The sequence below is a fragment of the Erythrolamprus reginae genome, chromosome 1, assembly GCF_031021105.1.
Source record: "Erythrolamprus reginae isolate rEryReg1 chromosome 1, rEryReg1.hap1, whole genome shotgun sequence".
In the NCBI taxonomy this organism is placed as follows: domain Eukaryota; kingdom Metazoa; phylum Chordata; class Lepidosauria; order Squamata; family Dipsadidae; genus Erythrolamprus; species Erythrolamprus reginae.
In genome coordinates, this window is record NC_091950.1 from 177,130,198 (window position 1) to 177,201,965 (window position 71,768).

Sequence of the window (71,768 nt, forward strand, 5' to 3'; positions counted from 1 at the left end):
CAACATCACTGCTGTGCAAAGCATTCTGTACATGCACAGAGGCCAATAGAACTAAATGTTGTTGTCTGGGCAGGTGGGTGGAACCTCATGTTCCCTTCGCAACTGGCTCTCTGATGACCCACCATCACGAGCAAACCAGGACCATTTCACCCCTGAAATAAGGGGGGGGGGAATCTGTCTCTGCCTACCAGCATCCACTGGTATTCATCTGGCTAACATCCTGTTAGTGTGTGAGAGAGCTGAGGGGTGTTCAGAAACTCAAACAGTATTTGCTATGTGAGCAAGAAGGAGACAGGAAGGAATCTGTGCAGGGTTTAGCTCAACTGTTCTGTAGTAAAGCTGCTTGCTGCTGTGAAAGCAAAAGTGAAACTGAAACCCCTCTGCTTGTGTCTTGTATTTGGATCAGATTTCTTTTCAGGTGGGGAGGGGGAGCAGAATACTCATGCTCCGATGGTCATTTTGAAAAATCCTTTCTTAGCGAGCACCTAGAAGGCAAGAGGAATATATGTGGCAAATTTCAAGTTTGTAAACTTTACAGTTCTGGAGATTTCATGATTAATGTGTGAGTGATTTTCACTTTTATATATGCGCCACTGTCTTTGGCCTTAGCCGGAAGACTGAGAATCAGCAACTGCTATATGCAATTGAAAAGACAGGATTGGGCCCATGGAAACATATGCTTAAGAATTCCATCCCTTTCCTCTACTCTTCCCTAAAATAATCACATTTCAGGTTTCCTGCCAAGTTTCCTGCTTGGAATCAGGACTAATGAATAGGCAGTTTCTGATCCATACCCAAAAATTCAGAGGGGGGGGAGAGAACTGGACTGAAGGCTATCCAAGTATAAAAAATCAATAGAAAAATTTACAAGCATGTGCTTATGGTTTAAATATAAAATTAATTCATTTGAAAATGTTTCTATGCATTTAAGGGACTTCTAAATTAATGTTTAAAGGGAGGAAACATAAGATCATTTTGCTGGCATCGTAAGAAATTTGAAGGCTCCAACTCAACTGGAAATAAAATTACTCTTGGGGTTTTAAGGGAAGGATATCCAAGATATAAATTTGTTGGGTATTTTTGAAAACTTTCTGTTCTAAAATGAAAACCTGATGTAATATGTTGCTATATGGTTTAAATATACTGATCACATTAAGAATTGCATTAATTTTATGGTATGGGTATGTGTGTTCCCATTGGTTTCCCTAGTTTTGCCCTTTTAGTTTAGTGCATTTTAGCACACTAAAATATATCTGTTTTCTTTCTTCAGAGTATAATCAATACCTTTTTTGTTGATATTAATAGGCTATATATTAATTCTCTATATTTCAACACTAAAAATAAATAAATAAGTTGCACTCTGGACAGCAATTATTACACATTGCTTATATTGTACTAAACAGTGGTGATATAATCTTTTTTGAATAATTATGAAAGCTGTAAAGAAAAATGTATGGTATGTATGACAAAACACCAGACTATTCAATTAATTAAAATGAGTCTCACATACTTCCTATAGGCTACAAGGTATACTGTACATGACATTTTGTAAAAGCTGGGCTTTTACTTAGTGTTTCAATTTTTTTAAGTATCTGGCAGTAATTATTTCAAGGAAAATTATACCATCTGAAGACAGGCTCCCACTAGATTTCTAATAAACTTCAACTAGAATTAGCTCTTCTGAAAAAAATCAGATATTTATTTATTCCTGTACCCACTGGAGCTAACCATGTTTCTTTTTCTACTTGCTCACAATTTTAAAAACTTTCCTTTAAACTTCAATGATTTACCAGAAAATAGGTGAACTTACAGAAACTTTAGATGACTGAATATTTTACCCCCAAAAAAACGTAAACAGTTGCATTTAATACAGCATATTGCTATGCACTTAATAGAGCCACTAATTTAAAATGATACTTTTAATGAAAATATTCATACTAGTATTTAACATGCTATGAACTTATTTGTTGTTTGTTGTATACAGTATACTACACCCACACTAACTCAATACACTAACTATAGTATGTCACACTCTGATACTCATCCTCAAATGATGATGAGTTCAGAAAGTCATATTGATCAATCTTTACCTTGTGTAAAAAGGGGACGCTACTTTTTTGTCATCCAGCTGTTACCCATTTAATTACAATAATATTCCAAACAACTGGGATGTGGTTGTTCAGGACCAAATCAGTGTCATAAAGTGACCCACAACATTGTGTTAATAAGAGGTAAGCTAATTTCCACAGAGCATCTGCTGTACTTTTTAAAAACAAAAGTACTGCTTCTTTAATAAATAAAATTAGAAAGTACTAAGGTCAGCCTGCAGGATTTCCGTTTCTATATATATTTCAAATGTGGAAGTTATAACTGTCCTAGTTATAATCAGTCAGCATGAATAAATCTACTCTAAAACTTAAGTCAGAATGATCTTTCAATGTAAATATGTATTTTGCTTTTACTATCGAATATAGTCTCAACTTTAAACCTTCTAAAATTGTCAAAAGGATAATTAATATTTTATTTAGCACATATAAAATACACTCCTTCTCATTTCTGCCTCCCACCCATCCTCCCCAAAGAAAGGATGAAGATAGCCAGAAAACAGAAAGTTATATTTCCTTTTATTTAAACTAATGGTTTCAGTTACCTTGAAGCAATATTCAATTTTTATTTTTAGGTGAAAGGACCTCCCTTTGATTGCCCCGCTGCTGCGGCGTCCTTTTTCGTAATTTTTTTTTTAAAAATTACATGAAAAGACCTCCCTTTGAAGGAGCTGGGGAATCCCTCCCACAAAGAGATTCCGGGGGCGGAGCTTTAACGTCACGTATACCGGCAGGTTGCTAAGGACGCCAAGGTGATCACTTCCTGGATTCCATGGAATCCAGGAAGTGATCACCTTGGCATCCTTATCAACCTGCTGGTATATGTGATGTCAAAGCTCCGCCCCTGGAATCTCTTCGTGGGATTCCCTAGTTCCTTTTGTGCCTCCCTCCCAGCCTCCTGACCGGCAAACAGCTCCCAGGTGTTCACCTTCCTCTGCTGCCACCAGTGCCCAGCTCCTCCTCCTCTTCTCAGCAGATGACAGCCAGGCAGTAACTTTCACGGTGTTCGGCATGAACGCCGAACCGAAGCACAATTTTTTAAAAAAATTCGGGTTCGGGTCCAGCATGCCAAACACCACAAAATTCGGTACGGACCCGAATTGTGCGGGTTCGGTTTGCCCAATACTAAAAATGGTTCTTAAGAAGAGGCAAAAGAATCTTGAGCACCCAATTCTTATCTAGAAAAGTTCTTAAGTAGAGGTACCACTGTATTTGGGAACAAAAAATTATGTTGTGTTGTGTCGTGTTGTGTTGTGTTGCATTACATTATGCTATGTTATATCCACTAAACAGGCTTCAAGGTTTGTTTGTTTTTTTACTGCTGTGCATATTCTTTCTCACTTTAAATAGAAAATCAACAGCTGAATGCTCTGTGAAAAATCTATTAAGTTTCTGTGAGACAACTAGCAGGGAGTCCCAATTTAATTCTCTAAATCACAACACTAGTTGGAACTAGTTGAGTTGGGAGAATGTAGAAGTAGTGTGCTCTGATTAGAAATGTTCTACCTGATCAAACGTGCACAGGTAAACTGCTAAATCATGCCTAAGTTAATTAACTAATGAATATGCACATGTAACCTTATCTTTCTTGGTCAAGGGGTGCCTATTCCATTAGGGAAATGACCCACAGATTGCCAAACATTAAAGTTTTGTTATAACTTCATCAGCCTGTTAGTCTTTTTGTGCAAGAAGCCTTTTTTCCTTAATAGCAGCATTTTAAGAGAAACCCCAAGCCCAATCTAGCAACAAGGGGGAAAAAACAGTAAGTCTTGGCCCAGAGGCTCATCATGTACATAATTATAAATTTTGCCAAAGTTCTTGATTTTGCAGGAATTAGGAATCGATGAAAGGTTAATTAAACCGATAGAAGATAATATTTGTAGTTCGAGGTTGAACTATGGGGTCTTTGGTGCTCTTTAAGTCTGGTGCTTTTCTGGCAGTCAGGTGGTGAGTTGCTCCCAGTTTGGCCCAGTTCTAAGAACTGGTAGCGCAGGCAGTGGTTGCAGATGGATGTGAGTGCACAAGTGAACCAATAATAAAGGGTTTTAGAACCCATTATTTGTTATGCTGGGCTTCACGTTACGAGCCCCCAATTAAGTCCAAAGCAGAAATTCAAACACACACTGTTGTAAAGTGAACAAAGTTGGTTTATCAAAAGGAAAATATTGTCCAAACACACTTTTAATCAGCCAAAGTGCTCTCCCACAACCCACAAGCCTTGAATGATGTGAAAAACATAAAACAAAAGCAAAGCAGATAAAAGGCAGATGTGAAGACGTCATAGTCCTCACACTGTACTTAACTGTGAATTGTTCCACAAAGTCCTTGAAAAATCCTGAAGCAGTTCACAAACGTCTTTGTAAATCCTGAAACAAACCACAAGTCTCTCTCTCACAAAATGGATAATCTCCCACGCTGAGAGGCAACAACGCTGGCAATTTATCAACAACCCCATTAGCCTAATTGCCCCAGCCACAGGTGTTCTCCCTTATTTTCTATAATACTTGCACAGTTGTTCCTTCCTTATCATATACCTGCATCTACAAGCATCTATGAATACCTCCTCTTCCGAATCTAATGATGATGATGATGGTTCACTAATGGGGTAATTAGCTAATGGACTACCTGTAATTACCTCCTCATCCGATCCTGCTTCACTCCCAGAATCTTTCCCTGACACAGAAGCTTCACTGTCTGAAGCTGCTGGCAGTAAAACCAGCCTCTGATAATGTGAGGATTTTCCCACACCAACTCCCACACCAACTCCCACACTAACCCCCCCCCCCCTTGGAGCAGGAGCTCGCCCAGAGCCAACCACAACATTATTGTTGCAGATATTTCATTACCAAACTAGGTAGCATCCTCAGGACAAGAGTTACAAAGATCCCTCAATATGACAATTCATTCACTGCCTGCCCATAAGCCAAAAGGTTGCCTTTGGCATACACACCTATTGTAGTTTGCATAACAAAAAGAGGCTGTTGGATCTTTAGGTAGATAGAGAGAAACTTTCAATCATTGACCAATACAAGTACAATTGATAAATAGTAATAGCATTTAGAATTATGTAGTGCTTTCCTGCCCTCTCTAAGCAGTTTACAGAGTCAGCATACGGACCCAAACAATTTGGCTTCTCATTTTACCCACCTCAGAAAGATGGAAGGCTGAGTCAACCTTGAGCTGTTGAGAATTGAACTGCCAAATTTCAGGCAACCGGCAGGCAGCAGAAGTAGCCTGCAGTACTGCATCTAACCCCTGCACCACCGTGGCTCATGATAAAAGGAACAACACAAAACTATCCTCCATCAACAAGAATTATAAAGAACCATTTGTGGATGAAGCCTGCACATAATGTAGCAACATTTTAAATAAATAATTTTATCTTGATTAGTAACAATGCAAAGAAAAGGTCTTTAAGTAAGCAGGCAATGGAGGCAGTGTCAGCAGTAGTAACCATCCTTGCAAGCAGCCAGCATAAGGTCACTTGTGATGAGCAAGGGATATTAGGAAAAACAGCAAGAGTTTGAAATCCTGGATGGTCAATACAGTGATACCTCGTCTTACAAATACCTCTTCTAACGAACTTTCCGAGATACGAACCCGGTGTTTAAGATTTTTTTGCCTCTTCTTCCGAACTATTTTCACCTTACAAACACAAGCCGCCACTGCTGGGATGAAGGAGTTTCTTTTTTTTTCTTTTTTGAAGAAAGAAAAGGGAGGGGCAGCTTGGAGAGAGCGAAAGAGTTTGCATTAAGAAAGCAAGGAGAATGGAGTGCTTGCAGAGGTAATGAAAGGGTGTGTTTTGAAGAAAGAAAAGGGAGGGGCGGCTTGGAGAGAGTGAAAGAGTTTGCATTAAGAAAGCAAGGAGAACTGGAGTGCTTGCAGAGGTAATGAAAGGGTGTGTTTTGAAGAAAGAAAAGGGAGGGGTGGCTTGGAGAGAGCGAAAGAATTTGCATTAAGAAAGCAAGGAGAACTGGAGTGCTTGCAGAGGTAATGAAAGGGTGTGTTTTGAAGAAAGAAAAGGGAGGGGCGGCTTGGAGAGAGTGAAAGAGTTTGCATTAAGAAAGCAAGGAGAACGGAATGGTTGCAGAGGTAATGAAAGGGTGTGTTTGAAGAAAGAAAAGGGAGGGGCGCCCCCCTTGCCTTTCTTCCTTCCCACTCACCCTTTCCCCTAGCCTGCTTCCACCTGCCTGCTTCTTCCACCCACCCCCTTTCGCTGGTCCTCCCTGCCCTCCGTTCGCCTCCCTTCTAAAGTTTGGGATTTTCCTGAAGGATTTGCACGCATTATTCGCTTTTACATTGATTCCTATGGGAAACATTGTTTCATCTTACGAACTTTTAACCTTAGGAACCTCGTCCTGGAACCAATTAAGTTCGTAAGACAAGATATCACTTTATCTGCCTTTCTCTAATATAAAATAAGTCCTGCTGATAGATCTGAAATGGGGAAAAAATATGTTCTTGTTAACCCCATCTTTCCATTAAATACATATAGGAAATGAAGGAGAGATGATGCTTCCCAACATCTAAAGCACAAAAGTGAAGAAAAGATATATGGAGAGGGCCAGAAAATACCATGGTTGGAAGGAAGAACCAGCTCTTTTTCCACCAGAAATGAAGACAGCAGGATAATAATTTTTCTGCTGCCTTCCTGAAGGGATGGAAGAATATATTAAGTACATGTGGCCATGACATACTTCAAATTAATACAAGCAGCTCTAAAAGGGGCTCTAATTTTTTTTCTGTGCCTTGTTTTTTTTAAAAAAAAATTAAAACATTTCTAAAACATTTAACGGGGGAAAGGAGACAATGCAATGTTTGGTACAAAACTAATTTTATTGTCTCTAGTCCCAAAAGTAGATATTTGTTTACATCAAGCAGTCTAAAAATGAGAATAGGCAGAGACAACTGGAATTCATAAAAAATAAATATTGCTGAGACACCTGGATATAGTTAAACGTTCTTTTTGATTTATATTGATTGAGCATGGTTTATGTTATGGAAAAAAAATTCTGCCATTCTATTTTTTTTAAGCAGTAGGCTAAAACATAGTATTTATGCTTTTGTACTCCATAATCAGTATATACTACTAATACTTTTGTGCCTATTTGTAACCTTCAAGTGAATGAACCCATCCATCATAGGGCATCAATTATTGAACCAAGGTACCTCAAATGGGCTAACTTACATAATGCTGTGACCATTAATCCTGTGGGAAATTTGGGTAGGTTGTGGCTGCTTTAATACCAGTGTGGAAGGAAGGAAGGCGGGAGGGAGGGAGGGAGGGAGAGGGAGAGGGAGAGAAAGGAAGGAAGGAACGAAGGAAGGAGGAACGAAGGAAGGAAGGAAGAAAAAAAAGAAAGAAAGAAAGAAAGAAAGAAAGAAAGACAATATCTGAGATATTGATGACCCAATGGGTCATGAGTTGTTTAATTACTGTGGAAAATTCAGAAACCTAAAGCTGCAGTTTTTACTTCTGACCCAAGAAAAGAAAGTAAGTGAAGCCATGGGTTTGTGAGCTGCTTTAGAATGGGAAGTAACAGGTTGTTGGTTTTGTAACACTTAAAATGGACAGTGAAGGGCTACCAAAATTTTTACTACCACACTGGCATGGCTTATGCAGGACACCCTGCATTTCCTTTCAACATCTTTCAGTGCAAGTTGGGTGCTCTGGGGTGGAGCTCCATTTTCACTACCCCACTGTGTGTCACCCCCACCCCACCCCACCCACCCCATCCGGGCAGTAGCCTATCCCTGATTACAGATCATCTTCAATTAACAATCATTCATTAAGCAACCATTCAAAATTACAAACAACATTGAAAAAAGTGACTTACAAGGATCCTAACACTTATAACTATCACAGCATCTCCACGTTCATGTGATCAAAATTTAGGCACTAGGCAACTGGCATGTATTTACATCCCAGCTCATGTGATCTCCATCTGCAACCTTCACAACCATCTTCTGACAAGCAAAGTCAATGGGGGAAGCCAAATTCATTTAATGATCATGTTAACGCTTATTCAATTAAAAACTACAATTAGACATTGAACAATTGGATGCAATTCACTTAACTACCTCATGTCCTACTTGTGATCATAAGGTGAGGATTATCAAAATGTAGTAAAATGTTCAAGATACTATTGAATCGTTTACAGTGATGGCTTTTCAGGGGTGAACCATACAATTGCATATTTAGCTTACTTAGCCATGAAGAGTGAGCTCAGGGACATTTGAAACTATCTGAATTATAGCATTTTTTGAGACAGGCCTTTAAAAAGATGATTGTGGCATAGGAGAGAAGTTAAAGATAATTAGATTTGACATGACTTGTGTATGAAAGTGTGAGGCCCTGATCTCAGAATGAAAGAAGACAGACAAGCTGAATACACATGTGTGTGAGCATGCAAACAATGTTTTTTAAAAAGAACAAAAAATGCAGAATGTTTTTCCATGGGTACCTGTGTCTGCAATTTGAAAAAAAACCCCACATTTATGATTTCTGCAGATGATACTTGCATTGCATATGAACTTTGAAGTGGAAAACGCTACCATAGATACTGTTCTGCTGGCGTGTTTCAACCGCCTGTAATTACAGGGTAATTAGTCCAGGAAGACACACACCACACGATAAAAGGAAAACCCAAAAGTTTTTATAAACAGAAAAACAGAAACAGCTCCCTTTTTAAATGTCAAAGGGATTTTCTGGTACACACAAGGCACAGGTTAAATGCAGTCCAATTGCTCACCCAATAACGGGGAAATTGAGTCTAATTCTAAAGTCCAGAGAGTTCACACACAATCTTGAACAGCACACAAACCACGATCTTGACAAAACAATGAATCAGATAAACTGCCACAAGGCTAAACCAGCACACTGTTCTTTTTATCTGTAGCACTAATTACAGAAGCCCCACCCAACCACAGGTGGCCTCATTTTCTCTTGTAATAATCCTTCAGTTGTTGTCTCCTATGCATCACTCTACGCATGCAGGTGATGTGTCATTAATTCTTGTTCAGAATCCAAGGATGATACAGATGATTGATCTCCTCCTGGGCTGTCTGCCAAACTCCCCTCTTCCCTGTCACTCACGCTTCCTTGGTCAGAGGAGGCTTCGTCGGCAGATTCCATCGGGAGCAAAACATGTGTGTGTTTCCCCCACATCCACCTGCACATTCCTTGGGGCAGGAGCTGGGCCAGAGCTAACCACAACAGATACAATGTGAGAATGTGAAATAAACATTGTCAAGACTACAGGCTGTCTTTGTTTACTGATCAGAATTGAAACCAGTATCTTGGTTATTAAGGAAAAGCCGCAACTGTCCTTATGAACTTACTTCAGCCTTCCCTTGCCTTACAGACCTGTGAAGCTAGTAAGTGAGAGAATTGATCTCCTTTTCATTACTTTTGTCACTGCAAATGGTGCATGAAACAGGCAGTCACTAAACAAGGACTACTTATATGTAAGTACAGCACATCTCCCACACATTGGCTTCCTTCCCTTTGAATTCTGTACATGCATATAAATTATGTGTCAACTCTTATTAATTTAAAAGTTGGGGTTGGACTAACATCATGGGTAGGTTCCTACTGGTGCAGTCAGGTGCAGGCAATCCAGTAGTGACCTGCTGTTGATGCAATTTTGGTATGATGGTTCCAATGTTGTCTGTGCTGCTCCGTTCACACTGCCATATTTTTTTTTTAAAAAATGGCAATTTTTTTGGCTCTTCCTTCCTTTGAGGACCTGTATATTTCATGGGTGAAAAGGAAGGCTGAGAAAATATCTACAGGTCTATCACATCCTGGACATAAACTGTTTCAACTCCTCCCCTCAGGATGCCACTATAAAGCATTTCATACTAAAATAACTAGACACTAGTTGATCATTTTTTTCCTTGTGCCCTCACTCTGCTGAACATACCACAGCACTGTATTGTCTTATGTCTAAAGATATTAACCAATGTTGTAAGGCTCTATTGCTATTATACTTCTAATCTTTTCTACTAACTTCTATTGATATCTTATGACTATATTACCTGGTTGTTTATATATACACTGACAACTTATGCTCCGGAGACAAATTCCATGTGTGTCCAATCACACTTGAACAATAAAGTATTCTGTTATTCCATTGTCGATTGATTTAGAAATATGGACATAATTTTTGAGCATGGTATTTTACTATATCTGAGCAAAGAAAAATGGAAGGAAATTGCTGTACGTTTTGGTCACAAATGAACAAGACAATTCTATAATTTCAAGATGTTTGTGCCACCTTCAATTAGTAGTAATTCCATCTGTTATGGACACCCCTGGAAAACTGCCCAGAGGCCTCTATTTACTTGAGTTGTGTGGGCAAGTTTTTACTTAGCATACTCAGTTTAGATTCAGGATTTTTCACAATCAAAAATGTTACTGCAGTTCAGTTGTGAAAGTGAAGTCCTTATTTATGAGAAGAAAATCCCTTTTAAAAAGCCACCTTTTTCTGAAGGTGAGGAAGATAGTGAGTTATGAAGGTTGGTGAAACACTGAACAAACGTAAATTAATCTCATTCTGAGTTAAAGTCTGTTAAAGTAATATTCCATCTCTAGGAAACAATATGATTGAAGTGCTCAAATTACCTCCAGTAATGTTAAGTGAATGGAGGCATTTAAAGACTGATTGCACCAAAAATGTAGTGCAAGATGCTTATTAAGCTTTTATATCTGACATACAGCCTGTTACCTGACAAAACCTTTTTGAACTATCTGAAGATCATTCAGCTAATGCATTTGGAAAAAAAATAAAATCAGACATAATATAGTCACTTAAGTAAAAAAATATATATATCTGGATTTCCTAGATCTTCAAAGTAATTTACAAAAAGAAAAAAAGAATCAAATAGCTTTTCAAATGCTAGCAAGCTCTCCCTCCACCTTATATCCACTAGTCCAGTAATGGCAAACCTTTTTTGGTTCATGTACCAAAAGGGTGTGTGTGTCCACTAGAGCACAGGCATGTGCCCACATCCATTTCCTCCCCACATGTATGTGCACCCCCCACACTGCCCCCTGTGCATGCACACAGCCCCCTGCCTCGTGCATGCCCACAGGCCTCTCTGAATCCTGGTAAAAAAACAAGCAAACCAAAAGTTTGGAAAAAGGACTTCCAGTTTGCCCATTGTGCTGTTTTTTGCACTCTGGAGGTTTCGTGGTAGTTTACTGAAGCCCTGCAATGTGAAAAACAGCACAATGGGCAAACCAGAAGTCCGTTTTTTCAAACTTCTGATTTGAAGGGGAAACATAGAAACATAGAAGACTGACAGCAGAAAAAGACCTCATGATCCATCTAGTCTGCCCTCACACTATTTTCTGTATTTTATGTTAGGATGGATATATATATGTTTATCCCAGGCATGTTCAAATTCAGTTACTGTGGATTTACCAACCACGTCTGTTGGAAGTTTGTTTCAAGGATCTACTACTCTTTCAGTAAAATAATATTTTCTCATGTTGCTTTTGATCTTTCCCCCAACTAACTTCAGATTGTGTCCCCTTGTTCTTGTATTCACTTTCCACCTCCTGGACCTTATTTAACCCTTTAACATATTTAAATGTTTCTATCATGTCCCCCCTTTTCCTTCTGTCCTCCAGACTATACAGATAGAGTTCATTAAGTCTTTCCTGATACATTTTATGCTTAAAACCTTCCACCATTCTTGTAGCCCATCTTTGGACCCATTCAATTTTGTCAAGATTTGTCTGTTGGGCCATTTTTCACACTCCAGGACTTTAGGAAGCTTCCCTGAAGCCTTGGGAGGGTGAAGCTGCTTTCCCCAAGCCCAAGAATCAGCTGGCCAGCACATGCATGCACACTAGAGTTGACATAGGACAATGCCTCACGTGCCCTCTGATATGTCTCCACATGCCATAGGTTTTCCATCACTGCACTAATCTATATTTTTTCTTTCTCCTTTACTCCAATCTCTGTTCTATTATGATTGGTTTGTAAAACAATGTAGCAACTTGCTCACTTCACATGTAATGGCTGCTACGAGGAAAACAGCTGCTTTGAATTTGTCCGTGTATAGACGGTCCCCTATATAATGCAGTGGTTTCTTATCTACAGAAAGTTTCAAAACCATTCCAAATCATGCAAAGGTTTTCCTGCTTTGCAAACATCCCAAAAGAAAAAACGAAACCTCAACTTGTTTTTAGCATATGGCATACATAACCTGGACCTGATATTATAACACTAAACTTGAGCAACTATTGCTGATTATAATAAACTCCATCATGCTATTCCTGTTAGATATTTGCCTGGGTGACCTACCCAGACAGGGTAAAGTCAAAAGTTCAGATTTGTTTATTGCATGTTGATTGTTTGCCTTCTTTTGGCACTTAAAATGTATCTTTGTAAAACTGCCTGTTGCTGGGCTAGATTGTATAAATAGGAGAACTGTTATTGTATAGAGCTCTCAATACTCCATTGCTTCTTGACTGAATTGACTTCCTTGTCCTGTTAGCGAAATAAACCTTGCTTGATTCAACCTTGCTTTGAGAGTTATTACAATTCCCTCCCTCCATTTCCTCACTGATGTTTTGTGTACATGTATATCTGTGATTTTGAGCCATTGCTGACTTCTGGTGGTCACCTGGCCAGGTCCCTGCAGTTTTGGGAATGGTTCGTCATTGGGTGAGAGAGAGGGAATGGCCCAGAGTCATCCAACAGGCTTTGTGCCTTAGGCAGGACTAGAACTCACTGTCTCCTGGATTCCAGCCTGTTGCCTTAACATCTGATCAAATTGAAATTTATCCTTGGTTACCCTGATGAGCATTTGAATTCTTTCAAATTACAATAGGCAAATCATAACCTGTTCCTCCTGGATTTGCCTTATCCTTATCACCAAGTGAATAATGGAATGAATTCAAGGTGGGGGGAAAAAGAGGAAAGCACTTAAAACTCCCTTCAAAAACTCCACTGGCTGGATTGTCTCTTTTACATCCACATAATTTAAGAATGAATTGGTGCTGAGCTAAATGTGAAGAGAATCTGAAGTGAGTGACTGACCAGCGTGAAAGTTTGGTTGTCTCAGAAGAATGAATTCAGATTTAAAGCACTCATGTGAAGGAGAAGAGTCAATGTGCTGTGAAAAATAGGTTTCCTTCCTTGCCTTATCACATAACAGTGGCTTCTTTCACTTCCTTACTCCTTTTCCGTGGTCTGCATGTTAAAAGCGAAGAGCAAATACTTTTGAGGTACCACACTAGAAACCAAGAGACTGTGAGAACCTGACCCACCTGAGGTATGAAAGCCATGTCCTTAGGCCAAACACTGTCATTCAGTTCAGTCCACCTCACAGGGCTGTTGTTGGTGTAGAGAAAAAGAGGAAGAAGGAGTAGTAAGTATGTCATTTCCTTGAGTTTTAAAGTAATAAAGGCATGATAACAATCAAATACATGAATAAAATACAGTAATACCTCGTCTTACGAACCTAATTGGTTCCAGGGGTAGGTTCGTAAGACAAAAAGTTTGTAAGACAAAACATTGTTTCCCATAGGAAACAATGTAAAATCAATTAATCCATGCAATGAAAAAAAACCGCAAAAAAACGCCACCACCCGGCTGTCACCTTTTGAAACAGCCGGGGGTGCTTCCCAGTGTCCTTCTGAACCCGAACGCCAAACCCGAACCTTCAGGTTCGGCATTCAGGAGGCCGCCGAGAAGCCCCCCGGCTGTTTTAAAAGGTGACAGCCGGGCGGCGGGGCTTCCCAGCGGCCTCCCGAACCTGAACTTTTGCCGAATTTCTGGGTTTGGCATTCGGGAAGCCGCTGGGAAGCCCTGCCACCCGGCTGTCACATTTTGAAACAGTCGGGGGCTTCTCGGCGGTCTCCAGAATGCCAAACCTGGAAGTTTGGGTTTGGCGTTCGGGTTCAGGAGGACGCTGGGAAGCCCCCCGGCTGTTTCAAAAAGCAACATCCGGGTGGCAGGGCTTCTCGGCGGCGACGAGTTCGTAAGGAAAAAAAAGTTCGTAAGAAGAGGCAAAAAATTTCTGAACCCCGGGTTCGTATCTCGGGTTGTTCGTAAGACGAGGGGTTCATATCATGAGGTACCACTGTAATGGGGATGTAGTGTAAACAATACAGCTTGCTTCAAAAAATCCAGATAACCCTAGATCACAGCAAAATTTTAGAAATTTCTGTATCTCTTCCTGACATCCGAAACTCTGCAGCCTTGATCTCATTATTCCGGGATATTAATATATCATTAATCACTTTTTAAGAATGTGCAACTTAAAAAGTAGGCAGGTAAATGAATAATATAATTCTCTGTTAATATAACATAACTAAGTTCCATAATTTGCTGTTTTGACATTCCAAATGACATTTTAAAAGAATCTGTAATTATGAGTTATCTTCTATTTGCATTCAAATTATCAAATACACTTGCAGATAAGCCGAGTATGTTAGACTTCAAAATACACTCCGAAAACTGACTGCTTCCTATCTGTGGATAAGCTTATTTGCAAGTACTGTATATTTTTCTAAAGTACCTGTATATATCTGCTAATAAGCAAAACCAAAATATGAAAAATATGCCACCTGCGGATAAGCCAATGTGAAAGTTTAAAATGGAATCTATTCTGGAAAACTTTTATTGGTACAAAATGTGAAAATAAATGAAGTCTTTTAGGATATACTGAAAGCATATACAGAAATATCAAGGACTGGCTTATCTGCAAGAGGTAAATTTTCATGCTATTTTGAGTACAAATTTCAAGGATTGGTGTATCTGCCAATGGGTTTATTTGCAAGTATATACCGTAATATACAAAAAAAAAAAAAAAATCTCCCAAAGCATTTTCTATTTAGCTGAACAAGATCTGAGGGCATTGGGTCAAAATGGATGATTCCTAAGGAAGGAACCAAATGTATTATGATAGCCCCAATTTGAGTGCAGGAGACTCTGTAGTGCTCTGTTACTGAACTACACTTCCCAGAATTCCTCGCAATGCCATCACTGACCTGGCTCTATTTGGAAGCAACAGCTGGTAGTCTTCAGGTCCCAAACTTGCTTGTACCTTATTCATACAGCAACATCCACACCTCCTTCCTCTCAACCCAGAAGATCCCATTTCTTGCATGCCATTTTATTTCTAAGCCCTTGGTGTACCATCTTTTTGAACAAGAATTATATCCTACTGCATATTGCCCATCAAACATCCTTTTTTTTTTTTTTGCAGGAAAAGAAATCAAGCATTGTGAACGTTTGAGAAATATTTTGAGGAATTAAAGATTGAGGCTACTCTGGTTCAATGCTACATTGAATTCTTTTCGCTTGATTCAAGAAGTAAAACAAAATGCCAGGCTCTGTAAAACACCGATCGAATGATTAGGTATTTTCTTCCAACCTACCCTGATGTTGTGGCAAAATCTAATACAAATCTAATACAAATCAAGGTCCAGAGAATATCTTTTTGCTTTCCATAATGAGTGACGTATTTTGGCAGCCCAAGTAAACGCCCTGCTGCTTTTTAAAAAAAATAAAGCCACAAATCCAAGTGTGTGAAGAGAATGACAAAATAATAGTTGTAAAATGTGAAATTATGTACACATACTCTGAACATAGCGTTGCCATGGTTTCCTACGCTACGAAAGAAAGAAAAAGTTAGTGCAAGCTAGATATCCCTTTAAAGCAATAATTATGGGAAAGCAATGCAGGCCACATAGGAAAGAAAAGGAATTTAGGGGTTTCAATCATATGTCTCCTGGAGAATGTTAATAGCAGGTACCGACAGATGGCATATGCTTGACTTATATACCTGCCTGGAAGCCTTGAGAAGAATATATTTTATCTCACAGCTTTCCAAACCGCTGACTATTGTTTGGTTTTGGAAGGAAAGAGGTCTTAATTGCAAGACAAAATTTCAGGATTTCCTATAAGTGATTTTCTCAAATAGACCTGATTAATGGAAAGGATAGAACCCTATCATGGAAAGGGTTACCTGCCCTGCAGCAGATTTTGATAAACCAAAGGAAAGGTGAAATTTTCTTTAGAGCCCAAACAGGAAAGATGGGGAGGGAAACTAGTTATGGGAAAATTAAAGATAGCAGAATGGAAATACTCAGAATGTAACATCTCACAGGAACCCTGAAATCGATAGTACAATTTTTGTAAGGCAGTGTTGCCGAGGCTGGTACTTGCATAAAAGAAAGAAAAAAGGATACAGTGATAGGAAAACCTAGGTTACTTAAGTTCAGTGATGGGCTACCAAAATTTTTACTACCACACTGTGGGCATAGCTTATGCATTTTGTTTCAACATCTTTCAGTGCAAATTGGGTGCTCGGGGGTGGAGCTCCAAATTTTGCTACCGGAACTGTGTTCTTGACCATTCCCGTAGGAGCCCATCACTGCTTAAGTTACAACTAAGAACCTTTCTTCCATGGAAAGGGGGAGGGAGGGGGAGAGAGAGAGAGAGAGAGAGAGAGAGAGAGAACTCAGTTTAGCATGAGGATTAGAAATAGAAAAGAACTGTGACAGAGTAAGGAAGTGATAAAAATCCTAAGAATGTTGGTTCAACCAATAGAAGCCATGTAAGTGAATCAATGCAGTTGTTACACGAATCACATAGTTGTTAAATGAATCCAGCTTTCCACATTGACTCTGAATGTCAGAAATCAATCAGAGTGTCCCAAATGGCAATCACGTGACCTCAGGACATTGCAAATCAATGTTGGTTGCCAAGAGTCCTAATTTTGATCAAGTGACTATGGAAATGCTACAGCAATTGTAAGTACAAGGGCTGGTCATAAGTCATCTTTTTTCAGTGTTGCTGTAACTTTGAACACTAAATGAATGGCTGTAAGTAGAGGAATACCTGCAATAGATAGTTTTTAGTTCTAGACTTTTGTGAGCCATTGTCCTAACTATATTTGTTATCTTGGTTGCAAAACTTCAGTAGCTACTACCAGCAGATGGCAGCAAAATAGTCTTCTCTCTTTGGTTGCTCTCCAGTGCTCATCTAAATTTTCAAAGCTTCGAAATGATGATCATAAATGTACTTAAGACAATGGCTCACAAAAGTCCAGAACTAAAAAAATCTATTGCTATTTGAACTTAGACTAAGTTCTACATGATTCTCAGCATGCTCTACTGCAGTGATGGCGAACTTTTTTTCCTCGGGTACCAAAAGAGTGTGTACGTGTGCTATTACACATGCGCGTGCCCACACCCATAATTCAATGGCTGGGGAGGGCAAAAACAGCTTCTCTCACCCTCAGAGGCCCTCTGGAGGCTGGAAATGGGCTGATTCCCAACTTCTGGTGGGTCCAGGAGACTCGTCTTTCACTCTCCCCAGGCTCCAAATGCTTCCCTGGAGCAAAGGGAAGGTAAAAACGCCCTCTCCCATCCCCCCTCCCCCCGAGGCTCTCTGGAAGCAAAAAAAAATGTCCTCCCAGAGCCTCTGTGCAAGGCAAAATCAGCTGGCTGGCAAACCACATGCCCGTTGGAGTTGAGTTAGAGCAACAGCTCACGTGCCAGAAGATATGGCTCCGTGTGCCACCTGTGACACCCATGCCATAGGTTCGCCACCACTGCTCTACTGTATTGGTTCTCAAACTCTATGGTCCCGAGACCCCTTTACATTCTTTAAAATGATAGAGAATACCACAGAGTATTTGGTTTATGGGGTTTCTATCTATCACCATTTACTGTGCAAGAAATTAACACTGAGAAATTTTAAAACACATATTTGACTTCACTTGATCTCTTTAAAATGTTTTCAGAGCTCCCTTGACCACACACTAAGAACCATTGTTCCACTGGTATTTGAATCAAACCAAGGTGCCCCGAGTCCTGGGACAGGGGCGGCATACAAATCTAATTATTATTATTATTATTATTATTATTGTTGTTGTTGTTGTTGTTGTTGTTGTTGTTGTTGTAGTAGTAGTAGTGGTTGTGGTGGTTGTGGTTGTGGTTGTTTGGTTGTTGTTTGTTGTTGTTGTTGTTATTATTATTATTATTATTATTATTATTATTATTATTATTACTACTACTACTACTACTACTACTACTACTACTACTACTTGTGGGCAGGCAGGGGTTCCTACTTACCACCGCCACCGGTGTGATGTGCACGCAGCTCCGGGTGATTGGCAAGTAGGCAGGCATGTCCAAGCAAGATTTGGCTTCTGCACATGCTCAGGAAGCAAAATCTCACGAGAAGACACATGGCCGTGTGAGATTTCGGAGATTTTTTTTTTTTGCTTCTGCACATGTGTGGAAGCAAAAAAATCAGAAAAAATTGGCAAAATCTCTCTCACGCGTGAGTCCTCTCGCAAGATTTTGCCTCCTGAGCATATACACAGAAGTCAAATCTTCTTCAGATGCATGCACACATGCACCAATCACCTAGAGTTGTGCACGCAGCTCCATTTGTGCACGCAGCTCCATTTTTACCACAGCGTGGTGTGAACCAGGTAACCCATTACTGCACGTAGGTTAATCCTAACCTTATGGTGATGCATCCTAGTTGGAATGGACTTGGGAGACAGGCCAAAGGGATACAGCCAAGGAAACCGTCAGATAAAAGGCACCCGAGCCTGCTGCTGGATAGTGGAAGACTGATCAGAAGAGGCCCTCCCTAGTTTGGTGATTGTAGAGATTAAAATATCTCCAAGTCAGTGGTAAGTTCTGCCGGTTCAGACTGGTTCTTTAGAACCGGTAGCGTTGACTCCAAACTGAGAGAGAACTGGTTCTCTGTATCCGTGAAAGTGGGCCCACCCGCCTGCTCTGGGTTATACTGACCTTTATCTCTGCTTTCGAAGCCCAGCTGATCAGGAGCTGTAGATTGAATTGCCATTCTGCAGCTGCTTTTCTGTGCTCCTTGCCTAGTTTGCAACATGGAAGTTCTATTCTCTCTGAACTGTGCATGCACCTATAGCAAACTGCACAGTGAAGCGTGCACTCAGCGAACCAGCAGTGACGAAAAGCAGACCCCGCCCCTCCTCCAAGTGGCTCTGTCACTCCACATCACAGCCCTATCAAATTCATTTCCCTGGCGTTCAGGAATCACCATTGCAGAATTGTAAAATTCTGCAATTGTAAATATTATTATTTATTAGATTTATATGCCGCCACAAGTCCTTAGAGAGGGCCGGTATATACATCTAATAAGTAATAATAATAAAACAGTAGGAAATTTGATATAATCCATTTTATTTTTCTACTTCCCCAGCCTATCTGATCACTCCTGACCCCCGACACCATTCTGCGAAGGCCAAATGGTGATTGTAAGAATGGACAAATTCTCCGCAAAAAACCCTCCGGCAAGGCTAATTGCATTTGCCATTCAATAGGGCTTGACGCTCGGTGGGGAACTTCACAACACACATCATTCGAAGTCTCTTATGTGAATGAACTTCATTAGCAAGTATGCATGTTTTGTGGTTCATTAAATACGAACACTCTAGGTCCAGCCTAATGAACTTTTTGTAAGTAAGGAAAATTATAATTGTTGCCAAGAATATAATTTACATTTAGCACTTGCTAAATCTAGCTTGAACTCAGCTGCCAAAGGAGACATCTGAAATCTCCATTACGTTTACTGCTAGCAAAAGTAGAGGAGGGGGAGAATTGCCAGGTTACATTCAATTTCTAATACCAGAAAAATAAACTAACCACAGTAAATTTTATCCTTATGCAGCTTATAGTGTAATATATCACCCATAGGCCAAATGATTGCAATAATCACTTGCCTGTACTTCCCTCATGCCTACTGCAGACTGATCTCAATTTTATGTGCCGGAACTCTGAAAAAAGGAATTAGATGCACAAAGAATGCACACAAAGTCTCAAAGAAGCCTATTCTTTCTCAAAATTCAAAAGATGATTGCTTAATAGAGTCAATAGTGAGGAAAAGTAATTTGATTCCAGCCATTTTCAGGTTATAGAACCGCAAATACAAAGACCTTAGGCAGGTGTGTCCAAAAACGGTGGAAAGACAGAAAAAGCAACAAGTAAAGTTTTGTGATCCTTAGATGGATGCCTAATTTGGAGCATGGGTAGTTTAAGAAGGAGAGGCACAGTTTGTAGTGCAGGCAATCCTCGACTTACGACCACAATTGAGTCCAAAATTTGTGTTGCTAACTGAAATATTTGTTAAATGAATTTCCCCCATTTTCTTGCTAGTTATTAAGTGAATCATTGCATTTGTTAAGTCAGTACCAAGGTTATTAAGTGAATCTGGATTCCTCATTCACTTTGCTTGTCAGAAGGTCAGAAATGGGGATTATGTGACCAGGGGCGGATTCCCATTACTGCTGCTACCAGTGCACTGTGCTTAAAGCTTTAGGTCTCTTGTGTGCGTGTGCACCTGTCCCAGAGTGTTTTTGCTTCTGCGCATGCTCAGGAAGCAAAACCTCATGAGCGGATGCGCGCAAGAGAAATATTTTGGTGAATGTTTTGCTTCCACGCATGCGCAGAAGCAAAGAAATTGCTGAAATCTCACCTGTCTGCGCATTCCCTTATGAGATTTTGCTTCCTACACATGCGCAGAACCAAAAACAGGCACGCAAGAGATCTGAAGCTGTTCATGCAGTACAACAATTGCTAACAACGTGCTGTCCTTTACCGTACCAGTACTGTATGTGACCCTGGTCATTGAAGCAGGTTTTGGTGCTTTTATTTTATTTTATTTTATTTATTTATTTATTTATTTATTTATTCATTCATTCATTCATTCATTCATTCATTCATTCATTCATTTGTCCAATACACAAATACATAGGAAGAAAAATAGACATGTGGTAATGTATATAAGGGTAAAAGTGAACTTAGAGGAGAGGATATATGAAAGGAAGAGAATATATATGATAGGTGAAAGAAAGGAAAGACAATTGGACAGGGGACGAAAGGCACACCAGTGCACTTATGTACGCCCCTTACTGGCCTCTTAGGAACCTGGAGAGGTCAATCGTGGAGAGTCTAAGGGAGAAATGTTGGGGGTTAGGGGTTGACACAATTGAGTCCGGTAATGAGTTCCACGCTTTGATAACTCGATTTACAGTCAAGTTTGGAGCGGTTCGTATTAAGTTTGAATCTGTTGCGTGCTCTTGTGTTATTGCGGTTGAAGCTGAATTAGTCATTGACTGGTAGGACATTGCAGCATATGATCTTGTGGGCAATATTCAAATCGTGTTTTAGGTGCCGTAGTTCTAGGCTTTCTTTGGGCAATGTGGGCAGGTGCCAAGTTCCACTGGAAAATTTAAGTCACCATTCCCATAAAACCCGTATGCGGATGGAAGCATGGAGTGTTCCAAAATCTCCTGGTAGACGGCTGTGTTGACTATACAGTGGTGTCTGCAGGAAACAGGCCTAAGTTTAGAGTAGTTGTAGAAGTTCACACCCTCTAAACCAGTGTTTCCCAACCTTGGCAACTTGAAGATATTTGGACTTCAACTCCCAGAATTCCCCAGCCAGTGAATGCTGGCTGGGGAATTCTGGGAGTTGAAGTTCAGATATCTTCAAGTTGCCAAGGTTAGGAAATACTGCTCTAAACAAGGGTAACGACAGACTGTTTAGAGGTTAATTGAATTCAGTGTGAAGATTTTACTCCTTCTCTTGTGTTGTCATCAGAGAAAAGTATTTTTAAAAGGACAAGTTACTTTTCTCATCCTTTTTCAATCCATCTGTGGGAATCTTTACTTGCGTCATGCAGGCACTTTCCTATCTTAGTTAGCTATGTTTTTCAAGAACTGGGAATGAGCCATCTGATTAAACAAAATTTTGTCCATATTGGGCTGTTTGCTACCAGTTAAAATCATTGCTTAGATCAGTGATGGCAAACCTTTTTTGGCTCGCATGCCAAAAAGGTATGCATGGGCACAACCATGCTCACACTCATGCCTTCGCCCTATGCATGTGCACAACAACAAGGCTGCCTCCTGCACATACTCACAACCACCACTCTCATGCTGCCCTGCCCCATTCATGTGCATAGGCCTCAATGCAGCCTCTGGGCTCCTGAAGCCTGGGGATGGCAAAAAAAAACCCAGCCCAACGGGCCAACCGGAAGTTCAGAAGAATGGGAGTGAAGGAGTAAGAAGGTAGGAGGAGTAGATAAACCATATACATGTATAAGCCTAATCAGTATTGTTGGCCCAGTATTATTTCATTTCCTATGTAGAAGAGCAATGAGGGAAATGTCTATGGAGATTCTCAATCATCGAGTCTATGGAGAGGGGTGGCATACAAATCCAATAAATAATAAATAATAATAATAATGGTTGTCCCAAAGATTTTTTTTCCAAAGGCAACTGGGCTTTCCAGGTTTTTCCCTTTCAAATTTTTTTGCATCTCATCCAAAAACTCTTCTGAAGAACTGCGGAAGCTTCAATAAAATCCAGTTGCTTTTAGGGGGGAAAACTTTTTTGGGACAATGAAGGAAATGGCCAAGGATGCTAGCCACCAGTTGTCACATTGTTGCTTGCTGTCACTTCATCGCTCTAAGCCACCAACAGATCCTGGCAAGGCTCTAATTCATATTGTGAGAAGGAATGGAATGGAACAGAATAGAATAGATACTTTATTGGCCAAGTGTGATTGGAGACCCACGAAATTTGTCTTGGTGCACATGATCACAGTGTACATAAAAAATAAGTTCGTCAAGAATCATAAGGTACAACACTTAATGATAGTCCAAGTGTTACCAAGAGATATTAGGAAACCATATGGCCTCATTAGCTGTCGGACTTGCGGCAATTTAAACTTCTAAGTAGAAATGATCTTTGCCTCCATTTGCTGAGAAAGGTATAGTTTTATTAAAGATCAAGTGTATTGCATAACCAGAACTGAGAATCATGTGCCAAGACTCTAATCGCCCACCCCATTGTAACCAATCAAGTCCAAGCAAGATGTTTTCATAATGTTTAGTCCCAGCGCCATTTGGTGTGCAGCTCCCTCCTTCTTCCAGCTGAATGACCTTGAGGCATCATCTTGAGGAAGTACAGCAGTTACTTTAGGTTTCCCAAGCATTTCCCACTTCATTCCCTCTCCCTACAGTTCATGGCAGTCTTAGCAGAGCAGCTAAGCACAAGCAAGTGTAAGGCGACAGCTGACATTAGCAATTAGGAACAGACTCCCATCTCTGCAAATTTTTCCTATTGTCTGTTTTCTAAAAGCCAAAATCAGTGATTCAAACATTTAAACATTTAATGGTGCAGTTGTTAAATGTCTACTCTAAGATAAATTGCACTGAATTCAGTGAGGCATTCTCATAGATCAGAATGTACAGGATTGTCCCTTGAGACCATCATTGTCACTGGATTCAGTCACCTGCAGGGAGAGTGCTCATTTTAATATTAAATTATCCAACTGTGGATAATAAGAGAACGGCATATCTGGATTTTTCTCTAAGCCATGCTTATAGGATTCCTGTGACTTTTTGTATAGTTAACATTGAACTGCAGCTTATTCGCCTTCTGATCATCCAGTTTTAACAAATCACGAAGTGATGTCCTTTATATTCAGTGTAGCCAGGAAACAATCCACAATACATACAGACTTTCTAATCTCTTTTAATGCAAGGATCTGGAGACTTTTAAAGTGTCATTTCTCAAATATCTCACATAACTCAGTGCTTACAAATGGAACAACCCTAACCACGTTCCCTAAGAAGCCCAATGTTGTAGATTTAATAAGATTGGGAACTACATATAAGCAGAAAAAGATTTACTACTTGTAATGGTCCCCTAAGGGGGGAAATCATATTCATTACCTATCATAGCTGAAATGCAAAAATATCAGATAACCACTAGAAAACAACAATGATTCTGGGAACATTAGGATCGTTGCAGCTTAAGAAAAATCAAAATCTTTGATATTGACCTTGACTTTGTATGCATCTTTGCCGAAATCTTTGTGATTAGGTGGCAGAGACTCCACTGCAAGGTTAATTATATACACAAGATCTCTATTCCAAAAACATGCTAAAAGGTACTGATTGGAGAGATGCAAATTGGTTGTTTTGTTCTGAACAAGAAATACAACTGCCTGGTATTTGGCTCCCTCCTGTGGTTTTTCTCCTTATGAAATTTCAACATCCCAGGGATCAATTTTTGTGTTGGGCTTGCTAGGTTGTAACTTTCTTACTTGTAAAAATATGTCATAAACCTTATACAATGGTACCTCTACTTAAGAACTTAATTCGTTCCGTGACCAGGTTCTTAAGTAGAAACGTTCTTAAGTAGAAGCAATTTTTCCCCATAGGAATCAATGCAAAAACCAATAATGCGTGCAAACCCATTAGGAAAGAAATAAAAGCTTGGGATTTGGGTGGGAGGAGGAGGAGGAAGAAGAGGAGGAGGAGGAGGAGGACAGTCGCTGCTGAAGGAGGAAGGTGAGGTGAGGGGAATTAAAAAAATCCAAAACTTTAAGGCTTAATTTTAAAAAAGAGGGACTCTGAGGCGGCGAGGAGGAGCACACGCCTCCAATACACGTGGCGCGAGGCTGCCTCCCATACACTGGCTGCTGCTGCTGCTACCTGCTGCCTCTTCCTTCCCATGCTGAAGGGCTCCCCTCTCCTCTCGCTCGCACGCTTTGTAACCGGCGTCTTTTCTTCGCTGTGGTGACTCCTTGGCTGCCCAGAGTGAAGGGAGTGTTTCTTTTTTCAGGGCGCTGGTAGAGGTTTATTCCCTGTCCAAGCACCCAGAGAAAGGAAAATGCTTAGTTCGCTCTGGACTTCCAAAGCCTCCTTAAGCGTTACCAAAATGCTCCTTTGGCAGCCCAGAAGACCAGGATTAAAGGGGGAATGGCAGGAAACTGGCCGGGCCTTCGTGCCGCTCTCAAATTTCCTGGGATATTTTTCCGGGCTCGGGTGCTTAAGTAGAAAATGGTTCTTAAGAAGAGGCAAAAAAATCTTGAACACCCAGTTCTTATCTAGATAAATTCTTAAGTAGAGACTTTCTTAAGTACCACTTAAGGTACCACTGTATAAGAAAAGCAGAGTCAATAATCACTGTACTGTGCAAATAATCAATACTCTAGTAACAAGAAAGCAAAGGAAATGGCCTAGAAACAATTTGAAAGTATTTCAATTCATGGGCAGCCAAACATTTTCATATAAGCAAGCTGAATATATTTATATACCCTAAGGCAGTGTTTCCCAACCTTTTTTGAGCCGCGGCACATTATTCACATTTTCAAAATCCTGGGGAACACTGAAAGGGGGGGGGTGGCTAAAGAAAAGTTTTGACAAAAAAAAAACTTCCTCCATTTCGCTCTATTTCTCCCTCACTCTTTCTCTCTCTTCCTTCCTTCCCTTCTTTCTCTTTCTCCATCCCTCTTTCTTTCTTCCTCTCTCTTTTGCTCTCTTTCTCTCTCCCTCCTTCCCTCCCTATATGTCTTTCTCTCTCCCTTGCTCTCTCTGCCTCTCTTGCTATCTCTCTTTCATTCTCTCTCTTTTTCTCTCTCTTTCTCTCTCTCTTGCTATCTCTTTCTCTCTCTCTCTGTCTCTCTTTCTTTTTCTCTGTCTCTCTTTCTCTCTCTCTTGCAAGCTCTCTTTCTTTCTCTCTCTTTCTCTCTCTTCCTTTCTTCTCTGCGGAGGTTTTTCTTATTTTAAATGTTCCTGGTGGCAGGGGGAGCAAGAGAGACATAGCGAAGGTTTTTCTTATTTTAAACGTTCCTGGTGGCAGGGGGATGCGGAGCCCGCACGCACACACACCCGACATTCCAAATCCTGCCTCAGCTGCATGCAAGAGGGGCCGGGCGGGTGTTAGCAGCCCGATGAGGAGGACGAGAAGCCGCTGCAGCCACCCCCAATCCCCCCCCTTCCCTGGGTGCCTTCCAAAGGCCCCTGGAAAAAGGCAGGAGGTAGCAACGAGGCGCAAGGACAAGCAGGCAGCTTGGCGGAGGGGAAGCGCTGACGGGCTCTCCTCCTTCCCCACCCCCGCGCTTCTCTCCCGCCCTGGCTTTTGCTTCGCCCGCAGATTTCCCCGCAGTTCAAAAGGAGGCAAGAGGTGGCCTGGATGAAATTGCGGGGAAATCATGGGGCGAAGCAAAAGCCAGGGCGAGAGAGAAGCGCGGGGGTGGGGAAGGAGGAGAGCCCGTCAGCACTTCCCCTCCACCAAGAGGTTATTGCCGCCGCCTCTGCCTCCACTCAGGCAGCCATCGTGGTTGAGCTGAGCGAGAGGAAAAGGCGCGGTGACCACGGTGGCTCCCTGAGTGGAGGCAGAAGCGGTGGCAATAACCTCTGTGCTTTCTACGGCAGCGTGGCTGAGCTGGACAGAGGGAAGCGGCAGCTCCCACTCGAGGAACCCACGGCAACGGGCGACGGCTTGGTGGGAGGCGACGGCGGGAGACACAGGCGGTGGGAGGAGAGGGAACTAGGAAGCTACTGTGAAGCCCAAGACCATCCACAGGACGACACTCAGGCAGGGGCGCCGGCAGCGCCCCGCCCAGCTGGAGCTTCTCGCGGCACACCTGGCCATGTCTCGCGGCACACTACTGTGCCGCGGCACACCGGTTGGGAAACGCTGCCCTAAGGCTTATATATTTGCTACCGCAGATAATCTTGCTTAGACTTCTATACGGATAATGCAAACAAATGTGGCATTTTGGTTGTGTGATAAAGAAGATGCCTCATATTAGGGTAGACTTCCACAGAGATTCCACCTGAACCAGACAAAATCAAATAAATGTTAAGATGTCATTCTCAGTCACTCTGCCTTCCGAAATGCTCAGCTATTGAAACGAGAATGGTCTCTTTTTGTCCCAGGATAACAATGTGACCAATCTAAAAACAGATTGTAAAAAGAAAGATTCTTATTAAGGAAAAGCTTTTAACAGAAGGACTTTCTTTTTAAATCTGCGTTTTTCAGAACCATTTCACATGAATTCACTTGAATATTTTATCCTGTGCAAATCGCAGCTAAATTTAAAAAGAAAAAAAAATCTCTTGTGAGATACAAATGATATGAACACTCTTATGTGTGGCCTTGATTCTGTATAGTAATTTAATCTCATGGAAATAAATAAACAATATAGCATTGCATACAGATTCTCAGCAAATTCTGCAATAGTTCTTCCTTTACAGCAGCCGAGCTTGCTTGCTTGCTTAAACCACCTGGACTGATTTTGATTAAACCCATTACATATCCTATAACAGTCTCTGGAATGATGCCCTTTGGTCTTTTCTTTTTGACAAGGAACGTAGTCACAGAAGTTGCAAACATAGCTGAATTAGATGGCAAATCAATTCCCGACTTTTTACAACTAGTTTGATTGGATTGGATTGGATTGGATTGGATTTGTATGCCGCCCCTCTCCGTAGACTCGGGGCGGCTAACAACAGTAGTAAACAGCATATGACAATCCAATATTAAAACAGTTAAAAATCCTTATTGTAAAACCAAACATACATACAGACATGCCATGCATAAAATTGTAAAGGCCTAGGGGGAAAGAGTATCTCAATTCCCCCATGCCTGGCGGCAGAGGTGGGTTTTAAGAAGCTTACAAAAGGCAAGGAGGGTGGGAGCAATTCTAATCTCTGGGGGGAGTTGGTTCCAGAGGGCCGGGGCCGCCACAGAGAAGGCTCTTCCCCTGGGTCCTGCCAGTTTAATTGACGGGACCCGGAGAAGACCCATTCTGTGGGACCTAACTGGTCGCTGGGATTCGTGCAGCAGAAGGCGGTCCCTGAGGTAATCTGGTCCGGTGCCATGAAGGGCTTTATAGGTCATAACCAACACTTTGAATTGTGACCGGAAACTGATCGGCAACCAATGCAGACTGAAATTGTTGAAATCAAAGGAAAACTATTTGAGGCATGCTGATTGTGACAGGAATGCAAGGCAAAGCAAAGCAAATACAATCACTTCCTGACACGAGAATTATTTTGTCATATAGATCAGGGGTCTCCAACCTTGGGAACCTTAAGCCTGGGGGACTTCAACTCCCAGAATTCTCCAGCCAGCAAAGCTAGCTGGAGAATTCTGGGAGTTGAAGTCCTTCAGGCTTAAAGTTCCCAAGGTTGGAGATCCCTGAGATAGATCACATAAGAGCAGATAGATGCTCCTATTAAACACAAAGTTGTTATAATTTACACTTCTTCCATATGGCTATAATTTGAGGGAAAGGATCTTAGGCTCTTGTTGTTCAAGGTGAGTTTACCTTTTCTGAGAACATTCTCTGCCCCTGAGAAGAAATTCAGGTTTCCTTTTGTTAACCTACCTTATTCCTTAGCTTACCATCACGCACACACACACACATCAGGGGTGGATTCACATTCCCACTGCTACCAGTGCACTGCGCCCACATCTTCGCTTCTCTGGTGTGCACGCGTGCACATACCAATGAGATTTCTGTGCATGCTCAGGAAGCAAAATCTTGTGAGGAGATGCATGCATGAGATTTTGGCGATTTTCTGCTTCTGCTCATGCACGAGCTTTCGTTTCCTGAGCATGCGCAGAAGCAAAATCTCGCTGGGATGCGCATACGCAGGAGACGTGAAACAGCACAATTTTTGCTACCAGTGTATCATCCTCATCTGTACACACACAAGCTTTGATGGTCGGGATACCATATTAGTGTCACTCTTTTCCTCCATAATTTCCCTTTTAAATTCATCCAACAATTTGGATCCTGTGACTGTATGGATTGCACAAGATTGTTCAAGGGAGAGAGAACAGCCTGTCTCTTGACAAGATTAATGGGCAGCAATTTGACACACACACACACACTCACACACCAATTTTTCATCTGCAAATTTTTCATCTGTCAGGCAGCTGATACTTTTTAGTCTTGTGCAAATACTTTCAAACCCCACACAGATACTCCCTAACACTCACTCTCTCTTCAGCCTGTTTGCATTTACGTCTGATGAGTGGCTATAAATCCCAGGGAGAGAGAGATTTCAAGGCTTAAGAAAGCATCCCGAGGCATTGTGAATGAAGGAGTTGAAAAACATGAATTCCGCTTTATGTTTAATGATCAAGCAAGCTATTCCCTGTTACCTTGTTTATCCTCAAGGTATATATTCTTTTGTTGATGTAGGATAGTCTATATCCCCTGCATCTCCTCCGTTATTCTCTGTCTTCTGAAAATTAAGCATCAGGATGTCAGCCATTGTGTCCTCACTTTGAAGGCCATCTGGAGTACCACAGACCACAACTGTTCTTTTGGGCTTTGGCAGACTGTTCAGTAGCCTGTGGAAAAAGCACATCCCATCTTTTCAAAGGGCAAGAGATGTCTTCTTTATTCCCTCCTGCACAAGGGTTCCAGGCATTCTGTGGTAAATTACTTCACAGCCTTGCTGAAAAAGCTGGTTCCACTTCACTAGAGTAACGAACAAACAATTTGTACGATACCAATGGATAAGCTATCACTAGTTCAAGTTAATTCTTAACATTTGGAAATTTTCAGGAAAGAATGCCACAAAACAAAATAAGTTATGAAGGAATATATATCTTTATATATTGCTTCATTGTTCTGATTTAGCCAATAAATAAATATATATATATATATATATATATATATATATATATATATATATATATATATATATATATATTCTTTTGGGGCATATTCTTGTCACATTACAGGTGCATGTGTGTGTATATTATATATATAAAATAAGGGCCGTGCATAAGGGCACCATTGTGTCTACCATCCCTATCCTATTGTTCTATTGTCCTCTTTTATCATTTCTTTTTACTTATGTTAATTTTTATACAAACTATTATCCTATACATATTTGACAAATAAAATAAATAAATAAAACAAAAAAAACCAAAAACAAAAAAACCCCCAAATAAATAAATATTTATATGTTGTTTCATTGTTTGTTTGCATTTATATCTGATAGGTCCTACACAGAGATTTCAAGGCGTAAGAAGGCATCCCAAAGTGCTTTTTGGTATATTCTCGCCGAATTACATATTGGTGCATATCAGTAGTGGTTTCTAAAACCCTTTAGAACCCATTTCTGTGCATGTGTAGAAGCGTCCTGGGTGGGTGGGTGGAGCCAGTACTACTGGTTCTTAGAAACGGACCAAACCAGGAGCAACCCATCGCTGGTGCCTATGTGTTTATGTTGCCTGGGTGGGTGGGTGGAGCTAGCACTACTGGTTCTTAGAAACGGACCAAACCAGGAGCAACCCATCGTTGCTTGGCCAAGGCATAGACACTGCTTAAATGTACTAGAATCAATATATGAGCAAACACTGGCGACAATTTGCTTTAATAATCTCAAAGTTGAAATCAACATAGAATGACAAGGCGATACCATATCACCTCTCCTTTCCTCAGCCTGCCTTGAAGAAGTATTTTGCAAACTAAACTGGGCAAAAGATGGAATAAAAACCAGCGGTGCCCATTTAAATCACTTAAAATTTGCAGATGATGTTGTTCACAAGACCCATAAGAGCTACAAAGAGACATACAAGAGCAGCACAAAGCAAGATAATAATTTGGCTTAAAAATAAACTAGGAAAAAGAGCCAGGTTATGTTTAATAAATCCACTAAAGAAATTTTAAAAAAAAATTCTGGAGAAGTAGACGTCATGGACCACTACATTGCCCTTAGCCAACAGATCTCAATGGAAGGTGATACAATAAAGGAAATTGAATGGCATATTAAATGTGGTTGGCAGGCATTCTGCAAGCTAAGCATAATTTTCAAGATCAACTTCCCCCCATACCTGAAGAGACAAGTGTTTGATAAGTGTGTGCAACTTGCTCTAAAATATGCCTATGAAACGTGGACACTAACCTCACAGTTGATACAAAAGCTATGAGTGGCGCAAAGAGCCATGGAAAGATACATGCTCGGCATGACAAGACACATGGATCAAAGAACAAATAAAAGTATACAATATCATCAAGAGAGCAAAAGGATTAAAATGGAAATAGGCTGGTCACAAAGCAAGAAGAATTGATAGCAGGTGTATCAAGGCAGTCATAGAATAGAATAGAATAGAATAGAATAGAACAGAACAGAACAGAACAGAATAGAGTAGAATTTTTATTGGCCAAGTGTGATTGGACACACAAGGAATTTGTCTTGGTGCATATTCTCTCAGCGTACATAAAATAAAATATACATTTGTCAAGAATCATGTGGTACAACACTTAATGATTGTCATAGGGGTCAAATAAGCAATGAAGAAGCAATATTAATAAAAAATCTTAGGATATAAGCAACAAGTTACAGTCATACAGTCAACATGGGAGGAAATGAGTGATAGGAATGATGAGAAAAACTAGTAGAATAGAAGTGCAGATTTAGTAGAAAGTCTGACAGTGTTGAGGGAATTATTTGTTTAGTAGAGTGATGGAGTTCGGAAAAAAACTGTTCTTGTGTCTAGTTGTCTTGGTGTGCAGTGCTCTGTCGCAAATGGATCCCATTTGATAAAAAAGACATCCACTAAAGAGACCTAAAACAAGATGGATAAATGACATCAGCAAGTATTACAGGCCCAGTTGGCAAGAGAAAGATCAGGATCATATTGGTAGGAAATATGCAGAAGAGGCCTTCATCCTGCAGTGGATAGACAATGGCTAAAATGATGGTGGTGATGATGATGTGCATATAATATATCTTTATATATTGCTTCATTGTTTGTTCTGTTTTATATGCCTCCAACAACAACAAAATGTAGAACTGGCAGAAAAACAGTGGCCATACCAAGTGATCTTCAGAGCTGAGGATTTAAGGCATAGTGTCTCCTTTCCTCTCCATAGGTGATTCCACCACAACTCTCAAAGCTGCTTTCCTGAGAGATTATGTTACTTCACAGCAGGCTGTCTTAGATTCACTAATTAAATTAAAAGCTTATTACTGACATATTCATATTAAATACATTTCACTTGCTTTTTCCCCTCAGGTGGTATACACTACTGCTTGTAATAGTGCCACCTGGGTGGTAGCATCTGTGTTGTCACGCTGCCTCGTTTCTACAAAAATAACTTATTGATCTATTACTATAGAAAGTATACTGTAGACTTGACAGAAGAAAATGGTTTGTTTCTGAAACATGAATGGATTTTTAAAAAAGACATGGGAAAGGGATTTGTCCAAATTTGAAACAATGCTGTACTGTATGAATTTAGGGGAATTTGCTACGTATTAATTGATGCCAAATTTTGGTTTCACATACATTTCACAAGATTTTGGAACACAAGATATTCACTCTTCTTCCACCAGCCTTTGTGCACATAATTGTTTTTCCCAGAAGTGCCTTTTTGTGTAACCCTTATTCATAAAACCACAGACTTCTTCTCATTGCTTCCAATGGAAAGATTTATGGTATTATTATGGCCGCACTGGAACATCAAGTTTTTCTATTTCTGCTGACAAAGAAATAAGTTTTTCCAGGAGGTTGACTTTAGTCTGTACAACCTTTATATCTTCAAAATATAAGGGAAGCAAGTGTCAGCCATTATTTTTTGGTCCTATTGTTATTCATTCTAACTAATGTGTCCAATGTCAATTTTCATTTTTACATATAATTTTATTAAAGTTCTTTTAAAAAATTGGAACATAAAAACTACAGATAGTCCTTGACTTACAACTGATTGTTTTCACTAAAGCAGCAATGAAAAAAATGCCTTATGACCATTAATTCTCACTTACAAACGTTGCAATATCCCCATGGATCAAAAATCAGATACTTCGCAACTGGTTCCTATTTATGAGTTGATTGATTGATTGATTGATTGATTGATTGATTGATTGGATTTGTATGCCACCCCTCTCCGTGGAGTTGCATTGTGCTGGGGTCATTTGATCCCCTTTTACGACCTTCTGGTGAGCAAAGTCAATGGGGAAGCCAGATTCACTTAACAACCGTGTTACTAACTTAATTGCAGTGATTCACTTAACAACCATTATTATTGTTGTTGTTGTTATTATTATTATTACTATTATTATTATTATTATTATTATTATTATTATTATTATTATTATTATTATATTTGTATGCCGCCCCTCTCTGAAGACTCTGAGCGGCTACCAAGAAAGGTTGTAAAATGGGGCAAAATTCACTTATCATCCACTTGTCTTTCTTAGCAACAGACATTTTAGGTTCAGTTGTGGTCGTAAGTCAAGGACTTCCTATGTAATACAAACTGATATTAAGTAAAAAGAAAAAAGAAAAGAAAAAGCTAAAAATGCAAAAAAAGTGGAAAATGAAAAGTAATAGAAAAGAAAGGAGAAAAATACAAATAATCGGCTTTTGCTCTACTTTACAGCAGTTGTAAGTACAATTATAAACTTATTTCTTACTGCATTGTTACAACAAAATTGTAACCCTTACTTTCAGATCGATTCTGAATTGCAGCTCTCATTTTTGAATTTTCTTCTTTTCCCCCTTCATATCTACTTGCATGCCTTACACTATCTTGAGTATGCATAACTCAATAATTTTTGTGTTGCTCTTTTGGTTCATTCTCTGTAGAAATGGGAATTCAAGAACATTGTTCATGGTTAACAGAACAAGTTTCTGCTGCTTTTTTTAACATTTAGGCTTCATAGTGCTTTTACAGCCCTCACTAAGCAGTTTACAGGATCATCATATTGCCCCCAACAATCTGGGTCCTCATTTTACCCACCTCAGAAGGATGGTAAGCTTAGTCAACCTTGATCCGGTAGTGAGATTTGAACTGCTGAACTACACCTGTTAGCTGAAGTAGCCTGTAGTGCTGCACTCTAACCACTGCACCACCCTGGCTCTTTGTAAAGAACCAATAATATAGATGCCCCAGTGAGCTTATGGCAGTCTCAATTTTAAGAGAAGACACGCCATCTTAATCTTACATCATCACAAAATTTCACTTTAGACACTTGCAAGAGAGAAAGTACAGTGATCCCCCGGGTATCGCGATCCCGATCATTGCGAACGGGCTAAATCGCGATTTTTCAACCCGGAAGTCAAAACACCATCTGCGCATGCGCGCCCTTTTTTTATGGCCACGCATGCGTAGATGGCGCCGGGTAGATCAGCTGCTGGGCGGCTTCCCTGGGTCTTCCCCCTCTTGCTGGCGGGAGGGCGAGCGGCGGGCATCAGCGAGGAGTTTCCCCACCGCCCACGCAAACTCCTCGCTGCCGCTCGCCCGCCCTTCGCCTGCCCACGCCGTTCGCTCGCGCCGCTTCCCAGCTGAGTCCTGAAGCGAATTGGCTTCAGGACTCAGCTGGGAAGCGGCATGAGCGAGCGGCGCGAGCGAACGGCTTGTCCGCCGCCTGCCTGCCCGCGCGCCCCGCCCGCCCACGCCGTTCGCTCGCGCCGCTTCCCAGCTGAGTCCTGAAGCGAATTGGCTTCAGGACTCAGCTGGGAAGCGGCGCGAGTGAGCGGCGCGAGTGAGCGGCGCGAGCGAACGGCTTGTCCGCCGCCTGCCTGCCCGCGCGCCCGCCCTTCGCCCGCCCTTCGCCCGCCCTTCGCCCGCCCACGCCGTTCGCTCCCCCTCTTGCTGGTGGGAGGGCGAGAAGCCCCCCCCAGCACCCGCTCGCCCGCCCTTCGCCGCTCGCCCGCCCTTCGCCCGGCCACCCGCCGTTCGCTTGCTGCTCGCCCGGCCACCCGGGTTCGGGGGGGTGCTGGCAAGCCCCCCATGCCGGCGGCGACGTTTTAAAACAGCCGCGCGGCTTCCCAGCTGAGTCCTGAAGCGAATTGGCTTCAGGACTCAGCTGGGAAGCGGCGCGAGTGAGCGGCGCGAGTGAGCGGCACGAGTGAGCGGCGCGAGCGAACGGCTTGTCCGCCGCCTGCCTGCCCGTGCGCCCGCCCTTCGCCCGCCCTTCGCCCGCCCTTCGCCCGCCCTTCGCCCGCCCACGTCGTTCGCTCCCCCTCTTGCTGGTGGGAGGGCGAGAAGCCCCCCCCAGCACCCGCTCGCCCACCCTTCGCCGCTCGCCCGCCCTTCGCCCGGCCACCCGCCATTCGCTTGCTGCTCGCCCGGCCACCCGGGTTCGGGGGGGTGCTGGCAAGCCCCCCATGCCGGCGGCGACGTTTTAAAACAGCCGCGCGGCTTCCCAATGAGTCCCGAAGACAAACGCGGAAGTTCGCCTTTGATGTTTGTCTTCGGGACTCAGTTGGGAAGCCGCGCGGCTGTTTTAAAACATCGCCGCCGGCATGGGGGGCTTCCTAGCAGCCCCCCAAACCCGGGTTGGGGGTCCGGGGGGTGCTGGCAAGCCCCCCATGCCGGCGGCGACGTTTTAAAACAGCCGCGCGGCTTCCCAACTGAGTCCCGAAGACAAACGTCAAAGGCGAACTTCCGCGTTTGTCTTCGGGACTCAGGCGCGAGCGAGCGGCGCGAGCGAACGGCTTCTCCGCCACCTGCCTGCCCGCACGCACGCGGCTCGCATGCCCTTCGCCCGCCCATGACGTTCGCTCGCGCCGCTTCCCAGCTGAGTCCTGAAGCGAATTGGCTTCAGGACTCAGCTGGGAAGCGGCGCGAGCGAGCGGCGTGGGCGGGCGAAGGGCGGGCGAGCGGCAGCGAGGAGTTTGCATGGGTGGTGGGGAAACCCCAGCGCCGCTTCCCAGCTGAGTCCCCTTCCCAGGAACCCCAATCTTCGGCTCCTCGCTAGCGCTGCGGAAGTAAAAACACCATCTGCGCATGCGCAGATGGTGTTTTTACTTCCGCAGCGCTACTTCACAAAAACCCGATCATTGCTACGGGTCCTGGAACGGAACCCTCGCAATGATCGGGGGATCACTGTACCTGTAATGAAGTTCTCATTCAACAGCAAGAGTTGTGTGGTGATGATTATGTAAAAAGTGCATCACTGATATGTCAGGACAAGGGCACCCACGGAAAGCAAAAAGCTGACATTTTGCAAAGTTAATTTCACCTCGTATCTATAGAAGGTCCTTAATAGGCCGGGGTAGCGCAGCAGGTAGAGTGCTGTACTGCAGGCCACTGAAGCTGACTGTAGATCTGAAGGTCAGCGGTTCAAATCTCATCACCGGCTCAAGGTTGACTCAGCCTTCTATCCTTCTGAGGTGGGTAAAATGAGGACCCGGATTATGGGGGCAATACACTGGCTCGGTGAAAAAGTGCTATTGCTAACATGTTGTAAGCCGCCCTGAGTCTAAGGAGAAGGGCGGCATAAAAATTAAATAAATAAATAAATAAATAAAATAAATAGGAGCTTTGTTTCAGGAAGCAAAGCAGAACCATAGTGCCTACGGGCCCTTCTGTAGGAAAGCAATTTTTGAAAAAGACAATAATCAAAATGTTTAATATTCTCTCTCCTCTGAGTGAAGAAACGAGTTCAAAGAGAGTTTGCAAACTTTTAATTTAAACTCAGTGCTAATTCTTATCAGCTTCTGCAGTTTAAAAGTGCTGGAAGTAATCAATTAGAGAATGGAGATTGTATTTAATGTTATGTTAAACTGGCTCTGACTCTTGTGTTTTTGGTTCACCAATATATAGTTACTCCTCAACTTAATGTCCATTCAGATTAATGAGTACACCCCAAAAGTAGGTTTCCAACTGCATCCCAAAATTATGACCCCAATATGGTCCTGTGATCATGTGAGCAAGATTTGTCCACATCAAAAGCAGTGGCCCCTTTGGACCCTCACAAGGTCTCCACAGTCATGTGATCAATCTTTGGTACCTCCGAAGGCATCTGTGCTTCCAATGATCAATTTCCAAGGTCCAGGTAATTGCACGACAATCCAGGGACATCACAACAGATGGATGGTTTTCCTTGATACTGTTGTATGCAGGATCAGCAGAGCAAAACATGTGTGCGCCTAACAAAAAAAGCTTTTCCTCCCCCACAAAGCAATGACTTACATTTCCCTTTAATTTTCCCTCAGTTTTTGATTAACAAGTACAGTAGACATTTGTAAGTTGGCATGCACAGTCCATCCTCTGTCTAATTTTTAATTATATTCAGCAATATTGTGTGCTGGTTTTCAAAAGGCATTTTTAATTCCAAGATTTTTCCTTCCTTTTAAGAGTATTTGGGAGCAGAAAACAGTCAAGTTAATGACAAACAGCTGTATCAACTGCTGTATTACTGCTCAAGACAAGAGAGAACAAAGAGAAAAGTAGAAAAAAACTTCCTCCATTACATTTTAACTTCACAGAAGCTGGGGTGGAGCTCCTGGCTGAGAGTTGGGAGTCTGCGAGGACAATGGAGAAAGGTAGCAGCTATAAACCAAAAATAGTAATAATACATTCAAAGTTAGTGCGCTTGAGATTATGATTTTATTTTATTTCAAAACGACTGGTTTAGTTCAGTGCAATACTTGTTTTACAGCTGTGTTTCAAAGTACTCTTTTCAAATTTGGATACTATCCCCTTTGTAAACAATTTACTAGTCTACGTGGACATATTACCTATCTAGAATCTCTAATCTCTGTCACTGAGCAGAAATTAGTTGCCCAATTCAGCCATTCCATTCTATTAAGCTGCCACACTATCAGCCCCCTCTACAACAAATATCCTGCAGGAGAAGGGCAGTATGGATATCTGTGGGATCTGGCAGGGTGAGAGCTGTAAACCATAAACACAAAGTTTTTGCTGTGTCCCAGCATAACAGATATAGTGCCCTTGCTGACCTTAATAGGGACACAAAAGCGACAGGTCAAGGAAGTTGTAAATTTTATTTACTGTAGTGTCTTCATTTTAGTGGCTGATGTTGATCTAGCAGGTTTATTTATTATTAGATGATGTAGAGCTGGTAAACCCTGTTTGGCTGATGCTATTTAGAGTGAATGACTTTGGCTGGCTACCAGTGTAGCATATTAGCTGTTGTTGATCCAGGTAGGAGCTGTCTTTTATTTTTACTGTATTTTTTATTTTGATTTTTTAAATTTTCTTTTGAATCCCTTCAAAATACTGTAGCAGTAACTGTATGTGCAAAATAATGTTTATTTTTTTCCAACACTAGTACCAAAGGACCAAATACTGTATTGCATTTATTTTTCTCCAAAAGGGGGTAAAAGGAGTTTTGCTAGGGATTTCTTGAATTATTATAAAATAAAGCATAAATCTCTTAAATGGGGGGAGGGGGAATCAACATAGGTCAATGACTGTCCAATTTATATTTTGAACTTTTTGTGTGATATTGCCTCTGGCATGAAAAAATACTTATCTGTAGCCTGTCCCCTTCCTGCTCTTTCTATTACATCCTACAAGACTAATTTAGTTGTAAGGCCTAAGTGCTAGAAGCGTCTGTTCTTTGCAGAATTAAAAAACAAACATGCAAGATAAACGGTATAGGCGTCAGTTCCTTTCCATAAGAATTTGCACCCAATAAGTAGATTCATTATATCATTCTAACTCCTGTCCCTAGAAATTCCTTTTTTCATAGAACATAACATTAAATATTATTGGTGCAAAGTGTGATAGAACACACCTGTCATCTGCATATATTTAACTTTAAAAAGGCGATCAAAATAGCTAACCTAACAATAACATTATATATTGAAATTTATATATAAATTTCAGTAGGGAAAATATTTCTCATCTTTCTTATTCTAACCTATGCAGTCAGGGTATACAATTCCCAACCTGATTCCTCCCCACCCCAAAAAAATTAATGCTCATCTTTTTTGCATGTGTTTTTATAACTATTATTTATATTTATGTTTCAGTGTGAGGGCAAGGGCTTGAAGTTTCAACTCAGTGGAGAAACCTGGGACTTCAGATTCAGGTTTCTCCTAGATATACCAACATGGCTCTATTAATAAATCGGAACTTTGAGGAATACTTTGCCTGACACTAACCCGAATCTCCCTTAAAGCTCACCCAGATACCCTGATTCCTGGAGGCACTGTTTGGAGTTCTACGCCCAATGCCGACCCAGCACTGGGAAGTATAAAGACGGGGTGGGGGGGGAGAAAGCCACTGGGGAGCAAGTAGAGGACAGATTGTGTATTCACACCGAGACCTTCTACGTTCCTTCCAAAGCCCTGGTGAAACTGAAGAGGCTGCAGAAGTGGAACGCGAGTTGAGGGCTCAGCATAGTTAGATTAGATTAGATTAGATTAGATTAATTGGATTTATATGCTGCCCCTCTCCGCACTCGAGGCAGCTCACAACAATGGTGAAGAACATAGTAACAAATCTAATATTTAAAAATCTAGGTTACAGTTTTAAATTAAATAGTTGATTCTTGAGCATCTTTCTCAGCAAGAACGGACCTCTCAAGGCGCAGCCAGGGGGCTGAGCTCTCCCAGAGCAGCTGTGGGAATCATACCCGGGCGCAGGATTAGCCTTGACCCACAAGTGGAGGCAGCCAAAACTTATGCCATTCGGATGCTCTGAAGGTGAGGGATTCCAGCCACTGTCATGCAGCCAATTGCTGATGGAACTCCCCGACCAGTTCAGATGACTAAGCGTAAGTTGGACCAACCCCCGTTCGGGACCCAAGGCCACGAGATGGAACTTGGCCCAGCCAATGTTCTTCTTCCCAAGGAGGGACCCCCTGGCCCAACTGAGCGGACACTCGGCCTCGTTCCACACGGTGATGAGCGAGACCCCTGTGAGTCTCTCCATTGGGGCAAAGCCTACACAGTGCTTTGTAAAAACAGACTCAATAATCTCACTTGAGACTTTGGGGCATCTGTAGGGATAGAATAGAGGTTGCAAACTCACATTGTCATGGCGCTGTCACATATTGGGACCCTTCCCTAAACTGGGCATGTGTGTGTCCAGCACTTGACGCATCTGGCCCATAGGCTGGAAGTTTTACAGTCCTGGGCTAGAACATAAATGATTCCACATAGAGCCTCATTTATCTATTTATTTATTTTATTAATTGGATTTGTATGTTGCCCATCTCCGAGGACTCAGGGCAGTTCACAACATGTCGAAAAACAATATACAGTATACATAACTAAAACATCCAATTAATATAACTAAAACTTTAAAAAAAACACTAGTAGAGTTAAAATCATCCATTACCATTCACACATCGAAACATACTACATTTGTCAGCTAGGGAGCTAGGGTTTAATGGCCTCAAGCCTGGCGGCATAAATAGGTCTTTAAATTTTTGTAGGTGAGGTGAGTGGGGACAGTTCAAATCTCTGGAGGGAGCTGATTCCAGAGGCCCAGGGCCCCTACACAGAAGGCTCTTTCCCTAGGTCCCGCCAAACGATATTGTCTAGTTGACGGGACCTGGAGAAGGCTGACTCTGTGGGACCTAACCGGTCGCTGGGACTCATATGTTTTTAATAATGAAAAAGATATGGGCTACATCTGTAACTTGTTCAGCATAAAATCACCTTTATTCCTAGGGTACAGAAATTGCCACCATACAATTGTGCCAAATGTAGTTGGTATTAACTATTTGCGCTATAAACAGTGATGTGAGTTGCAATTAGATCACAAATTCGCCTCCTTTAGGCGGGAAGGGTGGGGGGTGTTGTATGTCTTCCCCGCTCTGAATTTACCCTCAGCATGGCTGAGATTCTGGAGTTCCGCGTCCCCCCGGGGAATGGCCAGGCTCTTCTAGTCTTGGGGCTGGAGTCGGATGCTTCGGAGCATGCTCTCCATCTTACATTCTCTGCCTTTGGACTGCTTTATTCTGTAAGTCTCCACAGAAATGCTTCAGTAGCTGGGCCTGGCTATCATGCCTTTGTTAAGTTCTACTCTGCCCGAGATGCTAGCAAGGCACAACAAGCTTGCAACGGGAAGTCACTGTTTCAGAAAACTGCTCTGAAGATTTGCATTTGTACCAGACAGAGGGACCTTGCAAAGCAAACATTAAACAGCTACAAAAGCCAAGAATTAGCCAATTACTACCTTGGTTTCAATGGTTGGTCCAGTCGCATCATCACTCTGCAGAAAGTACCTGGCTTTGAAGATGATGAGAAAGAAGAAGGAACTTTGTCCAGGCACCATCATTCAAAGTATCTTTGTGTGCAAGAATTAAGAATCCCAGGTTATGACATTTATACCAGAGGGATTGGTGTGGCTGAACTTCATGTGAATCCCAGTCAAGAGTTTCTCACAGCCTCCCGCAATACTCAGAAGATTGCAGTGCAGCAGGCACTTTCCGATGCATTTCGGAAAATTTTCTTCATAATCTTAAAAAATGGGAAGTTGGCAGTGGAGTACAGCTGTCCTGAGAATGACCCCATTGATTGTTTATCAGAAGAGGAACTCAGGGGTCATATTCAAGTTACTGAATTGTCACTTTCACAGGTAGACTCTCAAGAAGAGGAAGAGATCCTGTGCAATTTTAACATGGATGGAGAATAGCAGATTATTGACACATATTCTGTTTTCTTCTTGCTGATCTGGAAGGGTTTCCTGTTCTTTACTAAGCACATTATCCTTCATCCTGGAACTGGATCTCCTTGTTTTTAGAGTGTTTGGGTGTTGAAGCTACTAAATACAATCTATCAATCAGAAGATACCCTGTTTCCCCGATAGTAAGACACCCCCAATTGTAAGACGTATCGGGGGCTTCAGGGGGGTCGGCTAATATAAGCCGTACCCCGAAAGTAAGACATATGTCTTACTTTCGGGGAAACACGGGGTATTGCCGCCTCCTGCCCACTTCCGCACCGCCCCCCCCTCCATACGTCACCGCCGCCTCCGTCTGATCCAAATGTTGCTGTTCCTGCTGCTCCCGCTGCTCCCGCCGTCATCTCAAGCGGATGCCGTGTTGCCCGTCCCGGCTTAGCCGGCCGGACGTTGTCCGTCGTCGGGGAACAAGCAGCAAAGCAGCCCGGTGAAGGCTTCTCCTGCCGAAAGGCGCCTGCCAGAGACCGGTAAGCTTCGGAGACGCCGGGTGGGCGGACACGTGTCAAGGCCGACGTGTGCACCAGACGCGGCTGCCACGTCATGGCGGGGCCCGGACGGGGCGGGCAGGCGGGGATGCGGATGTGTCTCCGTGTGTTTGTGTGGGGGGGGAGGGTGCTTCGGGCTCTTTGTCCCCCCCGGTGGGTAAAAATGAAGACCCAGATTTTTCAAGAAGATTTTTTAAAATACTACTTTTTACCGGACACGGGTGTTGCGGGTTCGGGTAGGTGGGTTGGCCGGGTGGGTCTTATTTTTTCCAATATAAGACATACCCCAAAAGTAAGACATAGTGGGGCTTTTGGGGATAAAAAGAAAGTAAGACACTGTCTTACTTTCGGGGAAACACGGTAGTGCTCTTCCAAGGAAAGACTAATTGCCTATGTATAATTAATGATGATTGGAAAGGCAGTAGGATTTTTCCAGTTTTTATATTTTTCTAGTAAATGGCTTACTGGTAGAAAAGATCATTTGACTATATCCTTTTTTTTAATAGGCAGCAAAAAATGGATACTAGCTTTCTATCAAAAATGTCCAATAGGGAGATTGTTCTCCCCCACCCTCAAATCACTGTGAACTGAAAGAACAGGCCAATAAAAATAGAGGAAACTATTAAAAAGAAAGGAAGAAGCAAGAGACATCTTTTCTCCATTTACATTTACACTTTTTACTCTCATTTTAGCTCCCATTCAATCTCATGCCATCCCAGAAATAAAATGTATGGGGGAAGCTATAGTCAGTTTGTGAGCCACCCCGAGTCTGCAGAGAGGGGCGGCATACAAATCTAAATAAACATAAACAAACATAAACATAAATTAAATCTCATGATTTCAAGATTAAAAACAACAACTGAAATAAGGGGACTTTTAATTCAACATAACTTTAAATGGGTCTTCAAAGGTGTTCAAAGCTTCTGTGACAAGCAGCTTCACACCTAAGCAACTGCAGGTTTAGTAAACTCTTGGTGTAGTTGGAAGCTGAACCAGTCTATATCTTCAAGACCTTCATATTAAATCCGCTTTATCTATCTCAAAATAGGCAGTTTTCGTTCCTTTGGAAATATAAGTCACTCGATCCACTTCACCCCCTCCATTGCTGGGTTTCTGGAAATGAATTTCAATCATGTCTTCCACATTCTCCTCATCTTTCTGTTCTGCATTGATTCCTGCTATTAGTACAGCTTTCCTGGAAGTCCCTGAAAACATCTGGCACAAAAAAGAAGCATATGTTACTTCCATAGTCTTCCATATAGAAAGCAAATATCACTAAGAGATAATCATACCCTTTCATTTATCTACTGATTACAAAATAGAAATACACACTGTTCAAGAACCAACAAAATGTGAGACTTGGGTGTGGGACCTGCACCTCACATGCCCTTTCTAAAATACCAATGTATTTCAGGATCACAGCAGGGGAAGGCTGGGAAATGAAACGTTTGCTTCCCTGCTGTGATCCTAATGAAACAAAATTGGCATGGAATCTCCATCCAGGTCATAGCACATTTTCCCCTTTGAGTCTAATGTGATCATCGGCATATTTCTTCCCATTACAGAACTTTATTCTGACCCAGATAAAGCAGCTGCAAACACTAAAGCTATGTTTGCAAATAAACAATGCTTTTCCTGTTTAGTCACTAAGTTGCATCCAACTGTTTTGAGATCCCGGGAACCATGACATGCCAGTCTGGTTAAAGAAGACTGGTCAAAGTCATTCATGTTCATTGCACCAATGGTCCTATTCCATTTTATTCTCTACTGCCCCTTTCTCCTTTTACCTTCAACTTTTCCCAACATCAGGACCTTTTCCAAGGAGAAGTCCTCTCTTCTCATTTGAGCTTTAGCTTCATATCCGTTGTTCCAAAGAACAGTCAGAGTTGACTTCCTTTAGGATTGGCTGACTTTGATCTCCTTGCAGTCTAAAAGACTCTCAAGCGTCTTCTCCAACATCACCATTCAAAAGCAATAAACAAAACTACAAAGTCTAATTCTTACTTCCTGTTGTGTAGATACCACTGGCCAATTTAACAGTTTAAGATACTGTCTGAATCTCACATGATCACATTGCTCATGTCTGAAAGCCTGATCTCGTAATTTATGGCAAACCCTGGGTACAACTCCCATTTCTAGAATCCTAAAATGATGGTCTTTTTTTGTTTGTTTGGGAAGTAGTAACTTACAATGCCTGATTAAAGAACAGTGTGTGGTATAATCAGATATTAATATTTATTTCAATTCAAAGCGCAAGCATACTAACTTTCACTAAATGGCGGAAAACCAAGACCTAACCACTATCAAACCACAATAAGTGTTTGATAGTATTGGGCCAACCATATCTGTAAAATGTGAGGTGATCAGTAAGTGGCAGTAAAGAGGTTTTACGTTATTTAAAAGAGGTTTACATTATTTAAAGCCCTTCTAGCGATTTACCAGATTTTTGCTGCCCATATCCAGTATATGGTTGATATTATGGTGTAAGCATATTTAGCTTCATCCTACATACATTTAATATGGAGAACCCATATTAGAACACATTTTCTAACAGCTGGAAATACAATGGATAAGTTATTTGGGAATTTGATTTGGGAAACGTGTGCATCAGCCTGTCTTCAATCAACCCAGTGGTGGGTTCTTGCTTACTTTGCTGCCAGTTAGCTTCCTGATGCATGTTTTGTGCATGCATGTACATTGCTAAAAACCCATCTTCTGCGCATGTACAGAAGTAAAAAATAAGATGGTGACGCCTATGGCACCAAGAGAGCCAGTTCCTGGGTGTGGCAGGCCTGGGTCGTTGGCGGTTCGGTGAGTTTGGGGAAATTCCTGCTACCGGTTCTATAGAACTTGTTCAAACCAGCAGGAAACAACCACTGCATCAACCCCTTTACAGTGTAGTTATGTGGCAACACATACATGCAGTTGTGGGCAACTCTAAATCAAGCTTAAAATCAATAATACAATGTGATATATGTCTGCTTTATTGTGGTTATTCACTAACCCAACATAGGACAACAGGTTCATTCAGCTGCTGAATTACTTGCCATGCTTGATGATTCCCCTGTTACTTACCTGAATTTTTTCCACGTTGCTTTTTTTGCGAGGTGAAACAGTGAGAAGATGAGTCTTTCCAAACACATTGATACTGTATTTTTCATGCCTTATTATTTTATTAAGAGCTAGAATTAAAAAAAATTAAATGAGTTATACAAAGAGGTTCACATATGAAAAGGTCTGGTTAAAATTTAAATAAATCAAAACCTAAGCATTAGAGTTCCACATATACTTTAAACATGTAGATACTTATTTAAGAACTAGTTTTATAAATATTTTATTATTGTCATTGTATATTTGTACACAATATACCTGTAAAACAAACATAAACACACATAAACGATTCCAAAAATACACTCCACCCTGAACCACCCAAACATCCACACAACAGACCAAGTAATACTGTCCAACAGCTCACTAATGGTGACCCTTTAGTTCTTTAAGTGCAATTATAGCTCTGGGATAAAAACTATTGAGAAAAATGTGTGGTCCGAGTTTTAATTGTTCTGTATCTTCTGCCAGAAGGCAACAGTCCAAATTATGGGACATAAATGTGTTTATTTCAATATAAATACCAGTGGACCAGACTGTAAGGCAAATCTAGTAAAATATTAATTACAAGCCTTTGTTTCCAGCTTAATAATATTGTAGTGCAATTCTAGATAGGTTTAGCTGTAAGTAATTTACAAAAGCCCAGTGGAATTTAATCCAAAGTAAACAAGTTGAAATGTAACATTAAGAGAAAAACCTTCTGTAGCACTTGTTTTCAAGAGTTACACTTTCTCCAACCGGGTACTTCCAGATAAAACATATTATAATTGTCTATGTTAATTAGCCAGATGGCAGCATCTGTTGTGGTGTGTTTTCTAAAACATCTCGGGGAAAATCTATTCATTTTAGTGAAATCCATTCATTCTAATGAAGAAAATGACATAGTGTAGATATTGAAAAGTACCAATAGAAAAGAATGTATATGGCTCAGGGATGAACACTCAAATGTAGAGAGTAAAATATTTTTGCATCCATAACCTCCTTACAGAATGAGCGATACTTATTAATGACAACTAATAAGAAGACTGAAAATGCCATAATAATGGACTGGCTAGGTGCAAGTGAAATATTTGAGATTGAATGATGGAGGATAGTATATATAGTTTAAAAATAGGGTGATCCTCAGGGAATCCATTCTTCCTAAGTCAGCTTTAAGAGTCAACCTACATAAGTGATCCATGTGCTTTCTAGTCCAAAAACGTGTTTCATTTGGGAAAAGGTTTAAGTAACTAGTTCCTTTTAAGACAGGACTTGGGTAATTAATTTTCCCAAGTGGCCACATGGGAAACTGACACTGTTATGGAGGGCCAAACCAATAGGGCTCTGAAGGTCCATTGGCATATGCACATACATATATTGAAAAAAAATTGCAGTCATCTTCAAAATGAAAGCAACAGTTAGTTATATTGCACAACATCACAATCATTTTACAACATCACAATCATTTTAGCCATTGTCTATCTACTGCAGGATGAAGACCTCTTCCACATGTTTCTAACCAATATGGGTCCAGAGCTTTCTTTTGCCAATTGAGCCTGTAACAGTTGTTGGTGTCGTTGATCAATCTTATTTTAGGTCTCTTTCTTGTATGCTATCAAGTGGGAACCATTCTATGATTGCCTTGCTACAACTGCCATCAATTCTTCTTGCTCATTTGACCAACTCATTTCCATTCTTTTACTCTCTTGATGATATTGTATACATTCATTTGTTCTCTAATCTATGTGCAGGTCTCTCTATCTTGTCTTGTAATGCCAAGCATACCTTTCCATGGCTCATTGTGCCACTCGTAGCTTTTGTGTCAATTGTGAGGTTAGTTTACATGTTTCACCGGCATATGTTAAAAAAGATCGAACACTTTTCTCTTCAGGTATTTTGGGAGGTTGATCTTGAAAATTATTCTTAGTTTGCCAAATGCCTGCCAACCACATTTAACAAGCCGTTCAATTTCCTTTATTGTATCACCATCCATTGAGATCCACTGGCCAAGGTCTATGCAGAGGTCTATTACATCTAGTTCTTCTCCAGATATATTTTTTAACATTTCTTTAATGAATTTATTAAACATAACCTGGCTTTTTTCCAGTTTATTTTTAAGCCAAATGGTTCTCCTGCATTGTGCAACTCTTGTATGTGTCTTTGTAGCTTTTATGGGTCTTGTGAGAAGAGAACAATATCATCTGAAAATCTTAAGTGATTTAAATTGCATACTTATTTATATTTGATTTTAAATATCCAATTGACCTCACATGGGCCAGACAGGGATGGCCTCAGGGATGGATGAGGCCTCCATTCGAAGAATATGTGCTTGAAGTCAAGCGAGCAATGATAATCTACAAACAAAGCTGACTACAGACCACATCCTAAAAATAAATTGGCAGAATAATTCAAAAATTACCTATAGGATGACAAAAGGTAACAATGGCCTCTTGTAAGAATGGGTCAAATATTATCCTCTGAATTTCACCCAGGTTTGCTTTGTAGAAAAGGAGCTCCAATTTCTCTCTCATCCATTCCTCAGCAATGTTTACGTTTGGGATGTTAGAAACAGAAATCTCCCTTTGAGAGAGCTTAACAAGGATCTGGAAAAAATAATAAAAGCCAGTGTCAAAATTGCGCACATCAAAAAAATTCATAACTACAACTATTCAAAACATGTTATGATCAGAGCACAATGGGGAAGAACATTTTCATGTTATATCTACTGACTTTCCTTCCAAGGTTTTCTCTCTCCCAGAGTTCTCTGTTCATATTGACATGAAATTTGGGAGTTATGGACAAGAGAACTAGGAAAAGCTGAACTATACAAAATATACAGTTAGTATTAAAATCAGTATAATAATCAAGAGTTGAATTATTCCTCAAGATTTTAAGATAGAAATGTAACAGTTGAATTGAGACATTGTGATGACTTGTACAACATACTAAGCTAAAATTGTAATTATTCAACAAAGCATAATGCAACTATAATTCAATGTGGTTTGTATGCCCAGTCAATAGTTAGGGAAATTAGCATGATTGTCTCCTTCCAAATTCTGTAAAACATTAGCATTAAATTCCTAATATGATTTGACTGCTTATTTGTATCCAGACTATCATTAAGTGTTGTACCTTATGATTTTTGACAAATGTATCTTTTTTAAAGTATACTGAGAGCATATGCACCAAGACAAATTCCTCGTGTGTCCAATCACACTTGGCCCATAAAGAATTCTATTCTATTCTATTTATAGTGATTTATTTAAAAAAACATAATTAAACCATACATTAGTATAATGTATGTTGTGGTTAGCTCCGGCCCAACTCCTGCCCCAAGGATTGTGGATGTGGGGGAGACATCCACATGCTGCAGGCCTGTTTTGCCCCCGGTGGAATCTGATGATGAAGGCTCCTCTGACCAAGAAGACATGAGTGACAGGGAGGAGGAGAGTGTGGCAGACAGCTCAGAAGGAGATCAATTATCTAGCTCCTCCTTGGATTCAGAACAAGAGTTAATGATACAGCCACGCATGCGGAGAGCGATGCATAGGCAACAACAACTGAGAGATTATTATCAAAGAAAATGAGGCCACCTGTGGTTGGGTGGGGCTGTGGTAATTAGTGAGGCTGCTATAAATAGCAGCCTGTGGGTTTGGCCATTGTGGAGGATTATCTGATTGTTGTGTTTCGTGACTGCTTTGCTGACTTTGATCTTTGTGTGCTGATTTTCCCCCGCTTTGAAACTAACCCAGAGCAAAGTGTGTTTCACTTTGTGAAAGAAGGACTGTGAATTGCCTCACAGCTGCAAGCTAAGTATCACAGAACTGATAAGGGACTTGTACAAATTACCCATTTGTCTGGAGACAAGTGCTCTTCGCTATACATAAAGAGTGCTCTGTTTATTTGCATTTTTGGTATAAAGAACATTGTTTTGAATTTTCAAATGTGTGTGTGTCTGAAATTGTATCTGTGCATTTTTGGGAGGATTCTACCAGAGAGCTCGACAGAACAATGTAGTAATAGCCATCTACAATATGTGTTAAAATCAAAGTTCGCCATAACAGCTGACTTTGAAAATACTAGCAGAGCCAGACATGTATTTTAGAATGAGAAGTCAAAACACGTGCTGAAAGGCGGCAGTGGGAATCCATTTCTATATTGTTGCCAAGAAGATAAGTCATTGATAAGCCCAATAAAATTTATTCAATAAGCAAGTATACTGCCTCTTTATAATAAAGATCAGAGGGTGTTTATAAAATAGTCTTTAAATTAGACCTACAGACAATGTTTGCCAATAAATTCTCAATCCAGTGTTTGGCCAACAGAACATAACAAGATATGCTCGTGAAAAAAGGATGCAGTTATGTCTGTATGTATTTTGGGTTGAATTAGATGTAAACCTCTGAAAAGGTACATATCTGGGGCGAAATGAAAATTATAAGAAAAGGCTTGCCTTCTTTCTACCGGTATTTGTTTAGGAAAAAGATAAAAGGGGAAAACTCTTCAGCCTAAAGTCTTTGTAGGGTTAAGCCAATTGAATTTAAGGTGTCTATACATAGAGGCCCAGTTACCAGTACAGAATAGTTTACATTAGTTGGATATATTTTAACATCTTTCATGATGCCATTACCTTAAATGTTGTTCCCATCGTCAAAGCAACAGGGAAGGCTTTCAAAGCAATCTCCTCATTTTCCAAGTTGATGATATGGTTATGTTTTCTAATAAGCTGCTGAGCAACTGAAAAACAACAGATTAACAGGTTTCCATAGGGAACATTGATTCAATAGTTCAATTTCACATGAGAAAAGTAGTCATATTAACCAATTGTCGGGAAAACCAAGATTTTAACAATGACTTTTTTTGACATGGGATTTCGTTGACACTTATTGCTGCTAGTTTTGCACGATTTCCCAACTCAAACATAATATCACCCCTACAATTAGGACACTGTAATGGTCAAAGTTTCTTGCCAAGGAAAATGGGGTAACAGATCCCTGAAGGCAGTGTTCCCGAAAAAGTTGTGTTTTTCCATTTTTGCATTGTATACTGATAGATCCAGTAACAACTCAGAATATTCATAATTCAGCAATTGGCGCAAGGTTATTTCTATTGGCACAGACTTTTCTCACCACAGCACTGGCTAGATTCACACATTGTGCTATGCAATAATGGGATCTAATTTGGTTTAGTGTAATGAATCCAACCCAACATATAAGTTATGGTGTGGTGGTCAACAACACTTTTAAATTCCCTTTCAAATGACCCTCTAATTGGATCATTATCTGGTTTTGGCAAAGGTGGTAAGCGTTGACTATACTTAAGATAATGTTAAAAACAAAAAATTATTCCCACCCTCCCCAAATTAGGATCTTGTCATAGGAGTATATATTTTGCGATCTTTCCCCAAATATTAAATGTATTATATTTGTTGCTTAGTTTCCTCTTTTAATGTTTATATGGTACTCCTATCCAACTGTGAGGCACCCAGTCATGTGCCAGTGAGAAGGGTGGCAAATAAATTTGAATTAATTAATTTTAAAAACGGAAGGGCTCCTTGGCAGGGAAAAAATGTTTTCCTCTGGTTCAAAGCTTGGTATGCTGTGTGAGTACAATCATTTATAGACAATTCACTTATGGCAAGCCCTACCTCATGCATCAACTCAATCAATTAATATCATAGTTAGCCCATCTACAGGAAGGCTGATAAGAGATTGGGTCCCTTAAAGAGCATTGGATTATAAATTATTTCCAGAATAGAATAGAATAAAATTCTTTATTGGCCAAGTATGATTAGACACACAAGGAATTTGTCATTGTTGCATATGCTCTCAGTGTACATAAAAGAAAAGAAATCTTTGTCAAGAATCATGAGGCACAACACTTAACGATTGTCATAGGGTTCAAATAAGAAATCAGGAAACAATCAATATTAATATAAATCTTAAGGATACAAGCAACAAGTTACAGTCATACAATCATACTAATAGTAATAGTGTTAGTGAATAGTGAGGGATTCCATAGTGAGGGAATTATTCGTTTAGCAGAGTGATGGTATTCGTTTAGCAGAGTGATTATCCTTTTTACAGTGGGAGTGATAAAGGTTAGAATATCAAACATCAAAACCTTTTAAGACAAATTAATAAATGAACTAATCCTAAAATTTTCTTGTCAAAAAATGAAGAACTCACTTAACCCAACCTTTCTTATTTTAAAAAAATGTCATTGGAATATACACTCCATATACCAGATTCTTCTTCAAACTGAATGAGAGCTTCTCCTTTGTTCACCGCGAGTGGGATTTTTGTAGCGAGGTGAAAACGGCAGGACATGTTTGTGCAGTCATCTTCATCTTTGGCATCCTCCAGGTACACAAACTTCATTTTTTGTTTAAGGAGGCACTGCTGAAGCTGAAATTTTAGTAATAATAAAGGAGAGGACAGCTTTTAAGACAAAATAATATTAAGTAAATATATTATTTATCTACTGGTTTCAGTGACATGTAAGGCCATTAAGAAGCTTTCATCAGATCCTTTCCCCACCATCTTGTATTTGTTCGAAGGTATAACAGACAGAATTTTTAATGCATTATCCACTCTTTTGAGGGATTTGGGGAAAATTAACACAACAATCTTCTACCGAAAATCACCAGGGAATCAGATAGTTACTTGCCAATTTGCTGAATAATTTCAAAACAGGAAGTAGGACCTACATGTTGTCTCTTAAAGTATCCAAACATTTAAAAAATTTAAATCTGGGATTCATCTGAGGCAGAATAGTTGCATTAGTACAATATATTAGTAAGAAAGTGAAAGCAGTTACTGTAATGAACTAGCAAGTCTATATCTATTTACTTGGGGAAAAGAGCTCTACAATTCAATGAGTTTTCTAGAGAGTTTATTAGGTCATGGGCTTATGGCACAAAAATTGTCTAATGCAGGGGTGTCAAACTCAATTTCATTGAGGGCCGCATCAGAGCTGTATTTGATCTTGGGGGGGCATGGCCAACATGAAATCACTCATATTGGGGGGGCGCCTGTGGTGGCCCCATGCTCTGCCAGCAAAAAAAAGGGTTCCCAAGCTCTGTTTTCAAGTAGGATGGCCTCCTGCAACCCTCTGCCAGTGAAAACAGAGCTTGGGGGGGGCTCATACGGTCCTTGCGAGGTCGATTTTCAGCTGGGATGGTTTCCTGCAGTTCTCTGCCAGCAAAAATGGAGCTCAGGAGGGCCGCATGCATCCCTCGCAAGCTCCATTTTTGCTGGCAGAGGCACAGTGGGCCAGTCCTTTGTTGTTTCCAGGTCAGGCCCGTGGACCAGATCTAAGCCCCCTGCAGGCAGGATCTTGAGTTTGACACCCCTGGTCTAATGGAATAAAATTGACAAAGATTCTAACTCTTAATAAACAACAAATTCTCTAAAAGGGAGGGCAAAGGCATTTTTAATTAAATAAAAGATGGAGAATCCTTTTCCGAAGGATGAAGTTAGTTTATAAAGTAAGGACAGTATGTTAGAACACCATTTCAACCCTGTTACATCCCCCACATGCACCCCAACTCATTAATGCAAACGTTTACCGAAAAACTCCTTGTAAGTTCTCTACGTTTCACTTTCTTTGTTGCCAGATTCATCTTAAGGACTTCAATTTCCTTTCTCAGCTTATTATTTTGCTCATATATTAAGAAAAGCTGCTCCTGTAGAGTAGAGGGAAAAAAGACTTGAATGCCTAAGAATCAATTTATAGACGTTTGGGGGGGGGAGAATGTATTTTTTTAAATTTTGCTAAAAAACACACAATTACTAGAGAGAAGTTCTTTGAAAATGGGACTCCAGCATGAGTCCAAAAGCTCAGAATACAAAACTTTGTTCCCAGGGACTGATCCACATCGGATCCTGCAACATCATCCTGGGACATGTATATACAGTAGAACCCCGACTTACGAGACTAATTGGTTCCGGAAGGAGGCTCGTAAGTCGGAACGCTCGTATGAGGAAACATTGTTTCCCATAGGAAACAATGTAAAGTCAATTAATCCGTGCAACAAAAAAAAACCCCGCTGCCGCCGAACGCGGAAGTTAGCGTTCAGAGACAGCTGCGAAGCGGCGTGCGTGTTTTAAAACGTGGCAGCCAGCCTGGGGGGCTCGGGGGGAAGCCCACGAGCCCCCCAGGCCGGCTGCCACGTTTTAAAACACCCGCGCCGCTTCGCAGCTCTCTGCTGAATCCGGAACGCTAACTTCCGCGTTCGGATTTAGCAGAGAGCTGCGAAGCAGCGCGCATGTTTTAAAACGTCACAGCCAGCCTGGGGGGCTCGGGGGGAAGCCCCCGAGCCCCCCAGGCCGGCTGCCACGTTTTAAAACACCCGCGCCGCTTCGCAGCTCTCTGCTGAATCCGAACGCGGAAGTTAGCAGAGAGCTTCGCAGCTCTCTGCTGAATCCGAACGCGGAAGTTAGCGTTCCGGCTTCAGGAGACAGCGAAGCGGCGCGCGTGTTTTAAAAGGTTGCAGCCGGCCTGGGGGGCTTGCCAGCACCCCCCCCCGAGCCCCCCAGGCCAGCTGCAACCTTTTAAAACACGCGGGATACGAGCGCCAAGGAGCTGTCTCCTGAAGCCGAAAGCGGAAGTTAGTGTTCGGCTTCAGGAGACAGCTCCTTGGCGCTCGTATCCCGAATGTGAGCTCGGGAGGCGAACAAAAATGTCGCTCCCCTCCCAGCTCTTATCTTGAGTAGCTCGTAAGTAGAGCTGCTCGTATGTCGAGGTTCCACTGTATACATTTTCATTCATGACAAAATATCCTAGCCAGAAGTTTTAATAGGTAAACCTGTAACCACCTCCAGTATTTTACTGAATCTGAATTATCAATAAAATACTATGTGATTAAGCCATATCTGAACTCCAAGTGAAAGGAAGTGCTTTAAGCAGTCCTGTTACCTTGTTATTTTTGTACAGTGAAGAGAACCACCAGGGGTGGGCTACTGCCCGGACAGGGGGGGGAACGACACAGTGGGATAGTGAAAATGGAGCTCCACCCCAGAGCACCCAATTTGCATAGAAAGATGTTGAAAGAAAATGCAGGGCATCCTGCATAAGCCACGCCCACAGTGTGGTAGTAAACTTTTTGGTAGCCCTTCACTGAGTACCACCGAACACTCATGTGGATGTGCCAGTCAGCAGTGTTCCCTCTAATTTTTTTTGGGGGTGGGCGGAAAAGTATAGTGACTGGGCGGCACAGAAATAATAAATGAATGAATGAATGAATGAATGAATGAATGAACGAACGAGCAAACAAGCAAACAAGCAAATAAATAAAAAACCCACCCTGTTTTGCCTCAGAGAATTTCAAAATAAAATATTGTACTGTGTGTCTATAATAGTGAGCTCATAATAGGGCAACTCTATCAATATCAAAATGCCACTTAAATAGTTGAGCTAGTTTCAAACTAGATTTTGATTTTCTTTCTCTCTTCCTTACTCCCATTCTTTTTCTTTCTCTTTTCCTTCCTCTCTTTTTTCTATCTGTTTCTCTCTCTTCCTCTCTTCCTCTCTCTGTCCTTCCCTCTCACTCTTTCCCTCTCGGCTTCTGGGCAGGTTTGGAAAACTCTGAGTTGATGATGATTTTTAAGTGAGCGATTGCTCACTGCTCAGCTTGGAGGGAACTATGCCAGTCAGTTGAACGGTTGAATCCATAGAAACATGTATATTATGTCGATCTAACTGTTTTGGGCCAATTCAGCATATTGTCAGTTAATCAAGATTGTATATTACATTCTTAGCATATTTCTTAACATCCTTACATTAGATTGACAAATTGAAGGTCTGAACAAAAGCATTTGTATTTTGCTTATGAAACTCAAGTTTCGCACTGAAATTGAAATTTTCAATTTGCAACAGTTAAGTTTAGTGACCATTCAAAGTTACAACAGCACTACAAAAAGTGACTTATGTCCATTTTTCACACTTATGACCTTTGCGGCATCCCCATGGTCATGTGATTTACATTTGGATGCTTGACAAGTGGTTTAAACTTATGATGGTTGCAATGTCCCCGGTGTGTGTGTGTCATGTAATCATCTTTTGTCCCCTTCTAACAAGCAAAGTCAATGAGGGAGCCAGATTCACTTAATAACCATGTTACTAATTTAACAACTGCAGTGATTCATTTAACAAATGTGGCAAGAAAAGTCATAAAATGGGCCAAAACTCATTTAACAAATTCTTCACTTAGCAGCATAAATTCTGGCCTTAACTATGTTCGAAAATCAAAGACTACCTACTGTCTGTCTCAGAGTCTGAAGTTTCCAAACTGTTATCAATTAATATTCAGACTTGTTCTTTGCAAACTTGCAAAATATGAGCATGGTGTATAATATCTGAACTGATAGATTCTACTTTGTTACGAACTGCAAGACACAAATTTTCTATAAGAGCTAAAAAATATTAGTTTCCACAGTGAGATACAGTGACCAGACATAACATAGTTTGCAAGATGTTTTTTAAATGTATACACTACCCAACTCCCAGAGATTCTAAGCAATTCATAAAATTAAAAACAACAATACACAAATAAAGAACAATATTATAACAATAAAGACAAAGGAGCAAAAAGATGGCAGCAGTGAAAACATGTACATGCAGTCCTTGACTTACAATGGTTTGTAGTTACAATGGCACTGAAAAAAGGGACTTGTGACCATTTTCACACTTTCGACCATTGCAGCATCCTCATGGTCATATGGTCACATGATCAAAATGCAGGCATTTGGCAACTGACCCATATTTATGACGGTTGCAATGTCCCTGAGGAGATGGAATCACCTTTTGCTACCTTTTGACAAGCAAAGTCAATAGGGAAGCCAGATTCACTTAACCATTTTACTAATTTAACAACAACTGCAGAACCGTGTCAAGAAATGTCATAAAAGCGAGAAAAACTCACTTCACAACTGTCTTCCTTACCAATCTGAATTTTGGGCTCAGTTGTGGTTGGAAGCCAAGGACTTCCTGTACAAGCTACCAATTAGGGGCCTCACACATTCCAGCCAAATCTTGGCAAGTTTGACTCAATATCACTCTGTAAACATTCACACTTGCCAGCATCGATGTTAAGTTCTATTCTTAAAATGATGGAACATGGCTATAGCCATCCTTTACCTGCTGGATCTTCTCTATCGTTGCTCTTTCCATTGCTTTCTTATTACTCTGATCTCGTAGATCTGCCAGGGCTTTTTGCTTCTTTTTTCTTTTCTCATCAAGGTCAAGTTTTGACAGAAGGATTTCAGTCTTTTGCTTTTCAATTTTTTCAAGCTTTTCCTGGGCAAATTAAGAATCCATTAATGCAGTTTCAGAATTGCCAATCAAATAGGACTAGCAGGCTTTTGAACACAAACCAAAAAGCACAGCCTCTCTAGCTGGTATAGTACAATGATGGCTAACCTTTTTCTCGTCACGTGCCGAAAGCGTGCTCCCGCAGGACAGCGTGTGTGCATGCGTGCTGGCACCTATAATGCAGTACATGTGTGACAATCCCCCCCCCGTATGCCCTACTCCTTCATGCACTCCCACACATTGATTTGGGCCTAGCAGGCCTCCTTGCAGCCTCCTGGGACCAAAAACAGGTGGTGCAGAGGGGTGCCACATACTGCGCCCAATTTTGGGCCTAGCAGGCCTCCCTCCAGCCTCCTGACACCAAAAATGGACCATGGGGGGGCATCCTGCACTCCCCCTACACTCCCTGTATGATGTCCCCACTCTCCCCAGGCATGCCTGCTCATCGCTCCGAGTCTGCGGAGAGGGACGGCATACAAATCTAATAAATTATGATGATGATGATGTCATCAATACAACACAGCAAATGAGATCACTATGCTGGATTTCGTATTTCATCACCAGTTGCTTCCCAAGCACTTCCCAAGCACCTAAGACTAGCAGCGAATTATGTTTGCCGATCCCAGTAAAGCGGCCTTTTGCAATTGACAGATGGAGATTTTGTCCATTCCGATGGTTTTCAAATGTCCGCTGAGATCCTTTGGCACTGCGCCTAGCGTGCCAAGTACCACTGGGACCACTTTCACTGGCTTATGCCAGAGTCTTTGCAGCTCGATTTTTAGATCTTCATATTTCACTAATTTCTCTAGCTGCTTCTCCTCAATTCTGCTGTCCCCTGGGATTGCGATGTCGATGATCCATACTTTCTTTTTCTCCACAGTCAGGATGTCTGGTGTGTTATGCTTCAGAATTCAGCCAGTCGGAAGTCGGAAGTCCCACAGTAGTTTTGCTTGCTCATTTTTGACCACTTTTTCGGGCTTATGATCCCACCAGTTCTTTGCCACTGGGAAATGGTAGTTCCGGCACAAGTTCCAGTGGATCATCTGTGCCACAGCATCATGTCTATGCTTGTAGTCAGTCTGTGCGATCTTTTTGCAGCAGCTGAGTATGTGATTGATTGTTTCATTATTATTACTATTATTATTATTATCATTATTATTATTATTATTGTTATCTCTCATATGCCCCATGCCCTCCCCACATGTATGGCAGATAACCAAAAATCAGGTTAGGAGGTGGGAGATGCGTGGTGGAGCCCTGCTAGACAACAGCTTGTGTGCTCACAGAGACAGCTCTGCGTGCCACCTGTGGTACACGTGCCGTAGGTTCACCAACATGGGTATAGTATGAACAGATAGCTTAACTATCATTGGCAAAACTTCAAAAGAGTTTGTAAAAATTACCTTCCATTTTCCTAGTTCTTCTAGTAACTCAGTCTCACTTGTAAATCTTTTTGAAAGTTCATCTTCTGCCATAGGCTGCAAAACAAAAATGAAAGTTTCTTTCCATTTTGTACCAAAAGCTGTTTTTTACATTTCCAAGAGTTTTGTTTTTTCTCTCTCTCAGATATGACATCGAAATTAATTGTGAATTATTGGAATAATTTCAAAAATTTTAAACAGCCATTCAAAATAATTTCATTAACCAACATTTTATTGGAAAATTTCACCTAAGCAAATAAGTGTTTTCAAATAAATGTTCAGCATATGAGAACTAGAAAACAGGACTATTTCAGTAACAGGAATAATAGCTTTATCTATATAGATTCTTTATACCCATTCTTCTAAGAGCAAGATTATTTTAATAAATACATTGGAAGACAGCATTTTTTGAAAAGCAAGAAATGTCTAGCAAGAATACAGTCTGTTTGTAATCCCTTTTCCTGCACCTAACTACTACATTTATATTCCAGGCTTCCTGCATTAAATCTCCAAGAGATATAACAATACAGTACTGTACATCCAAATAACATTTCAAATTAAATGAAAGTAACCAAATTGAAAAGAAAAATATAAAAGTCCAGCCAATGTAAATCCAGCAGGAAACATGGTATCTCCACAATCTGAATATTCATATGTATGTATGTATGTATGTATTTATTTATTTATTTATTAAATTTGTATGCCGCCCCTCTTCGCAGACTCGGGACGGCTCACAACAGATATTGTACATCATTCTTCATTTATTCAACAAACTGTACTATCTATGGGACCGCCTCTTGCCACATACCTCCCAAAGACCAATAAGAACACACAGTTGGCCTCCTCCGGGTCCTGTCGACTAAGCAATGTAGGTTGGCAAGACTGCGGGGGAGAGCCTTCTCTGTGGCCGCCCCAACTCTATGGAACCAACTACCCCCCAATGTGTGTACTGCTCCCACCCTACTGGCCTTCGGTAAGGCCACAAAGACCTGGGTCTGCCGGCAGGCCTGGGGTCCATGAATTGTACATCTTTCATGGCCAAAATGTATGAATGGTGTGTATGCATGTGATTATGCCTCTTCTACAGGTATAATAAATAGGTTTTATTATGGGGTTCAGTTTTTAGATATTATATTCGACTTCTTTTATTGCTTTGTACCTTTTTATATTGTATTTTTGTTTTATAAGCCGCCCTGAGCCCTTCGGAATTGGGCAACACAGAAGTCGAATGAATGAATGAATGAAGCAATAAATGTAAAGTTCAGTTTTTTTAAGACCATAATTTTATTCACATCACACACACATATCCCATATGTAAAGCAACTGGTGGTCATCTGCTTTATTTATTTATTTTATCAAGCATATATAAGATTACAGAAAAAAATATGAACATGATTGTGAATATATAAAATGAATAAACATGGTTATAAATACATGAGGTGGTTACGAATATATGGGGACATTAGGTACGTTGGCGCACTTATGCATGCTCTAGGTCACATTTGGTAGGATCTGTGGGTAATTACTTGGGAAGGAAGGGGAAGAAGGATCAGAATAATTGACAGAATAAGGATTGACTCTGAGGGAGACAGAAACATTTGTGCTGGGTAGTTAAAGGTCCCCGCAGAGTTTAAATCAAGGGGTGTAGGTAGAGGCAGATGTAGGATCTCCTGCTTGGGCAGGGGTTAAATGACCTGCAAGGTCCCTTCCAACTCTCTTAATCTGAAATCTGATATCTCTGCTTGCCCAACTCCACATCATATAAAAGTTTCCTCGGGTGAAACTTGACTCCCAACTTTTGGCCCGGTATGGAAATCTCTGCCAAAACCCTCCTGGGCTTTTTTTTTATCGATTTTCAATCTCCAGTTAAATACATAATAATAATTTAAAAAATCAGAAATGTCAGATAAAGTTGTGGGTTGTACTGTGCTTAAAAAAAATCGGAAGGAGTGCTATTCTTTTTTTTCCTGTTACCCCCTTCTTACTTTTTTATCCTTCTCTTTTTCTTTCTTTTTATACTTTGATAAACTAATAAAAAAGTTTTTTTAAAAAAACAAAAAACCTCAGGTGAAGCCCTACAATAATACGCTTGTTTTGTTTTCTAAATCAGAGAAGTTGTATTGAATGTTGGGGCAAAGTTCCAACACCGGGGAGAAAAAGAGGGGGCGGGGAAAGAAGATAAGGTATAACAGGAGGAGAAAAAGCTTTGCTTTGCTGGCTGAGGAATTCTGGGAGTTGAAGTCCACAAGTCTTAAAATTGCCAAGGGTTGGAGAGCCCCCTGCTTTAGGCAGTTACACAAACACGAAGTGTGCCTTTATTCTTACGCCCCTTTTAGGTTGCGTTGTTTAATTAATTTAGGCATGACGAATTAAAGCGCCTCAGACTTCCAGTGTAAGCTTTTGACCGACTTTCTGAGGTACAGTATTGTATTTTTTAAAAAAATTGTTCACCGCTGTCCTCTGTGGAGAAACATTACTTTCGCTTTCAAACTGTCAGGAGATTCTATTTTCCCTGGAGAACCACAATATTATTATTTTATTCACACACACACAAAAAACAAACAGTAATGCACAGTAAACGAGATTTATCTGCTGGAACACTTCCGAAGCATTTGGGAAACACTGATTTAGACATCATCGACATCATCATCATCATTATATTTATTCATCAAATATGTACAAGATAGTAGGTATCGGTATAAACATAAGCATTAGCAAAGTAGGTACATATAAATTAGGCAAGAGGTCAGTAAGGGGCATGCATAAGTGCACCAGCGCGCTACCGTCCTTGTTCTAACGTTCCCTCTTATCGGTACCCATCTCGTGTATATCAACAACGTTATATCTATGTATATTATCAATACGTACTTGCGCTCGGCTGGCAGGGCTTTTTCCCTCCATTCCACTCCGCCCGCTTTCCAGCGAGATTGACTTACAAGACGGCGGGACAAGCTAAAGGGACTGCCAGATACCCGGAAAAGCTTCTCGCTAAAAGAAAACAAAACAAAAAGGCAGCTTTCCCAGCAACGAGAAACGAAAGTCGAAAGTTGACTGCGGATCACGTGGAAGGAAGGAAAGCGGGCGGAAAGACGAGGCTGTGGCTGGCAGCCTGGGAAGGCTTCTTCTCCCCTTGGTGCCAAAGAGGGAAGTCCGGCCGGCCGCCCTCTGACCGGGACAAAAGAGCATCTTGAGAGCCGTGAGGCTGCTCGCGTTTGCAAAAGGGCTGCCCCGTTAGCAAGACTGCGATCGCCTTTCGCGCCACCCGAAGCTGAAGTAGGATTAGTTAGCTCTGCATATAGTAGTCCGTGTAATCGATGAAGCTTCTTGGGTGAGGAGCGAAACGTTTTCTTTTTCCTCCTCAGTGGGGGGAAGAAACAGTCCAGTCTTTTGAAAGAAAAAGCACCTTTGAGACAACTATGGCTTGGGTGACTGAGAATGTCCACAGGCAATCAGTTGTGTGGCTTAGTGTGGTGTTGTGAATATGCTGACTGGAAACCGCTTAGTTTTTTAAAGCACTGTGAAGCAGCATATAAATCTTAAGCGCTATTGCTTTTGCTATTGTTAGGAACCCAACTGGTTTAGTCAAGTAAGGATTTTTTTCCTGTTGTACACCGCCCAGAGTCCTTTGGGAGTTGGGTGGCATATAAATCAAAGCAAATCAAGGATGAAGTAAAATGACCAGTGTAGTGAGAGAAAGAAATTCCGTTAGCATTATTAATAACACACTACCATTAGTTAGCAGAGAAAAGCCAAGAAAAGATCCCAGAGCTTTCTAATTGTGAGCCGCCCTGAGTCTTCGGAGAGGGGCGGCATACAAATCTAAGTAATAAATAAATAATAAATAAATAAATAATTCTAACCTTTTTTTCCCCTAGCAGACAGTACTGAATAAGTTTTCCCCATTTGATGGGAGCTGAGTGGGATGGAAATTGCCTTCCAAAATTGATGATGATAATAAATATAATAATAAATATAATTATTGTTGTTGTTGTTATTATTATTATTATTTATTAGTTTGTATGCCACCCCTCTCCGTAGACTCTGAGCGGCTCACAAATGATGCTGGGCAGAGTGATGCTAGGTAGAGTCCAGAAAACTATCTCAGAAATAGATTTGATTCCCAGGGACATATCAGAACTGGTTTGCCATGTCTTCTCTTTAAAAAAAAAAAAAAGTAAGACCGTAAAGTATGGTTAGCAAACTTTGCACTATCTCAGCCCTCTAAATCTCACATTTTTGTGTGTGAGAGAGACATCGTCCCCCATAAGAAGATTTCGTTGGTGTTAGAGTTTGGCAAGAAACACTTGTAACAATTAAATTTTAATCTGTATGTCACCAGGATTTAAACTTTGCTTATCTTGGAGAAAAACACCTAGGAGTTTGCTAAGAGTCATTGCTGACGTGATGGCACATCAAATCAAACTGCAAGAATGCAACTTGAGAGATTAAGGAGGAAAATAAACAGCAAAAAGTTTTGATTGCCCCTACTTTAGGCTGTATAAGCTTAACTAGGTTAACTGACCTCCAAATGAGTTGCATGTAATCTTCTTGTCCACTGTTTGAAAATCAGGGATGCAGTAACAGGGCCTAAGAGAATAATGAGCAGACAATACAGAGAACTGCCTTGCTGACTTCTTTAACAGTGATTTATTAAAAACCATTGCTGGACTCTTGGAACATGCAAAGATATAAGCTGTTGTTTGCAAATGCCACATTGATTGACTTTAGAGGATGTGCTAAATCATCCACTATACCAGTGTTTCCCAACCTTTTTTGAGCCGCGGCATATTATTCATATTTTCAAAATCCTGGGGAACACTGAAGGGGGGAGAGAGGGGCGGCTAAAGAAAAGTTTTGACAAAAAAAAAATCTTCCTCCATTTTGCTCTATTTCTCCCTCACTCTTTCTCTTCCTTCCCTTCTTTCTCTCTCTCCATCCCTCTTTCTTTCTTCCTCTCTTTTTTGCTCTCTTTCTCTCTCCCTCCTTCCCTCCCTATATGTTTTTCTCTCTCCCTTGCTCTCTCTGCCTCTCTTGCTATCTATCTCTTGTTAGCAGCCGGATGAGGAGGACGAGAAGCCGCTGCAGCCACCCCCAATCCCCCCCTTCCCTGGGTGCCTTCCAAAGGCCCCTGGAAAAAGGCAGGAGGTAGCAACGAGGCGCGAGGACAAGCAGGCAGCTTGGCAGAGGGGAAGCGCTGACGGGCTCTCCTCCTTCCCCACCCCCGCGCTTCTCTCCCACCCTGGCTTTTGCTTCGCCCGCAGATTTTCCTGCAGGCAAGAGGTGGCCTGGATGAAATTGCGGGGAAATCATGGGGCGAAGCGAAAGCCAGGGCGGACTCGCAAAGGCGGGCTCAGGCTGCATGAGGAGAAAGAGGCGGAGGGAAAAAAGGCGACAGCAGCAGGACCTGCAGCTCGGTGGGTGTCTCCTCGTGGGATGGAATCCTCTTTCATGCTACTCCCACCATGGCTGCGCGCAGTCCCGGCGCCCCTGGCTGAAGGTCGTCCTGTGGCTGGTCTTGGGCTTTACGGTTGCTTCCTGGTTCCCTCTCCTCCCACCGCCTTGTGTCTACCACCAGTGCCTCATTCCTCGGGCCGGAGCTGCCGCTTCCTTCCAGGCAGCCCAGCCATGCTGCCGTAGAAAGTGCAGAGGCTATTGCTGCCGCCTCTGCCTCCACTCAGGGAGCCATCGTGGTTGAGCTGAGCGAGAGGAAAAGGCGTGGTGACCACGGTGGCTCCCTGAGTGGAGGCAGAAGCGGTGGCAATAACCTCTGTGCTTTCTACGGCAGCGTGGCTGGGCTGGCCGGAGGGAAGCGGCAGCTCCCACTGGAGGAACCCACGGCAACGGCCGCCGGCTTGGTGGGAGGCGACGGCGGGAGACACAGGCGGTGGGAGGAGAGGGAACCAGGAAGTGACTGTGAAGCCCAAGATCATCCACAGGCCGACACTCAGGCAGGGGCGCCGGGACACATGCGATAGGACTGCTCAGACAAGGAGCACAGCAGGACGGCGGCCGGAGGAGGAGGAGGAATAGGAGAAGTCGCAGGCTCCACTGCTACCTCCGCGGTAGGAGCCAAGCCGGGCTCCAATGTTTGTAAAAGTTTCCGTGCCCCCTCTGTGGCCTTGATGCTTGGCAGGGAAGGAGTCCATGTTTTGCCTTCTTCTGAGGTCGCAGGGGAGGTAGGCGCACGCGACTGCAGCCTACTAGAGCCAGAGAAACCGGGGGTTTCTCCCCCGCCCACAGCTTGGGAGGGGCAGATCAGCTGTTGGGTGGGGAAGGCGGGCTCCTGTGCGCTAGCTTGAAAAAAGGGTGCGCCATGCTTGGAATTTTCCCGCGCCCCAACTCACTGCACAGCTTACAGGGATCTATGCCGGCAGCGCCCCGCCCAGCTGGAGCTTCCCTAGGAGCCGCGGCACACCGGTTGGGAAACGCTGCACTATACTATAGTCTTAAATTTAGGGTGGATGAACCCAGCCACAGTACCATACAAACTGTTGCACTAAATGCTATGGGCTCATATATTTGAGCAGGGGCGGATTGCTTCTATTGCTGCTGCCACTGCGCTGTGCGCGCAGCTTCACCAGTGTGTGCGCATCCCTATCATGTTTTTGCTTCTGCGCATGCTCAGGTGGCAAAAATGTGCTGAAATCTCGGGGATGCGCATATATGTGACATTTTGGTGATTTTTTTTTACTTCCATGCATGCACAGAAGCAAAAAATACAAAAAAATGATGGTGGCGCCCATAGGATTGCCCCCGGAGAGTGCCAATCTGAGAGTTCTGGGTTTCCCCCACCCAAAAGAAAGTCAAAGATCCATCCCCTGCACTCACAGGTCCATCCCATAGTCCAATCATTTCACCATCCCAACTGGAGAATGCTCCCAGTCACTCCCATCCAGGTGCAGGCCAAATGCCATTGACTCTCAGAGAAAGTCATGTTGTTATGGCTAATCATCCTCTACTCCACTCCCATTTTTCCAGGCACTAAATGTGGCAGCCCTAAAGCTCCAATGGTAAAGATGATACAAGCTGACAACAATGTGCTTGTACCTTTTTTATTCGTCCTGTTCATCCTCATCATTTATTTTTCAGCAGGAATGTGACTGTCATTGCGTTATAACAGTGCTTTGTATATTCAATGCAAAAGATAAGTGGCTCATCTTTAGTAATGGAAGTTCATGCATGAACGGTAGCTCTAGCACGAGGTTCAACATACCTGCACAGCCACGAAGGGCCGGGCACCAGCTGTGTAGGTATGATGAAGCTCACAGCAATCCTGCAGTTCGTGCATGCAATGGCATAACAAGCCTTTGCAGAGTCCTGCTCCAGGACACGGTGGCGGTGGGCCAGATGCTCGGACGCTGCCAAAAACAGGAAGGGAGGTGGTGGCAATGGTATATCCTCACTCACCACCTGCTACACCTCAAAAATAATAAATTATAAATAAATAATAAGGCCATAGTTTGGGTATCAAAAGAAAATAAGACACTGTCTTATTTTCGGGGAAACACGGTAAACAATATACCAATCAAGAAACTGCCAAAGAGCCATTAGTAAACAGCCGAACCTGCACAGACAGGCAAGATACCAGAATGTATACTGACAGCAAACAGCACTCCTTACTAGCACTGATGATGATACTGAGTAAGAGTAATAAACCATCTGAAAGAAAGAAAGAAAGCTCAGAAGCACCAAGGACCCTTCATTTCAACCTACAAAGATTCTCCTTCATTGATAAATGATATCTTGGATCAGGATTCCAGAATTGTGCATACCATACCTTCCCTCTGGAATTAGACTAGATACACACTTAAGCTTCTTAGAGTCCCCACTGTATTATTGTTTTGAAGGGCCCTGAAGATCAGGTTCTTCACCTAGTCTTTTGGGTAATGGGACTAAAAAACCCTTTTGATTGTGAGAGCTGTTTTGTCACTTTTGCTGTTTTTTACTATTTTTGTTTTATTTCATTTCTAATGTTTTAAACAATCTAGGCAGCAATTGTTTAGTCAATGGAAAAGTACATATTAAATGTGGGGTCCTTCTGTTGCTTGTTTTCTTGCAGACATTTCATTACCTAAACTAATAATGTCATCAGTGCTAGTAAGGTTAGCTCCTTGGTATGCACACACAGAAGCATTGGAAACTGGAAGAGCAGTTCCTGGTATGCATGCCCAATGGAAAGCTGAGCTTCCGGTTTCCGGAAGAGCAGTTCCTGGTATGCATGCCCAATGGAAAGCTGAGCTTCCGGTTTATGGAAGAGCAGTTCCTGGTATGCATGCCCAATGGAAAGCTGAGCTGCCGGTTTCCGGAAGAGCAGTTCCTGGTATGCATGCCCAATGGAAAGCTGAGCTTCCGGTTTCCGGAAGAGCAGTTCCTGGTATGCATGCCCAATGGAAAGCTGAGCTGCCGATTTCCGGAAGAGCAGTTCCTGGTATGCATGCCCAATGGAAAGCTGAGCTGCCGATTTCCGGAAGAGCAGTTCCTGGTATGCATGCCCAAAGGAAAGCTGAGCTTCCGGTTTCCGGAAGAGCAGTTCCTGGTATGCATGCCCAATGGAAAGCTGAGCTGCCGGTTTCCGGAAGAGCAGTTCCTGGTATGCATGCCCAATGGAAAGCTGAGCTGCCGGTTTCCGGAAGAGCAGTTCCTGGTATGCATGCCCAATGGAAAGCTGAGCTGCCGGTTTCCGGAAGAGCAGTTCCTGGTATGCATGCCCAATGGAAAGCTGAGCTGCCGGTTTCCGGAAGAGCAGTTCCTGGTATGCATGCCCAATGGAAAGCTGAGCTGCCGGTTTCCGGAAGAGCAGTTCCTGGTATGCATGCCCAATGGAAAGCTGAGCTGCCGGTTTCCGGAAGAGCAGTTCCTGGTATGCATGCCCAATGGAAAGCTGAGCTGCCGGTTTCCGGAAGAGCAGTTCCTGGTATGCATGCCCAATGGAAAGCTGAGCTGCCGGTTTCCGGAAGAGCAGTTCCTGGTATGCATGCCCAATGGAAAGCTGAGCTGCCGGTTTCCGGAAGAGCAGTTCCTGGTATGCATGCCCAATGGAAAGCTGAGCTGCCGGTTTCCGGAAGAGCAGTTCCTGGTATGCATGCCCAATGGAAAGCTGAGCTGCCGGTTTCCGGAAGAGCAGTTCCTGGTATGCATGCCCAATGGAAAGCTGAGCTGCCGGTTTCCGGAAGAGCAGTTCCTGGTATGCATGCCCAATGGAAAGCTGAGCTTCCGGTTTCCGGAAGAGCAGTTCCTGGTATGCATGCCCAATGGAAAGCTGAGCTTCCGGTTTCCGGAAGAGCAGTTCCTGGTATGCATGCCCAATGGAAAGCTGAGCTTCCGGTTTCCGGAAGAGCAGTTCCTGGTATGCATGCCCAATGGAAAGCTGAGCTTCCGGTTTCCGGAAGAGCAGTTCCTGGTATGCATGCCCAATGGAAAGCTGAGCTTCCGGTTTCCGGAAGAGCAGTTCCTGGTATGCATGCCCAAAGGAAAGCTGAGCTTCCGGTTTCCGGAAGAGCAGTTCCTGGTATGCATGCCCAAAGGAAAGCTGAGCTTCCGGTTTACGGAAGAGCAGTTCCTGGTATGCATGCCCAATGGAAAGCTGAGCTTCCGGTTTCCGGAAGAGCAGTTCCTGGTATGAATGCCCAAAGGAAAGCTGAGCTTCCGGTTTACGGAAGAGCAGTTCCTGGTATGCATGCCCAATGGAAAGCTGAGCTTCCGGTTTCCGGAAGAGCAGTTCCTGGTATGAATGCCCAAAGGAAAGCTGAGCTTCCGGTTTACGGAAGAGCAGTTCCTGGTATGCATGCCCAATGGAAAGCTGAGCTTCCGGTTTCCGGAAGAGCAGTTCCTGGTATGAATGCCCAAAGGAAAGCTGAGCTTCCGGTTTACGGAAGAGCAGTTCCTGGTATGCATGCCCAATGGAAAGCTGAGCTTCCGGTTTCCAGTGTGCACATGCATATCAGTCACCTGGTCTTCCTGTTTCTGGTGTGCATGTGCAGGCAAAAAGCTGCTAGCTGGCGCACATGTGCACGTCAGAACCCCAAAGAGTAATGGGTGACGGCTGGCCGTGCCTAGAGAGATGGCTCTGCATGCCACTTCTGGCCCGCATGCCGTTCACCATCACTGCTCTAGTTCTTTATATGAAGCGCATTCATAAATCACACTAAGCATCACATGTTTTATTGGGTTTTGTTCTAGCATTTTGCTACTGTGGCTTGTAAATCCTATTTTATGACAGTACAGTGTGTGAGTCAAAATTAGCTAGTTGCTGTCTTTTCAGTATTCTGCTGTTTCTTTTTCAGTATATAAAAACTGCAATAAAACTATGCATTATTAAAAAAAAGATATACTGCACTACATTGCATAATTTGGATTTACTTTTCAAAAGGATCAGGCAAAGATCCATGTTCCATAAAACATTTTCCACCGTGATATTAATAATGCTGATGTATATTGTCCCTTAACTGATCCAGTGTGCACAGTTTAGCCAAAATATTAAATACATTAGACAGATACATTGCCATTATTAACATGTGATAAAATTTAGAAACAAAGATGTTATTCTTCTGTCAAGAATTTATGAATGGGAAGCTATGGGAGGAACTCAAACTAGAGGATTTTGACAGGATAAAATAAATGTGGGTGATGTGGTGCTATTTGTTATATTTCTATGCACATGCAGACTGGGGAGGAAACTAACTGAAAAATAATTATACACCATGGACTGAGATAAGATAAGTTGTGAAACTTTTCAAGAAAAGGTCACATTTTGATTTTGTTACATTTTTCATTTTTACAAAACAAAAAGATAGAAGCATAAGAAAAACAAATTAATAATGAAACTGGCCAAAAACTAAATTTTGCTTAGGGTATGCTTTACATACAAAACCAAAAAAAAAAGCCCTTTACTCATAGGAACATGCTGGAGATATATGGGGCACCTCCCTGCAACTCTTTTAACCAAAGAAGCCATTTTTTCTAAGGCTGTACTGCAACTGTCAAAGACAGCCATGCAATTCCAGGAAAATATGTTCCCATTTTGCTGAAGACAGATGATCTGTCAAAAACACATTTTTGCCTTCTGTTCCAAAGCATCACACAATTTGTGGGTGTGGGTGGGTGGGTGTGATCTTAAAGAGAAATACTTATTCATATTCAAATATTTTTAAAAATACGTATATTCAGTATTTCTTTTCCAAATGATGTTGGTGTCGATGAAAGTAATATATTAAGAACACATTTTACAGTAAAAATTGTTTAATTGTTGGATTTTTCAAAGTATTGTATTGAACTGTCAGTTTTACAGCCAAAATAAGTTCTTTGAATTTTAAATACATACCACTGTCCCAACATAAACTATACCAGATTTATATTATTTTACAATAAACACTTATTAATTATAACATTTTTGCTGCTAATAGAGGAACTGAAGCAATTCCACAGATTGTATCAGTCTATATGAATTAGGAAAAATGCATTAATTCTGAAAGATTGGTTAGGATTTTTCCCTAAATCCTTCAGAAATTTTAAATCAAAGGTATTATTCAGGCTCTGCCACCAAAGGTGGCATCATATGACAATTGAAATATAGCTAGCCCAATATCTCATTCTAGAAAATGCAAATATAGTAAACTGTAATGTCACCTGTGGATTGATTTCATGGTCATGTCATGATTGAAAACTGACAAGAATTATATGCCTCAGAGAGTTTCAGTGAGAATTGTGAAGTTCAAATTGCAAATCATCCTCCCAAATATTTTAAAAGGCTTTCAAGAGAACCTGTAAAATGTAATCTACGAATATTACATAATAGGATTGCATCGGTCAGTGATGGAGAACCTGTGTCACCTGTGCCATGCTGGCCAGCTGATTTTGGGGCTTTCTGGGCCCACTAGGAGTTGAAAAACAGCCTGTATTCAGCCTCCAGAAGGGGTAGGGAAAGCCTGTTTTTTGTTCTCCCCAAGCTCCAGAGCCTTTCTAGGAGCCTGGGGAGGGCAAAAACGGTTTTCCCCACTCCCCTGTAGGCCAGAAGCTGCCCTTCTTCAAATTGGCAAGCAAGCCATTTCTGGCCTTTGGAGGGTCGGGAAGGCCATTTTCTCCCACCCCAGGCTCCTAGAAAGGCTCTGAAGCCTGGGGAGAGCGTAAACAGTGTGCCATTGTGTTCTTGGAGTGGGAGGGTTATGTATTCATGTGCTGGGGGGCATGAAATTATGGGTGTGGGCATGCATGCACGTGCCCCACCTTTTTGGTACTTGAATCAAAAAAGGTTTGTCTTCACTGGTATAGGTAGTCCTACATTTGCAACTGTAATTGAGCTTAGAATTATGGTCATAACTCATTGCGGTCATAAGCCAAGCCTCATGTGATGAGATTCAAAGTTACAACCATTTAAATAAAAGTTGTTAGTCAAAGGCTATTGTCATAGAGCATTAAACAAAAGAGTGGAGGGGTTTTTTTTTGCCAGAAACCAGTAGTAACATAACAGGAGGCCACAAAACATATATATTTACAAGAATATTGAAGAACATAAACCATGACAGCAATCAAAGGATATTGACACACAATGGAAGTTATAAATATTCAAGAACATACTAAGACAAAGTGGGATCTTGCGCCTTTTCTGTCAGACGGAACCTGAGATTGATGATAATGGATTGACCCCCCAATAGCCAGCAAATTTGCAACACCTTCCCAGTCAAATCTGCCATGAAGTTGCATCCTATGGGGATTTCTGACTAGTGTATACAGTATATAGATCCTAAACATTAATTAAGCTCCCCTGCTTAATTATCTAATTATCCTCCCCCTTTGAGGGAGAAATCCAGGATCCACTCAATATGTGGAATGAGTGAAAAGAACACCAGATACAGAATAATTGGATTGTAATACTATATTTTAAAGTAAATGCATTTGCTACATTGCTCTCCAGAAACTGGGTTTCATGATATGAAAGGGTGTTCTCATAATACTACGAAATATTGAGACTAAGTTATCTAATTTTAGCATTTTAACTTGCATTGCTAATTTAAAGACTACATGTCCACGAGTCTTTGGAGAGGGGCGGCATACAAATCTAAGTAATAAATAAATAAATAATAAATTATTACCGTCATCATGACTAAATATGTGAAGAAATATTAGGTGCTGCTCTGTTGTGTGAGCCAGGCTGGGAGCAAAAACTGAGGCCTTATGATTTCTACATGTCATTGTTGCCTATTGTACTACAATATAAACTGTTGATACTTAAGAGCACTTAAAACTTGGCTTTCCCCCCAGGCATTGGGATAGGGTGAGGTCAGGCTGGGATGAGAATGTGAGCGCATTAGACAAGTGTGGCTGCAGCACCAGGTTTTCTGTTATTTATTCTGTCGCTTTTTACACTGTTTATATTGTTTTATACTTAGGTGTAAGTTGCCCAGAGTTGTTTTAAAATGGGTGACTACATAAAATAAAATCTATTTTATGTAGCAGGTAGAGTGCTGTACTGCAGGCCACTGAAGCTGACTGTAGATCTGTAGGTCAGCGGTTCAAATCTCATCACCGGTTCAAGGTTGACTCAGCCTTCCATCCTTCCAAGGTAGGTAAAACCCAGATTGTGGGGGCAATTTGCTGGCTCTGTTAAAAAGTGCTATTGCTAACATGTTGTAGGCCGTCCTGAGTCTAAGGAGAAGGGTGGCATAAAAATCAAATAGATAGATAGATGGATGGATGGATGGATGGATGGATGGAGGGATGGAGGGATGGAGGGAGCGAGGCAGAGATAGATAGATGGATGGAGGGATGGATGGATGGGGAGGGAGGATGGAAGAATAGATGGAGGGATATATAGATAGATGGGGGGAGGGAGATACATAGATAAATAGATAATTAAATAAAATAAATAAATTTTCTAAATGCCACTTGGCTCAGCTGTTGTTGCTGCTTACGCAGGAGTGGAACGTGTACTGAAGATACCCAAACATCAGAGAGTATTTTTTTAAAGATTTATGTATGTATGTATGTATGTATGTATGTATGTATGTATGTATGTATGTATGTATTTGATTTGATTTGATTTGATTTGATTTGATTTGATTTGATTTCTATGCCGCCCATCTCCAAGGACTCGATTATTTAACATGCATGGAATTCC

At 41.6% G+C, this 71,768-nt stretch overlaps 2 protein-coding genes across 2 annotated transcripts; one reads left to right on the plus strand and one right to left on the minus strand.

The window, feature by feature from the left end:
- Window positions 1-39,828: 39,828 nt before the first annotated feature.
- NMI (N-myc and STAT interactor) lies at window positions 39,829-60,697 on the minus strand. The gene is made up of 9 exons (XM_070731513.1): window positions 60,524-60,697; window positions 57,638-57,712; window positions 56,061-56,219; window positions 52,492-52,608; window positions 51,166-51,328; window positions 49,552-49,658; window positions 47,341-47,524; window positions 44,910-45,016; window positions 39,829-43,049 (listed from the first exon to the last, which is right to left on the minus strand). The coding sequence occupies exons 1-9, from the start codon at window positions 60,554-60,556 to the stop codon at window positions 42,849-42,851; spliced, it is 1,146 nt and encodes a 381-aa protein (XP_070587614.1). The 5' UTR covers window positions 60,557-60,697; the 3' UTR covers window positions 39,829-42,848.
- Window positions 39,835-41,395, plus strand: LOC139156218 (RAD52 motif-containing protein 1-like). The gene has a single exon (XM_070731514.1). It carries the CDS (start codon window positions 40,498-40,500, stop codon window positions 41,299-41,301), a length of 804 nt encoding a protein of 267 aa, XP_070587615.1. The 5' UTR covers window positions 39,835-40,497; the 3' UTR covers window positions 41,302-41,395.
- Window positions 60,698-71,768: the final 11,071 nt, after the last annotated feature.

Coding starts and splice junctions, on each gene's coding strand:
- NMI (XM_070731513.1), bottom strand. CDS start 60,556: ATGGAGGGAAAAAGCCCTGCCAGCCGAGCGCAA. Junction 57,713..60,523: donor GCCCTGCCAGCCGAGCGCAA/GTACGTATTGAT, acceptor TTTGTTTTGCAG/CCTATGGCAGAAGATGAACT. Junction 45,017..47,340: donor TACCTTTTGTCATCCTATAG/GTAATTTTTGAA, acceptor TTTTAATTCTAG/CTCTTAATAAAATAATAAGG.
- LOC139156218 (XM_070731514.1), top strand. CDS start 40,498: ATGGCTGAGATTCTGGAGTTCCGCGTCCCCCCGGGGAATGGCCAGGCT.